Here is a 71,141-nt window from a genome sequence, read left to right as displayed (position 1 = left end):
GAAATTTTATTGTAATTAAATTTCCTAATTTGCCTAGGCCAAAGAATATAAAAGAAGGGGTGAGGGTGCCTTCACATGGGACAACCTCTATTATTTTCTCTTCCCCTTTTGGTTCCTTGGTGTGGCCGGCCATCCTTTCCCTCTCTTCTTCTTGTGGTGGCCGAACCCTTCTCTTTCCTTGGAGCTCTTGTGGTGGCCGGATACTACTTGGAGAAGAAGAAGGAGGAGGAGAGGAAGCGAGCATCTCTTGGAGCTTGGTTAGTGTTTTGATTTTCTTCCTTGGTGAAGCTTTTTCTTTTGTGGCCGAACCTAGCTAGGAGGAGAAGAAGGTGGTTGGTGGTTTCTCATCTCGGAAGATCGTTGCCCACACAACGTCCGAGGTTAGAAGAGGAATACGGTAGAAGATCAAGAGGTTTTTCTTAAAGGTATAACTAGTAATTTTTCTTTCCGCATCATACTAGTTATTTATGGAAATAATACCAAATACAAGAGGCTTACGTTCTAGAATTTCGAATATGCTTTTCGATGTTGTGTTCTTTTGATTTTTCTTTTCCTTGTGATTTGATTGTTCTTTTCGGTTAACCTAAAGTTATTTTAGGAAATTAAATATTATATTTCTATAAAAGGTTTTGTCTAGTCGGTGGTGGTTGCTCCCATATCCAAGAAGGCCGTGTGCCTCGCCACGTCAGTACTGGGAACCAATTATGGAAATTAATATTTAATGGAATTAATAACTTAAGGTGATTTGGGTCGAACGTGTTAAGTTTCGCAGGAGATCCAAGTCTAAACCTAAAAGAACAAATAGATTAAGTTTTGGATCAAACGTGTTAAGTTCCGCAGGTGATCCAAAATTTAATTTAAAAGAACACATGGTAGCTAGGAAAAGGTTCAGACCTTTGTACAAAATTTTTGTACAGTGGAACCTCTAGGTTTTCCGAGTAGCAACCTCTAGGTTTTCCGAGTACCAAATCAAGATAAATCCAAAGAGGGCAACTCATTGGAGCGAGACCAAGAGCAAGAGGACTCTGAAGTTGAGAGATGCTCAACTTCCAAAGAAGAAGTTCAAGAAGCCTCATCTTCAAAGGAATGCAATGAAAAAAGCAAAGAGGGAGCATACTCTTTGTTCTATGTACAAGATGAATATGATGAAGCCTCCACCTCTAGGATTGAGGGGGAGCGATTTTCGTTGACACCGGATCAAGAAGAAAAAGAAGTCTCCACATCCGGGTCAAGAGAAGAAGAGGATGAAGAAGCTTCCACCTCCACAAGTCAAGTCAAATATATTAGAGGAGCATCATTGTCAGATCAAGAGGAAGCATCTACCTCTGGATCAAATGGAGGATCAAGTGTCATCCCTACACATGAAGGTATAACTAGTTCAATTAAAAATAAAAATCACATTATATGCTTTGAGTGTAGGGAACATGGGTACTACAAGAGCAAATGCCCTAAATTGGCCAAGAAAAAGGGCCAAGTGGCACCAAAGGGCAAGAAGAAGCCCAAAGAGACCACTCCCGGAACAAAGAAGAGCAAGGAGCATATTGTGTGCTTCTCTTGCAATCAAAGGGGACACTACCGGAGTCAATGTCCCAAGGGGAAGAAAGCGATCAAGGCTCAAGGAGGAAGCATGAGCCAAGGAGGAGCCTCCAAGGTAAAACGCAAGGTATCATTTATTGAGCATACCCCTTTAAATAATGGTAAAAAACATGCTAATTCCAATTTTTATCATTTTAATGCTATTTACCATAAAAATAGGGAGCATGATAGCATTAAAGAAAAACATATGGCTCTCCAGGCTAAGACTACCACACCTAGGGTTAGGAAGGTAGGTACAAGTTTAGGCAATAACACTAAGGACCATAGTTATAAGCCTAAAAATAAAATTGCTCAAGGATTAAATGAAAAACCAAAAACTAAGGATTTAATGAGAGAAAATTAAGTCTTGAGGTCAAGACTTGATAAATTAGAAAAGACCCTAAGAAGGATGGAAAATATCCTAAAAGGGCAAAATGAGCAAAACCTAAGTTTAGCACAACAAGGGTCATCCAAGGGCCATAGGGGTTTGGGATACAAACCTAAAACTCAAAAGGATATGCCCTCTTACCATATGGTTCCATATAATTATGGAACCAACCCTAGGTCAAATAGTCAAGTCAAAAATACAAGGGAAGTTATCCCTAGAAGTATTTTTGCAACACCAAACGTGACTAAGACTTCTAAGAAGTCTAAGAAAGTCACTGAGAAGGTCACAAGGGAAGCAATCTCTAGAGTTGACCTAGAAAATATGACCAAGGCCCTTAAGAAGCCTAACAAGGTCACTAGAAAGGTATCTAGGGAGGCTATTCCTAGTGAATACCTAGAGCATCCAAGGAGCACCAATATGTTTTGGCTTCCTAGGAGCATTTTCTCTACCCCTTAGATGGGTTAGAGAGTGTCAACTCTAATTGAAAGGGTAGTTAACCTAATCATGATGAAGTCGGCACTCTAAGAGCATTTTCAAGGTTATTGTTAACCTTTGAAAATGATAAGGATTGAAAAATTACTCATGGAAAGAGTAAGATGTGCCATAATGTGAGAAATTTGATTTTAAAATTAGATTGGCACATTTAGGAAAATTATTAGAACTACCAAGTTGGGATTGTGGTATGTTCTTAGGAAAGTAAAAACAACTTAAGTCTTAACTTACTTTGTTACTCTTGGAAGAGTAAATTGTGCCAAGAATTTGAGGAATTTGCTTAATTTAAATTGGCACAAAATTAGAAAAATCAAAAGAAATGTCAAAATTGAATTTTGGCATTTTCTTGGAAAATATTGGGCAATCTAGGTTTAAGATTTTAAGATTAGCTAAGGTTTAAGGATACTTAGATAGATAATCTAGGTATTTCATTTATGCTAATTTGCATGTTTTGTTTGCTAATAATATGTCATGACATCATATTTATTCTTGCACTCATGCCTTATTATGGAAAATATAAAAATATCATGTCATGTCATACATACATCATGTAGTCATAGGAAATTTTCTCTTGAAAATTATCTATCTTTGATGTATGCCATAATACATCATGCATTGTTTTTAATTCCTTGCAAATTAATGACAAATGTCATTTATTAACAAATAACATCCTTGGTAGTTGTTCCTAACCTTAAAATGCCTAGATAGATATGCATGATCCCTAGATTAGGGCAAAACCAAACTTTACATCTCACAAAAGAACTATAAGGTGACTTGTATGTGTTTTAGTGCACATTAGATACAAGTGAGATGTTAGGATGATGAACAAAACTCAATATGTTGATTTAGTGCATTTTTTTAGTTTTAAATTTATCAAAACACATAGTTATGTGTTTTCCAATCATTGGGAAAGCTAATGTACAAGTCATGTGCATTGAGCCCAAAGAACATGGTTGGAAATTGATTTTGAAAATGATTTTAAAATGCTTTTGAAAAACCTTGGTGAAGACTATCTTTTGATAGTAATCATCATTGAAAAGTTAGACACAAACTAGAAGAAAACACTAAAGTTTTTACAAGTTTTCAAGTTTATATCAATCTTGGAAAATAGAAAGTATTTTTATAGAAAACTATTTTTTCTTGATAGTATATCCCCTAAGTAGTGTCTACATAAATTTTCATGATTTTAGAATTTTGTAGAATTTTTGGGGAGTTTCTGAAGTTGACTAAAATGGAATTTCAGCAATTTCAGAGCTTCAATTGATCACCCGATCGATTGGAGTGCCTCAATCGATCGGGCGATCGATTGAGAAGGCATTTCTCGCGAGTAGAAGCTCGCTGGATCGATCCACCGATCAATCCACACTAGCTGAATCGATCAGTGGATCGATTCAAGCAGGTTCAATCGATTGGGACCCAACTTCAATCGATTGGGGATGCTGATTTTGGCTGGAAAAGCTTGATTTCAGCATTGTGAACCACCTTTAGTCTAGGTAACCATTCCTTACCCCTCAAAACACATTTGTATACATTTAGGGGGAGTTTTCATGAAGAAAACAAGGATGGATTAGTTAAGGAAGACTAAGTAGAGGTTTAGGTTGAGGTTTGGTTTCATTATTGAATTTTTGAACCTCAAAAGTTCTAAATTTGGGCTTCTTAAAGATTTAGGGAATCCAAGTCATTGTTGGTGCAATGACAGAGGTTATGTGCATGTCTTTAGGGGGGGTTACTCTTTAAGGACATGAAAATCTATTTTTCATACACCTTGGAAGGTGGTTAACCTTCTTTAGTGAAAATGCTCAAGGTTGGACATTTGAATATAATGGAGAGTGGATATCTTCATTATTCAAGTGTTGTATGCTCACGGATGAGCATTTGATGAAAATGAAGGGTATGGAACCTTCATTTGAATCGTGTGTGAATATACCAAGTGGTATATGCTCAAGGATGAGCGTTAAGAATAATGAAGGGTATGGGACCTTCGTTATTAGGTTGTGACCAACGAGTGAAGTTGTAAACAACATTGGGTAACTCTTCAGGGGGAGAGTTTTTGATGTGTGCCAATAGGGGGAGAATGTAGGATTTAAGTTAGGCCTTCATTACCTAAGAGGGAGTTTGCCCTCTAGAAAAGGAGGAGAATGAAGGGAATCCTCATTCATATATTGACATGAAGGAGTTTGAGGCTATGGGATTAGCCTAACTTAAAGGAGGTATTGTCAAACATCAAAAAGGGGGAGATTGTTGATGCAATATTCCCTAGGTCAAGTTTGACTTGGTTGACTGAGCTTGAATTGGGTCAAGCTCGAGTCTTGATGTATGAGTTTCGATGTTTGACAATACGTGGAGACAAGACATGGAGATTGCAGGTGCAAATGTTCATGTGGTGAGATTGTGAAGGAGAGTCAAGTAGGTCAAGGTTGACAGGATATTTGACTGGAAAATCCTGGTGAGTGAAGCCAGGTGAAAGTCCTAGTGAGTGAAGCTAAGCAGATGAGAAGTCCTAGTGAGTAAAGATAGGCAGAAGGAAAGTCCTGGTGAGTGAAGCCAGGTAGACGTGAAGTCCTAGTGAGTGAAGCTAGGCAGAAGAGAAGTCCTAGTGAGTGAAGCTAGGCAGATAAGAAATCCTAGTGAGTGAAGCTAGGCAGATGAGAAGTCCTAGTGAGTGAAGCTAGGCAGAAGGAAAGTCCTGGTGAGTGAAACCAGGCAGACGTGAAGTCCAAGTGAGTGAAGCTAGGCAGAAGGGAAGTCCTGGTGAGTGAAGCCAGGCAAGGAAAATCCAGATGGATCAAGGTTGATCGGACATCTGGTGTTGGGAAGTCCAAGTAGGTCAAAGGGATTGACCGGATACTTGGCACGAGGAAATCCAGATGGGTCAAGGTTGACTAGACATCTGGTGGAAGTCCAAGTGGGTCAAAGGAATTGACCGGACACTTGGTAAGAGAGTCCTAGCATCTGGTCAAGCAGGTCAAGGGTGACCAGATGCTAGGCATGATATACCAACAGGTCATGGAGGACCGTATGTTGATTTGAGGGATGTCTGGACTTGATTTGGCAAGTCTCACATGGGCTGGATCAATCAACCGATCGATTGACTCATTCTCAATCGATCGGTTGATCGATTGGGTGAGTCCCACAGGAGGAGAACCTCCCAATCGATCGGTGGATCAATTGGGGAGAATTTCCAATCACACAGAAAGCCACCCAATCGATCGGTCGATCGATTGGGAGCCTCCAATCGATCGATTGATCGATTGGGAGCTGCGATTGTATGCGATAAGCCCTGGATCGATCAGCCGATCGATCCAGGCAATTCCCGAGAGCACAAAGGCGCTCTGGATCGATCGACCGATCAATCCAGAACCTCCCCAATCGATTGGGAGCAATCCAATCTATTAGGATTCGACCGTTGGCGTCGTATTTAGCTGTTGGCGAGTGTTTCTCTCGGAAGAACTTCCACGACTTCGATTCTCTTCGACACAGCGACTTCATAGCCACTTCTCCACAGCTTTCACCTCCAGTTCTTGAAAATTCTTGGAGGCTTGTGTTGGTGCACGCCCAAGTCAAGAGGCAAGGAAGAAGTTAGGGTTAGGGTTTCTTGTGCAAACTTGTAAGCTCTCATTGTATTTTATTTCCCTTTCCTTTCTTCTTGTACTGAGAGCTTGTAAGGCTTCTCCGCCTTCGGTAGTTACCGTAAAGGAGTATTTTCATAGTGGAGGGTGTGTGAGTGTGTGGATCCTTGGATTAGTTGTAGGTGCAGCGGAGGCCGGCAAGAAAGGGTGAATTGCTTCTGAACTCAAAAATAAACTATACCCTCCTCGGAATTTAACTCGAAATAAAATCAACAATAAAAATAACTAGCAACTATATAAAATTAAAAATAGAAATAAAACGGGAGACCGAGATTTAACCTGGTTACAACCAAGGAGGTTGTTAATCCAGGACAATAGAAAGTTGCACTAGCAGAGTCTCCTTCATTGTAGGCGGAGAAGCCTTTTTACACACTTAATGAACTCACAAGTTGCTAGGAATTGAAAGCTTGAATGAATGATGAATTCCTAGGTCCAGGGGTCCTTTTATAGCCCCTGGAAAGTCTATCTCGAAGCTCCAAGGCGCCTTCAACAATGGTCCAAGGCGCCTCCAAGCAAGTGATCGGATAGAACTCTATCCGAAGGCAAACGGTCGGATTGACTGGGTTGAAGGCGCCTTCAACCTGGCTAAAGGCGCCTTCAAGCTGGAGGCACCTTCAACCTGGCTGAAGGCGCCTTCAAGCTGGAGGCGCCTTCAACCTGGTTGAAGGCGCCTTCAACTTGGCAGCTTAGCTTTTCGGCTTCATTTCCAGCTTGCTTTGATTTCCAACACTCCTATCTTTTGGATGATTGTGGCCAACCGGAATAGGGCTCACCCGAACCCAATTCCCGGCCTTCTCCTCGAGCAGCCTTTCGTCCCGGCTTAACGTCCCTCGAACGCCGCACACGCTCTTCACACCCACCGGAGTACTCTTCCGCAGCTCTCTCATCCTTCGGGCGCACCGAGACCGTCGGCTCCCTTCCCGTGCCATCCTTCTCGCTAGCTGCGTCTTCCCCTCGACTTTCTGTGCTCCTAAGCTCCTGCACACTCAGACACAGGGATCAAACACAGCAGGACCTAACCAACTTGGTTGATCACATCAAAACTACCACGGGGTCCAACAATCTCCCCCTTTTTGATGTGCATCAACCCAAGTTCAAGTTAGGGTTTAAACAGACATAAATAGTAATTTTAAAGAAAATTACTAAACTAACATATTTAAGCATAAATTTGCAATAAATAAAATTACAACATTTGCAATAAATAAAATTGCAATATAGTTTAGAAAAAATATTAAAAAAGTTTTTAATTTTCTAATTTTCCTAACTCCCCCTAAACTTGTACCTTTCTCTCCCCATTTGATCATAGCAAAAATGGGGTACGAATAAGAAATCTTAAGCACATTAAAAAAAAAATTAAGAAAAAAAATGAATTTTTAGAAAAAAAATTTCTAAGTTTTCAGAAAAATTTTCTAAGCCAAAGTGATATTTTTAGAATTTTTTAAAAAAATTTCTAAGTTAAACTGAATTTTTTAAAAAAATTCTAAGTCAATAAAAAAAATTCTAAGTAAGAATTTTCAAAGAAATTCTAAGAAAAAAATGTTTGTTAAACTTTCGAAGCATTATTTAATTCTTGTTTTTAATGTTTTTTCATAAAGTTAATTAAACATTTTCTTTCAATATTTTAGCTTCCAGGTCGTGGTGAGGCACTAGGCCTTCTTGGTTATTGGAGCAACAACTACTTCCTTAGACAAAGCTTCCATAAAGAATTTCAATGTTTAATTTACTTACTTTAAAGTTTTTAACTTAAAAGAAATTAATTTAGCACAGATTTTGGAACCCAATAGAGGTTCCTTCCTACTGGATTAATCAGATATCTAGGGGGTACATAAATTTTGGGCACTTTTCTAAGTTGACCTTGATGGTTTCTAATGTACCAGTTTAATTTTCCATAATTTCTTAATTTTGATTTAGGAAATTTATTTAAGCATGCATCAGATTTCAATTTTTCAATTTATAATTTTAATCTATCATTTCTGATTTTATATTATCGTACATTTCAAGTGGACATGCTTTTGCTAATTTCATTTTTAATTCTTTATTCTCTTTTTCTAATTCGTATAAGTCTTTAGAAAGTGATTTAATAAATCGAAAAGACTGAGACGGGGTTAGATTGCGTACCTTACTTACCTGATCTGGTGACGCTCCCCCTTCACTGTTGCTTTCTTCTTCTGATGTTCCTCCCCCTTCATCGATGCTCATCTCTGAGCTTGAGTCTTCTTCCGGCTGATGGTTTGCCATTAGCGCTAACCCTGAGAATTCTTCGATGTCTGACTCAGAGGATGACGAATCTAACCAGGTAGCCTTCAAGTTCTTGTGCTTGGAGGGTTCTGGGTTCTTGTATTTTAACTTTTCCCTGTCTTTCTCCTTTCTCTTTAGCTTTGGGCAGTCATCCTTGATGTGCCCTTCTTCGTTGCAGTTGTAGCAACGAACCGTCCTCTTCTTTCGATTATGCCTCTGCGATTTAAATTTATTACTATTGAAAAACTTATTGAAGCGTCTTACCAGTAGTGCCACTTCGGATTCGTCGACTGAGGCTTCGGAGTCAGAACAGTTCATTTTTGCCTTTAAGGCAATGTTCTGACTGGTCTTCTCTATTCCATTGGGCTCTGAAACTCGAGATTCGTGAAGTTCAAAAGTGGAAAACAATTGTTCTAAAGTACTTACCTCGAGGTCCTTAGAGATGTAGTACGCATCTACTAAGGAGGCCCACTCTGGAGATCTCGGGAAGGCATTGAGCGCGTATCGGATAGAATCCCGGCTGGTTACCTCTTCTCCAAGGTTTGTTAGTTACGTTATCAGCTCCTTGATTCTCGCTTGGAGTTGCGCTACCTTCTCGCCTTGGTTCATTCGGAGGTTCGTCAGCTGGTTCCGGAGGATGTCACGCTTCGCTAGCTTCGCTTCGGGGGTACCTTCGTGAAGCTCCAGGAATTTTTCCCAAAGATCTTTCATGGAATCGTAGCTCCCAATCCGATTTACTTCTTGAGGCGGCAGAACGCTGAGTAGGTGGAACTCAGCCTTTCCGTTGGCGACAAAATCTGCTTGCTCCTTTTTCGTCCAAGTATTTTCCTCCTTATCTTTCGGAACTACATAGCCATATTTCATTATTAAAAGAATATCAAATTTGGTTTTAAAAAATACTTCTATTTTGCGCTTCCATGTGGCGAAGTCTCCGTCGAACTTTGGGGGATGGATGTTTGCTCCGACCATCGTCTTGATCGTAGTGGTTCAGTTGGCGGTTAGTCCTTCTGAGGCGATCAGGCTCTGATACCAATTGTAGGTGCAGCGGAGGCCGGCAAGAGGGGGTGAATTGCTTCTAAAATCAAAAATAAACTATACCCTCCTCGGAATTTAATTCGAAATAAAATTAGCAATAAAAATAACTAGCAACTATATAAAATTAAAAACAGAAATAAAATGGGAGACCGAGATTTAACCTGGTTACAACCAAGGAGGTTGTTAATCCAGGACAATAGAAAGTCGCACTAGCAGAGTCTCCTTCACTGTAGGCGGAGAAGCCTTTTTACACACTTAATGAACTCACAAGTTGCTAGGAATTGAAAGCTTGAATGAATGATGAATTCCTAGGTCCAAGGGTCTTTTTATAGCCCCTGGAAAGTCTATCTCGAAGCTCCAAGGCACCTTCAACAATGGTCTAAGGCGCCTCCAAGCAAGTGATCGGATAGAACTCTATCTGAAGGCAAACGGTCGGATTGACTGGGTTGAAGGCGCCTTCAACCTGGCTGAAGGTGCCTTCAAGCTGGAGGCGGCTTCAACCTGGCTGAAGGCGCCTTCAAGCTGGAGGTGCCTTCAACCAGGTTGAAGGCGCCTTCAACCTAGTAGCTCAGCTTTTCGGCTTCATTTCCAGCTTGCTTTGATTTCCAACGCTCCTATCTTTTGGGTGATTGTGGCCAACCGGAATAGGGCTCACCCGAACCCAATTCCCGGCCTTCTCATCGAGCAGCCTTCCGTCCCGGCTTAACATCCCTCGAACGCCGCGCACGCTCTTCACGCCCACCGGAGTACTCTTCCGTAGCTCTCTCGTCCTTCGGACGCACCGAGCCCGTCGACTCCCTTCCCGTGTCGTCCTTCTCGCTAGCTACGTCTTCCGCTCGACTTCCTGTGCTCCTAAGCTCCTACACACTCAGACACAGAGATCAAACATAGCAGGACCTAACCAACTTGGTTGATCACATCAAAACTACCACGGGGTCCAACATTAGTCACCTCTTCTTAAGGTGGATACAAAGTAAATCCCTAGTGTTAGCGTTGTGTATTTGTTTCTTTGTATTTTCCACTGCATTTCATCACAAGAAGAAAGCAACGACGAGCACGTAATCGCGCTGAGCTATTCACCCCCCCTTCTAGCTACATTTCGGTCCCAACACCGAACACCCAACTTAATTTCATCAATAATAATTTATACCACTAAAGAATTATTATTGAACTACCGCACCAATCCCAAATTATATTTTAGGCTCCTTCTTATCATGAGTGTGTTAATCTCCCTGTGTTTAAAATGTCGAATGCCCACTAATTAAATGAGTTACTGACAACTCACTTTAATTAATATCTTAGTCCAAGAGTAGTATCACTTAACCTTATCGTCATGTCGGACTAAGTCCACCTGCAGGGTGTACATGACAATCCTTATGAGCTCCTCTTGGGGGCATCATCAACCTAGATTACTAGGACACAATTTTCTTCTATAATCAACAATACACACTATAAATAATAGCATTTCCCAACTTATCGGGCCTATTGATTGATTACTATCACACCCTTTGATAAGTCAAAGAAATAAATATTAGATATATGTGCTTGTTATTATATCAGGATTAAGAGCACACACTTGAAAAACTAAGTGTTTATCAAAAGTATGCTTAACCCTCTTTTATTCTCTTTGAAAGATAAGATTATTATCTTTGAAAGTTAAGCTAAGGCCTAGATTTTCGTCACTCTCTTGGGTATTTTGATATATGGCAAAGAGGGAGAGTAGGAAGAAATTCAAAGAAAATTATAAATTAAAATTCAAAGAAAATTAAAACGAAAATTTTGTTGTGAATGTGCCTATGCTTTATTTATGCCTGTGCTTATTTATGCGTATCTTTATTACATTTTTACTTAACTTTGAATTTTGGTTGCCATAATCAAAAAGGGGGAGATTGTTGGTGCAGTAAACATCCGACGATCAAACCTCAGTTTTGATAATGGCAAAGGGATTCAAAGTTAAGATTCCTTGTTATCTAACGTGGTTAAATAAGGTTTCAGGAAAGTCCTAACTGCGGTTAGGCAGGGGAAAATTGTAACAACCCAATTTTCCCTATTTTGAGTTTTAAAAGTCCATAAAAATATTTGGAAATACTTTTAAAATATTCTAGAGATTTTTAGGAATTTTTAGAGTATTTTTTCGTAATTTTTGGAGGTCGTTTGATATTTTTACAAAATGAAAGAAAGTTGGCAAAAAATTTGTCAAAACCGAAGCTCGAACCCATGACCTCGTGTCGAACCTGACCTAACCGGATGCAGCCGAGCTACGCTCATTTTGTTAACCCAATATGGAGAGAATTAGATTTAAAGCATAGTTATAATTGTTACAGAAATACCTTAGTCTTAAAAAGGTTGCAAAGAAATTACCAAGCCGAAGCCCGACCCGGCGACCTGGGGTTTCGGCGGAAACGCAGATAACCAGCCGTGCCAGCGGGTTTTTGTTAATTAAGGAAAGAACGGGTTATATTTAAGGAGTAGTTAATAATAAAGCCGGGGTTTTAAAAGAAAACCTAAGTTTTTCTCCTCTGCGGCCGAAAACTTTCGAACCTTTCTTCCCCTCTCCTTCGCGTGCGGCAACTGTGCGGGCGGAAAATACACCAAGGCGACGGCGCTAGGCTTCACTCCGGCGGCCGGCGAAGCTCTCTCCTCCACGGATCCTTGCCGAACTTCTCTCGGCAAGGTCAGCGCGGGCACAAGAAGAAGCCGCAAATCTTCAAGCTTCACCCGAAACCCTAGAATTTGCTCCTTTTCGGTTGTAAGTCCAAGAACAGTAGGTAAGTACTACTCACCTGTAGTAGGAGTTGCTCCGAGCTTCGATTTTCTTCCTTGCTCTGAATTTAGGGTTTTCGTTTCCCTTTATTTCGGATTTTGCTGTGCCGAGTAGTATTGTATACTAGAGCTTTACCTTTCTTTGCTTTGTTTATCTGGCCGAATTTCTAAAGTTGAGTTGTTGTGCTGAATTGCCATGCTAGGGTTTTTCTTTACCTTCCACAGCATGCTAGAGAGGATAGGGTGTTATGAAACTCGGAAAAATCTGTATGAAGGGATAGGTTCGAATTTCAATTTTCCTTCTTTGCGTTCAGTACCTACTGTACAGAATTCAACATGCTAGGGATTGGTATCATTCTTTCCTTCAATTGCTGCTTAGTTATGTTGTCGTGTAGTGCTATGTAGTTTGGATTCTTCAATTCTTCCTTGCTGAACCGAATAAGAACGACCTTAAGGTTTGCTGTTTTGTGATAGTTTAGGTTCATTTGCAGAAATCCTTACAAGGTTTGAGATGGAAATTTCTTCTGTTATTTCCTGTTGTAACCGATCATGTGGTTAGGGAATTAGTTGCTCTTTCCTTGCTTTTAAACCTGCTGTACCAGATTTAACCTTATTGGTTGGTTCCCTTGTAGTTTAACAAGCCTGTACAATTGGTGATTTGGAAGTGCAGTTTCAGAATTCAGTTTGTTTTTTTTTTAGATAGCTGTGAGTTATGCCTCCTCCATTATTTAGCCTTGACCATTAGTGTTTAAAGCTTGAAACATTGATGTTTTGTGCTTCTGTGTTTGCTGCCATGGGCTTTGAAGGAAGGAGAAGAAGGGACAGGTTGTGGTCACTGGAATGGATAGTCATGGGTAGCATTTTTGGTCTCTTTTGTTTGTTACTAGGGTGCTGAATAGTGGCAGGAGTAGCCTATATAAGTAGAAGAGGTATTGCAGATTTGGTTTGGCTTATGTGGCTTGCATTATCTCAGATTAATGTGGCTGGTAGTTTGCATTCTTTTGCCCTATTTTATAGCATGTTTAGAAAGTCCAAGTTAGCTATCTTTTGCCCTATTTTACAGCATGTTTAGAAAGTCCAAGTTAGCTATCTTTTGCTCTATTTTACAGCATGTTTAGAAAGTCCAAGTTAGCTATCTTTTGCTCTATTTTACAGCATGTTTAGAAAGTCCAAGTTAGCTATCTTTTGCCCTATTTTACAGCATGTTTAGAAAGTCCAAGTTAGCTATCTTTTGCTCTATTTTACAGCATGTTTAGAAAGTCCAAATTAGCTCTCTTTTGCTCTATTTTATAGCATGATTAGCAAGTTTGAATTAGCTTTCTTTTGCTCTATTTTATAGCATGATTAGTAAGTTCAGATTTGCTTTCCTTTGCTTTATTTTATATCATGCTTAGAGAGTTCAGGTTTGCTTTCCTTTGTGTTATTTTTATATAGCATGCTTGGTTAGTTGTAATGCTATACTTGTTAGATACATCTATAGGATTCTAATAGGCTCCAATAAAGGATTATAAGAAGCATGAGTAAAGAAAAAGACTAAAGTCTAGTTAAAAAGAGATAACAAGTAAACTAAAGTAAGAGGCTAGTACCCGACTTCCAAGGTTGTCGTTAAACAAATCCAGGTGACCAATTCCAAGGTCTTGGCCCTGGTAAGACCAAGGTCTTTACCTCATAGGACTAGAGGCTCGCTACCTCAGTCACTATTAGAGAGCGCGCGAAACAAAGATGGTACTAAGTCTGGGCCCAAAGAAGAAAAGAAAAGAAAAGAAAAGAAAAGAAAAGAAGAACAAGAAGAAGAAAGTGGAAGAGAAATTAAAAGATTAATTTCTAGTATAAGAAAAGTAAGAAGAACAAGAAAAAGAAAGTAAAAGAGAAATTAAAAGATTAATTTCTAGTATAAGGATATAAGAAGATGAAACAAGTTTATGCTTAGAATCAATAAAAGTTTAGTTCTTTAATTCTAAGCCTACAGTAGTAGTTTCATTACTTTCCTATCAGTTAGTGAGCATGTTTAGTATTCAGTTTTATTTCTGTATACCATGAGTACATGCAGCTTTGCTTTAGCATTTCAGTTTCAGTATTATTGCATTACTTTTATGCACTTCGAGTTTTTGTGAGATAGATTAGTACTTACTAAGCGTTTTCGCTTATAGTTTTGTTTTCTTTCCTCCTACTACAGATAAAGGAAAAGCTAAGATATGAAAGGGAGGCGACAGGATGGTGGTGGTGATGAAGGTGTGTGATGGCTGTGTTAGGATCGATGATCGCGGCTAGAGAGGGGGGTGTGAATAGCCGCCCCAAATTCTTCGTTTCTTTCTACAAATCAAGTTAGCGCAGCGGAAATAAAATGAATAAAAACGAAAGCGGAGAATAGCAAACCTCAAACTCGGTCGATGTAACGAGGTTCGGAGATGAAACTCCTACTCCTCGGCGTGTCCGTAAGGTGGACGAATCCGATCAATCCGTCGGTGGATGAGACCCCGGAGAACCGGCTAATGTAACACTCCTTCTGGGTGGAGAAACCTCGCCACAATATTTTGTAAAAGCAATACAGGAGTAGAAAGCAGCAAGAAGCAAAATACAATACAAATGTATGAAACACCTTCGCTTACTTGCCTTCTCTTCGACTGGATGAAGCAGCAGCTTCTCGGATCCAACCACAACAGCAACAGCAACTGATCAGTTGGTCCCAGCCAAGTGGAAGCTCACAAAAAGCTTCAGGAATGAAGAGCTCAGCAAAGCTCGCAGAAGAACTTGCAGCAGCAAGAAGAAGAGGCAGGAACAAGAAGAATCAGAAGCTTCGGACAAGAAGCAGAGGCAACTCTGTAGCAGCCCTCGATCTCTTTTATATGGCCTGAACCTGCAAAGAAGACAGCGAAGAAGACGGAGATAGCCGTTGAATCTCAACGGATATACCTGGACCGATCAGGACATATCCTGATCGGTCCAGGAAGACCCTGATCGGTCCTGGGGACCGATCAGCATGTATGTCCCTTCCTTTATCTCCCGAACTTCTTGCCTTCTGATCGTTGTTTCCTGATCGGTCTGCAGACCGATCAGATAACACTCAGTAGGCTACTGTTTGGTTACTGATCGGTCACCAGACCGATCCAGATACCCAGTGTATCACTGGATCGATCCACTGATCGATCTAGAGCTTGGTTTTTGCCCAAACCAAGTCCCAAGTCTCCCACACCAACATCCGGTCAACCTTGACCTGTTGGTACATCATGCTTAGCATCCGGTCACTCCCTTGACCTGCTAAGACTCCCCACCAAGTGTCCGGTCAATCCCTTTGACCCACTTGGACTTTTCTCTTCGTGCCAAGTATCCAGTCACTCCCTTGACCTACTTGACCTTCTCAACACCAGATGTCCGATCATCCTTGATCAATCTGGATTTTTCCTTGCCCGGCTTCACTCACCAGGACTTTCACCTAGCTTCACTCACTAGGATTTTCACCTGGCTTCACTCACCAGGATTTCCAATCTGCCCGGCTTCACTCACCAGGACTTTCCAACTGCCTGGCTTCACTCACCAGGACTTTCACCTAGCTTCACTCACTAGGGTTTTCACAACTGCCTGGCTTCACTCACCAGGACTTTCCCACTGCCTGGCTTCACTCACCAGGACTTATCCGTCTGCCTGGCTTCACTCACCAGGACTTTCCGAACTGCCTGGCTTCACTCACCAGGACTTTCCGAACTGCCTAACATCCCAGTTAGGACTTCCCAGACAAGTATCCGGTCAACCTTGACCTACTTGATTCTTCTTCATCCAACCTGATCAGACCCTGATCAGTATCTCTCCGCATGGACAGCTGCACCTGCATTGTCCATGTCTACATGTCTTTCTGTATTGTCAAACATCGAAACCATGACCAAGGTTTACGCTTGGTCAACTAGGTCAACCTTGACCTACTGGAAATTGCACCAACAAGGACTATAGAGAGATCAAGAGTTTGCTAAGGAGTTGTTAGAACTTACCTGTTTAGAGTTTCCTTTTCTTTTCTCCTTAATGTTATGATGAAGTTGAGATTGTAATTGAGTCTATTCCGCACTTGTAGCTTGTTATGTTTTATTGTTGGAGTATTATCTGTTTACTATTGCTAGAGTAGTTTCCTTCTTCTTATTGTGTTATTATACTGCGTGGTTGTGTGATTATATGTTCCAGCCACCTGTGGCTGAGTATACACTGTTTGTATTGTTGATTTGGTCACCGGTACAGGGGAAATTCTATCGAAATTTTTCGGTAGGGTTTCCATGTGTTTTTAATTATACCGGTTAAGTAGAGTTTGTAGATAAGTAACGGTCATCCTTAGAGAGTAGTAGTAGTAAGAAGGGTGGTCGTTACAAAAATCCTAAGGGGGGGGTAACCTTAGGTCCTAGAGGGCGGTAACCCTAGGTGAAGGAAAACCCTAAGGGGGGGTAACCTTAGGTCCTAGGGAGCGGTAGCCCTAGGTGGAGGAAAACCCTAAGGGGCGGCAACCTTAGGTCTTAGGGGGCGGTAACCCTAGGTGGAGGAAAACTCTAAGGGGCGGCAACCTTAGGTCCTAGGGGGCGGTAACCCTAGGTGGAGAAAAACCCTAGGGGACGGTAACCCTAGGTCCTAGGGGGTGGTAACCCTAAGCGGAAAGTCTAGTCAGTCTGGAGGACTGGACTAGCATCAGGTAAATCTCCTGAGTGGAGTAGGTGAGGACGCGTTCCCCGCAGAGGGAACAGTAGGCGTCGGGTCGATCTAGGGTTTCCGGTTGGAAATCCGAAGTCAGACCCGGACAGTCCGGAAACTGTCATTACTTCATATTCATACTATTATTTTGTATTAACTTTGTGGTGCATGTATTTTTGGATTAACATACTTGCAGGTACCAAAAACACAAAGAAGAACTCGGATGAACAGTGTCCGAGGCGCCTCCATGGGGCTTGGAGGCGCCTCGGGTGGAGAAGTAGGCTTAAGGCGCCTTGGATGGATTGAAGGTGCCTTGGACAGCTTGGAGGCGCCTTAAAGGGTTTGAAAGCGCCTTCAGGTCGCGGCAGTCAAAGGGTTATCGCAGCGAGCAGATCGGGATAGAATTCAAGCTTCAAGGCGCCTTGGAGCTTGTTTAAGGTGCCTTGAACACTGTTTAAAAGCAGTGGTCGACTAGCAGCTCAAAATACACCTTCTCAAGCAATCTTCTGCAACGTGCTGCGAATTCGACCATCCCTAAGTGCTGCAAGAACACCCCGACGACCCGAAGCTTCAGATTTAGTCTTTTGTTGTCGGTATATTCTTATTACTGCTTTAAATTGTACTTAGTTTATAATAGTCTTTACGAATTATAGTTGTTGCCCACCGAAAGCGGTCAGCGACCGCGGGCCTTCGAGTAGGAGCCGAGATAGACTCCGAACGAAGTAAATAGCTTGTCTTTCTGTGTGTTTGTTTACTTTCCGCTGCGTTACTTCTCCGATAGTTTTTACGATTCCGATAATCGAACGAAATAGCCGCGAGCGCTATTCACCCCCCCTAGTGCATCTCGATCCAACAGTAACGAGCTTCTGCCGCTCAAACAGACAAAGTATGCACCGAGCGGCCAGCTCGCTCGGACTCACATCGGTAAAACAATGATGACCGAGCAGACTACATTCAGATACAGCTCCTCCGTTCTGCATAACAGCGGAGCCAGGATCGTGGGATGTTGGTTGAGTGGCCATTCCTCTCAGCCCGAGGACAAGATCGCTTGGACGGCCGATAGCTGGCCGAGCGACTCTTCCGCTCGGTCCGTAACAGACAAAAAGAGGATCAGAGGATATCCTTCTGGGAACCCGTGCCGCCGACAGATGGCATGCTTGGTGGCATGGTCAGGTAGAAGATCGTACGACGGAAGCTTCCGCTATCTTGTCAGAGATATGCTCAGGTCGTTAAGGTATGGTGTTTGGGATATTTTTCTGACACGTCTTTTTAGGATATGCTTTAAGGAGCGTGCACACCTTGGGAAGCGTGCATACGCTCCCCGGGAGCCCTATATAAAGACCCCCAAGCTTCGACGGAAGTATGCATAATCTCTACTGTAGCTACAGTTACCCTACCACTTTGCTTCCTTATTTTTGCTACATCGTCGATGATTGACTTGAGCGTCAGAGAGTCATCGCTAGGGAATCCCTCCCTGGCTCGACACTAACGTTGCTGTGGTTGCAGGTTTCACTAATGAGAAGTCCACCAACGGTCAACAGGAGCGGCACGTCCCCAGCATCCATCGACTCGACTCTCGGACAGGATCATATAGTATTATAAATTATATATTATTATATATCATAAATAAAATTTATATAAGTAAAATATATATGTAATTATATTATCATGGATAAATGTTTCTATTTAGATTTAGTATTAAGTTTTATAAAAATAATATAAACGACTTAGCATTTATAAATTTATAACTTATGAATTTTAGATATGTGGATATATATGGAATTATATAACATGGATATAGGTTTCTATTTAGACTTAGTATTAAGTTTTATAAAAATAATTTAAATGGCTTAGCATTTATAAATCTATAACTTATGATACCTTAAAGTGATAATGATAAAGATTTAATGAGGATACCGTGAGGGAAAAGACCACAAAGGGAGTTCATTTACGGGAAAAGGCCCTAGAAGGATCTTAATATCGGGTAAGTTGAATATAACAAAGTGATAATGATAATGATAATGATAATGATAAATATTTAATGAGGATACCATGAAGGAAAAGACCCTAGAGGGAGTCCATTTATAAGAGAATGCCCCAAAGGGAGTCCAATATAGGGTAAGTTGACTGTGACAAAATGATAATGATTAGATGAGAACATCGTAATGGAAAATACCCCAGAGGGATCCCGTTTACGGGACAAGGCTCCAAAGGGAACCCAATATCGATTTTCCATATTAGGCCACGACCTAGTGACGAGAATTGCTGACGCCCCGCAGCCAGGTACCATGATTTTACAACTGAGATTGATCAATCAATCATATGATGATAGTTAATCACTTTCAACAATCCTTACCTTAAAAAGATTTATAATATATTATGCTTATGTTATGCTTATATACATGCTCACGATTATGTATGTTCATATGCTTATGTTTATACTTATGTTATGCTTATGTACATGTTCATGATTATGTTTGTTCGTATGCTTATGTTATATTTATATACATGCTCATGATTATGTTTGTTTGTATGCTTATATTTATGCTTACGTTGTGCTGATGTATATGCTCATGATTATGTCTGTTTGTATACTTATATTTATTCCCTCATGCTTATATTGATGCCTATGCGTATGTTCGTGGTATGTTAGTATGAAGGCCCCTAGTTACCTAGAACGTGATTTCCCTTAGTACACTAGATTATAGGCGCTAATTATTGCATGGTATGGTTTTGAATATACTGAGTCTCTCGACTCATAGACTTTAACCTTTCTTTTTTAGACAATGGAACAAATGAGACAGAAGACATTGACCAATGCACCAGCTCGAAATAATGGCAATACAACCCGAAGACCTTCCAGTTTAATTTTCGCATTTAGTTATGTTATTTTTGAACCGTCTATGTAATTTTATTAGAACTAAGAAACCACTATGGAAGTATAAGCAAGTGATGTCCATAGTTACATTTATGAATTGTAAAAAAATATAAAGGAAAAAACTAGGGATGTTACAGTAACAAAAACATGCATTCCTAAAAAAATACTTGATCAATCCAGTTGGAATGAATTTATATTGGATTTCAAAATCATTCTTAGCTTAAATTGTGCAGATTTCTAATTTTAATATTTGCCTTTTAATTGCCTAATATGCTAAAATAAATTTATTCATACAATTTCTATTCAAAATTAATTAGGTATTAATTTTTTTAAAAAAAAGAGGATTTCATTTCCTATCTGTAGAAAAAATTTTAAAATTATTTAATAGATGTATTATTGTTTATGATTTGTTTTTCAAATATTATAATTTTCTATTTAAAAACTATTTTGTAGAGTTATTTTTATAAATTTTTTTGGTAAAAACTTATAATATTCTATGTCCAACAAAATATTTTCAAAATTTTTTTACCAATATTTAATTTTCTATAAATTATTTTTCTAAATGATAATTTTTAATATTAAATTTTTTTTAACACTTTATTTTTTTTGCAAAAATACTTACTCTATTACAGTTTCAGAAATTTCTCAAGATTTTTCGAACCTCAAAACTATTTTTAAGTATTTTTTAAGAAAAATTTATCTTTCAATAGTAAATAATTTATTACTGCTTAAATAGATTTTATTATTTCCATGAAAATTTTATTACTACTTTGGATATATCTGCTTAAACTCTATAAAAATTCTCAGAATTTTTCAACAAATAAAATAAATTTTTAAATTATTTTTGTTAAAAATTATTTTTTAATCATAAAAATCAGAATTTCGAGAATAAATTTCAAATATCTTTTAAAAAGTGTTAGTCACTATTCGAGTATTCCTTAGACTTTAATTTTAATTTAATTCAGCAAAATTCTTATTTTTAATATGATTAAAGAGGGAGAGTTAGAAGTTAAATTTAAGGAGGAGGTACATTTTTTCAAAATATTACATAACTAATGTTTTAAAACTTGCATATTTATTTTGTCTTGTTTTACCCTAATTTAACTTGGGTTGATTCACATTAAAAAGGAAGAGATTGTAAGTACCCCGTAGAGATTTTAATGTGATCAACCAAGTCAAGTTAGGTCCTGTTATGATTTGATCCTTGTGTTTAAGTGTGCAGGAACTAAGGAGCACAAGAAGTCGAGCGAAAGACGCAGCTAGTGAGAAGGATGACATGGAAGAGAGCCAACAGGTTCGGTGCGCCCGAGGGACGAGATGCTACGGAAGAGTACGTTAGCGGACGAGAAGGAGGCGCGCGGTATTTTCGAGGGATGAGAAGCCGCAGCGGAAGGTTGCTCGAGAACGGGGAAAATGGATTCGGGTGAGCTCTATTCCGGATGGTCGAAATCACCCAAACGAGCGGAGCCAGAGCGAGAGCCTGGATAAAAAAGTCAACAGAACTGTTGACTTTTGTCCAGCGCCGGCTAGCGCCCTGGTCGAGCTAGTTCAACCTGGTCTGGGCACCTAGCGCCCGAACCAGAAAACTTATCAAAATCCAAGCTGTCACGATCCGTTGCACTGTGGATAAAATTTTATCTACCCCCAGGCGCTCTAGACCCTTCCAGGCGCCCGGATCAGCGCTATAAATACAACCATAATTTCAGTATTTGAACAACAATACTTGTAAACAAATTCTCTTTCTGTTCTACTACTTTTGTGAGATGTCAGCGTTGTAAAGAGACTACTCCATCCAAAAGAGATTTTAGTGAACTTCATTTGTCTAAGATTATCAATCCTCTTATTACAAACCTAATAAACTCTCTTGCCTCTATTTTTAATTTGTGCATTTACTTTTTGTTATCATACAAATGTTTGTCTAACTTAGTCCGAAGATCAAGAAAGGGTATTCGTGCCTTTTTAGGGTTATTCACCCCCTCTAACCGACCGCCAGGGTACTAACAAATTTTTTTTTGTTCAAGCGCCTAGACTAGCTCAAAGCACCCGGACCACCTGGGTGCCCGGCAGTTGCTTGGGTGAAGCTGGTCCGGGCGCTCGAACTAGGTTCGGGTGCCCTGATCCCTTCCAGGTGCCCGGACACCCTTTTTCAACATTTTCTTCCCTGCAAAAAAGGGTTAATCTAGACAACAATAAATAAGTTTATCCTACAAAATTAAGTTAACACGATACATTAGGATAGTATTAGTAATTAGATCTTGTCTCCCCGAGACCAGGATCTAGTCAATGTCTTAGCTTAGGTTTCCCAAATGGACCTAAGCTGAACCGAAGCTTACAGTTCCCTCAACCGGTAATGCGCCTTCACTGGATCTCTCATTCAGTTGCTTACCTCCACTTACCAACTGCAAACCTCAGGTCCCTTGATCCACTAGGACTTCCTGCCAAATTTCAATCAATCTGGACTTCTTCCTACCAGATCTCAACTGATCTAGACTTCGTGTCAACTATCAACCTAGCTAGACTTCTTGCTAGATCTCAACTAATCTAAACTTTGTGTCAGCTATCAACTTAGCTGGACTTCCGCCTGGTGTTATGATCTTCTAGACCCATCATGTCCTGCACACTTGGTAAAGAGTTTAGACAAACAACACATCTAACTTTAACATATTTGTCATATATCAAAACTTAATTATCAGTATAACCTGCACCAACAGTATGTTCATTATCAACTCACAACCTAACGTTTGCGAGATTGCTCACCCAAATAATTTGATTGAGAGCTCAATTTCCAGAGTATTCTATCAAGAAAATAAGTCTTGATAATGCTGGCGAATTTACATCCAAAGTATTTAACGACTATTGTATGTCCATTGGAATAACTGTTGAACATCCTGTTGCTTATGTTCATACACAAAAATGGTTTAGCTGAGTCATCTATCAAACACCTCCAATTAATAGCTAGACCATTAGTTATGAGAACTAAGCTCCCTATATCCATTTGGGGGCATGCTATTTTGCATGCAGCAACACTTATACTTATTAGACCAACCAATTATCATATACTCTCCCCTTTACAATTGACTTTTGGTCATGAGCCTAATATATCACATTTGAGAATATTTGGGCATGCGTTATATATGCCAATTATGCCACTCCAACGCACTAAAATGGGACCCAAAGAAAATTGGGAATATATGTTGGATATGATTCTTCTTCAATTATAAGATATTTGGAACCAATAATGAGAGATGTTTTTACGATGTGATTTGCTGACTATAATTTTAATGAAACAATTTTTCTAAAGCTATGGGGAGAAAATAAAGAGTTTCCCAAAGAAGTCACATGACATGCATCATTATTGTAATTTGATCCTCATACAAATCAATGTGAATTTGAAGTTCAAAGAATAATACATTTGTAAAATATTGCAAATCAATTGTTTGATGCATTCACTGACTTGAAGAGAGTGATTAAGTCACATATACCGGTTATTAATGCTCCGTCTCATATTGATGTACCAATTGAACAACTAATTAATGAGACTACTACTCGCCTGAAACGTGATAGACCAATCAGTTCTAAAGATAAAAATCCTTGAAAAATAAAAGGAACAACTAATCAAGATGTTCATTTTGAAGCGCCTAGGTCTCCTGTAGAGACGATTGACATAACTATTGATAAAACTTCAGAAGAGGTCCAGATACTTGAAAATAATGAAGAGATCTCAATAAATTATGTCAAGACAGGGAAGAAATTGAATCGATCAACATTAGTTATCGACAATAAATTTGCATACAGTGTAGCGCTTGAAATTGTTTATAAAAATGATGATCAAGAACCTAAATATATTGAGCAACGTCGTAGTATGCATGATTTGCCAAAATGGAAAGATGCAATTCAAGAGGAATTAAATTTACTTGCAAAACATGAGGTTTTGGGACTTGTAGTCCAAACACCAAAAGGTGTAACCCCTGTAGGGTACAAATGGGTTTTTGTACGAAAGTGAAGTGAGAAAAATGAAATTATAAGATATAAAGCTCGTTTAGTGGCACAAGATTTTTCTCAAAAACCTGGCATTGATTATAAAGAAACAATTCCCCTGTAGTAGTTGCAATCACATTTTGATATCTCCTTTGTATGACAACACAATAAAAGTTTGAAATGCGTTTGATGGATGTATTAACAGCTTATTTGTATGGATAACTTGATAATGATATTTATATGAAAATCCCTGAAAGACTCACGATGTCAGAAGCATCAAGTTTAAATTTTAAAAATATTTATTCCATTAAATTACAAAGATCTTTATGTGGATTAAAATAATCTGAACATATGTGGTATAAACGTCTAAATGATTATTTGGTGCAACATAAATATCAAAATGATCCAATATATCTATGTGTTTTTATAAAAAGGATGAACTAAAATTTATCATTATTTCTGTATATGTTAATGATTTGATATCATTGGAAGTCCTGAAGAACTTATACATACAGTTGATATCTTGAAAAGAGAATTCGAGATGAAAGATTTAGGAAAAACGAAGTTTTGTATTCGATTACAAATCGAACATTTTACAGATAGAATTTTTATCCATCAATCAACTTATACACTAAAGGTTCTAAAACGATTTTATATGGATGAAGCTAATCCATTAAGTTCCCCGATAGTAGTTTTTCTCCAACATGTAGACATTGGAATGGAATTAAACATATATTTAGATATCTTCAAGGTACTATCGATTTGGGTTTATTTTATTCTAATATGTCTACTTCAAAGTTAATTGGTTATACAGATGTAGGATATTTATCTGATCCACATAAAGGTCGATCTCAGACTAATTATTTATTTACATATGGTGGAACAACCATATCTTGGAGATCGATCAAACAAACCATAGCCGCTACATCATTGAATCATTCAGAAATACTTGCAATACATGAAACAAGTCGTGAATGTGTTTGGTTGAGATTAATGATTCAACATATTAAGGAAAAAATATGGTTTAACTATTAACAAGAAAATTCCAACAATATTGTATGAAGACAATGCAACATGTATAGCTCAATTAAAGGAATGATACATCAAAGGGGTAGAATTAAACATACTTTACCAAAGTTCTTCTTCACTCAAAATCTACAAAAGAATGGTGATATTAAAATTTAACATATTCGCTCTAGCGATAATTTGGTAGATTTATTTACTAAAGTATTACCCATAACAACGTTTAAGAAATTAGTACATGGTTTTAAAATGTGGTCGTACAAAGATCTCAAATGATATTTCAAATAGAGGGAGTATATTTTTCACTATACCATATTATGTTGTCTGATAAATTTATAGTGACATAGTTACGAAATGACATTCTTTTTCTTCACTAGGTTTTTTTTCCCGTCAGATTTTTTCTAGTAAGATTTTAATGAGACAGATTCTTTAATTATGAAAATTCTTTAATTATGAACATTCAAGAAAGAGTATTGTAAAATAATATATGTGGATGTCCATGGCCTCAATACTTTATAAACTCTCTTATCTTCCTAATCCATCATCTCTAGATAACCTCCACAGTTATGTAAATTTATGAGGAATTTTAAGATAATTATATACCTGTAAATACATAATTGTATATTCATTTCATATGTTTATATAATTTCACAACAATTTTAAATTTATGTAAAATTAGAAAATGAAAAGAGAAAACAATCCAAAAGAGCATAAACCCTCAGTGTACCACGCGACGCGTGTGGGTCGCTTCATCGTTTTCCGTCGCAGCTACTTCGCTCTTCCGATTTCTAGGGTTTTTCCTCCATTGCCAAGTTACTGCTCCAACGCTTTTGATTCCTTATCTTCGTCTTTCGCGCTTTCACTGTCGTTGGAATCTGGTTCGTGATATGGAGCTTGAATAAACGATGCGGATTTCTTTTTGTATTTTGTTTAGTGGTTATAGGACCGTGCGGAAGGTTTGTGTTCGTGCAAGCCACAAATTAGACGAAATGGTTAATTTTATCGACTCCTCGTAATTGCGGTTCTCGTGGCACTGCTTGCATTTGAAGTTCATTTACTTTTGAAGCTCTTATATCATCTCTTGTTCTAATGTAAAATTACGGAGATATGGTTATGTGAAATAGAAGGACCACATCGAGTATTAGATCACTTTTTCCCAGCAATTTAGCTTTAAGAAATAAACAACTGGAGAGAGTAGAAACGTGAGAGTGATTAGTGGTTGTATGCGTAGTCAAGATTTTTACTTCATTGACGTATTTGTGGGGCGTAATAGTATAACTCAGATGAATAATGCATTTACTCGAGGAAGATAGCCTCAGGGTAGCAATTTAGTGGATGTTTTTCCTTGATTATTAACCTAATGTAAACCACACATGCTGTTGGCGAAGAATGTAACAAATATTTACAGAATTTCAGTGAGCAAAGAATTTCTTATTGAATAGTTTACTAGCCCGAGAACAGTGACTGAAGCATGGAATGGAAGAATATAGTAGGGACCTATGTCAATATGCATATTGATATACATTCCAAGTGAGCTTCAAAGCACAGAATAAGAGGGTGTTGTTCTAGTATGGGAGAAGGTGGTTTACCTCTTAATTATGCTTCTTATCTTTTCTGATATTATTCAATGCATGATTGTATATGATTATTTATCCATGTTTGTGCACATGAAAATACCACATTGTTTGTTAACTTTATTTTGGGCATCCTCAATCTGTACTTGAAGGCTTTAACACAACACCTTTTTTATCAATTTTTTCGTGTGAAATTCTGTTTGTCAATCTTCAAAAATTTAGCAAAGTATTCTAAACAACTCCTTGAATCATATTTAATGAGGGTAGAATACTTGAATCTAATGAACTCGCTGCTGTACATCGAAATAAATGCACCTGTTTGTTACCATTTCATTTGAAACATTAATGATTCATGTTAGCTTGCACCATAGAAAAAACTCTTTTATAGTACAATAGACAGATATCAGTAGATTTGAACTGTGAAATTCAATTGCACTTCATCATACGTTCTTGTCCTGTAGCTGAAGGGTGTTAAACAGTAGGTTTATGTTTTCTTTAGCATCAGGTTCCTTGCGAGCCACATTCATTCATCCTTTTGTTTTCTGGAGCAGCAGATTCCCTGTGAACCACATTCTTGTGAACTGAATGATATTTATCATTCTTTACTAGGGTATTTTAGCAATGTCTTTACCTATGATTTGTCTGTAGATGCTGCTTAGTTCTAAATTTGACATTGAGGACATTTTATAAAAGTGCAGGATTATGTGATAATTCCAGGCCTCACATCCATTTGGTTTGTTAGATTTGTTTAATAAATGCAGTGCAGTTCTGATAGTGAGATGGATAGACTGCCAGATTCATATACAACTGTACCCATTTCTTCTACTCTTGATGACCTTGATGTAGTACCGCATCCTCATCGCCTTGAAAGAGAATTTGCAAAAGAAAATATACGAAGAGAACCAGGTGCAAATGAGCATGAAACTCATGGGCTATGTGAAGGAAAAATAACCTACGAATTAGCGCTGGAGAGAGAGTTAGAATATCGGAAAAGACTGAAAGATGCTGGCTTGCAAACTTTTGCTACTAATAGAGTACCCCCTACACCTCCTCAAGTAAGAGCTGTTACCAATTTTACAAGCATGAAGGTTCATTACTTATGTCTATTTCTCTTTTCTTGGTTGATTTTTTTTTTCTAATTTAAATTCCTTCATCGAATGGAAGTATGTTACTATAAAGCATAGATGCACTACTTATCTACTGATTCTCTAAAATTCATTTATATGCGGACCTGTAATAGATTTGCCTTATTTTATTGGTCAGTTGCACTATATTTGTAAACGTATCAACAATATGGCATGCTTCTGCCTCAAAGTCAAAGTCGTAGGGAGTCAATACTATGTCATAACTAAAGTACAATGGCTTATCCCACTGAGTTTTGTGGGTCAAAAGCTTATATCCTGATTTTCCTTTTACTTATTTATTTATTTTCATTTTAAGTACTAATTAATTTGAATATCATGAGGTGTATGATTCACTTCTTCATGCTCTTGCTATTAAGATACTAAGAAGTAATGTCTTGATGTTATTAGAAGGGACATGCTGCTCTCAAAATAAAACAAGGCCAAAAAGGACTGCTAAGTTCAGTTACTCCGACATGAAAATTATCAGCAACATCTAGTTGGAAATAAAATATGCAACACTTTTCTTACCTATATCATGTCTTATGAGCTCCTTGGAACCAAATGCCATCTTGAGCTAAGTGCCATCTTCTACATCTCAGATTCCGTGTACAACTTTCAAATAGAAGAATCAACACTAGTTAACTTATCATAATTTATACCTACATATTTTATCAATGTCATGTAAGAAACCTCTAACTTAGAATTACACATTTTGAAATCTTTTATTCGTGATCTGCTAAATCATCCGAAGCATCTGGAGATTAGAAATATGAAAGAAGATCGGATACTCTCATTTCTGTCTCTTGAATTATTTGCAGTGGAAAAAATGTGAAATGTCTTATATATTATGTTTCCTTTTGGAGTTATTAGATTAATCTCAAAACAAGTCAGCTAGAGAAAGCTTGGTCAATGAATATCTGAATTTGTATATACACAAATCTGAATGCATATGTTAGTTGGCAAACATTATCTGAAATTTTCAAAAATTCAATTGTATCTTGGAATTTTAATTTTATTTCGTGTATCTCATCTTTCAGATTCACCTTATAATTTGCCATCTGCCCAAAATGAGTGATTGATTCGTTCCTCTTTCTAATCCTCTCTCTTTTTCCTCATTATAGAAGTTGCCTCTGGAGCATAATCTTAAGCGGAAAGTAATGTCTGGAGTCCACACAGAATCAGTGCCAACTGGTAGTCATTCTCCCCGACTACCACTCCAAGATTGGCAAGTTGAATCGCGGAAATTGCATTCACAACAACCTCTTACCAAGCGACTAAATTGTTATAGAACCTTAACACAACATTCTCCTCAGCGGTTGAATTGCAGCCAACATCCAGACCAGATGTTCAAGCATAGGCCACATCTCCAACATCAGCATGGGTGTCAACCACCTCTACACAGAAATCTGGCTCGACAGATCAATTGGCCTCGACAAAGCAATCAACCAGCTGTAAACAACCAGGGGAAGTTCTATAGGTGCAATCTTTGCCAGATGAATTTTGATACTTCTTCCAAACTTCACCTGCACTATCAGACTAAAGAGCACAATGCGAGGCACAAGTTTACAAATATCAATGTTCCAAATGGAAGCACGGTGGTGTGGTGTGAAGAGTGCCGCGTACCATGTATGAATGAAACATTATTAGCTCAGCATCGTGCTGGAAAGAAGCATGCTGCTTGTCTTCGTTTGCTAGCACAAAGTGCTACTTCCACAGCTGCCGGCGCTGGTCAACCTCCCAGAATTTGAAGATATGGAACCAAAATGCAAGTATGGTGGCATAAAAAAACTTTTTGGTTCTTCAGCTTGATATCCTTTTCCCTTCTTATCTAGCAATATGCATAGCTATTTGGTTTTCATAATGAAGATTTAATGCTATTAGCTTTTGGTTTAACCACTAACTTGGTCCCTAAGTTCATGTCCTATTAAAGAGTCAGTCGATGCTTGAGTACTTGAGTTCATTCTGTTCATGTTTTAGAGACCTGAGACATGTCAAACATGATACACTTACATTGCATCCCATATATAGCTGCTCCTTATATTATTGTCAATAATTTCAGCTTCATTTAAAATAATTATAATTTTTTATATTTTTTTATTATGTTTTATTTGCACGTAAGTTGCATTGTTTAGTTAATTTTTTATATTAAAAAATACATTATGTCTAGAATTTTAATGCAATTAAAATACTCTTACTCTTGCAAATTTAAATGTAAAGTATTTTTAAAAATAGAAACTCCTATTAATTTTCTGTGTCCAAACGATTTTAGGATTGCGGGAAAAAAAACACTTTATAGTCGTTTATTTGACTTTAGAATATGACCCGCTGTGACACGTGAATTTACACCCTCGATCAAATCCTGACGTCTTTTTGGGGCCCTTCAGTTTCGTCCAATATCATTGGTGGGTCTTCGTTCGGTGTAACTGAAGACCCTCGTTCTGTTTTCCAGTCCCCTCCCTCGATTCAATACCCCAAATCAATAGAGTTCGAGCAAATCCGATACCTTAAATTTCTCGCAACCAAATGGGCTCGCTCGTTCATGGCGCAAACCTCCTCTCCTCCCTCTCTCCACTCCCGATCTCCTCCGTTATCTCTGCAATGCGCTTTGTTCTCGGGTCCTCCCGAGAAACACGAACCATCTTTGCAAGGATCCCTGCCCTAACTTGCTTGCAAGGGCCTTCCGACGGTCGCAACCCCCTTCGTCTTCTGATGTTCAGATTCGCTTAAAGGTGCCTTTTTTTTAGCATTCAATTTCGTCGTTAGTTGATTTTCTTGTCTTCATTTCTGGATCAAAGACCAGTCCTTTCTTGATTTCAAGGTGGAGATCTTTTAAAATGTGATGTTGTCAAGGAAATTTAGGCAAAATTTCTTCATTGGAACATGGAACACTCTATTTTCTTCTTCTAAGGTGTGGTCTTGTTGAACTTGTATGTCTTCGCACTGTTAATGATGTGATGATGTTTTGACGTGATTTGAGATTTCTTCAATTTCCATTGACAAGTACATTGGAAAGCAATATTTTCTTCTTTTTTTTTCATTTGATCTTCTAGGTATTTTGTTTTTTTCCCCCCATTTGTAACATTTCATATGTTCTGTTTCTGATCAGTATCAGCTATCAATATAATTGAAGGAACAATCCTCATTGCTTCCAAGTCTTATACAGAAAACCTTGGTTCAATCATTAGCTTAAAAAGAACCCTGTTTCATCTATTAGGTCAATCAACAAAGGTAAATGCACACTCGCTAGTCTACAATCATTCACAATCAACTCTTTGGAATCCCTCGTGTCATAGTATTTGAAGAATGTTCATTAGAAAACCAAGGGCACATGTTATTACTCATCTTGATCAGGACTCCTTGATTCTCCTTCCAAGTTAGGTGTTTGACTTGCTTTTCTTCCTGATACATTTTCCTTTCTGATGCAATATTCATTTCTAACTATCTGCTAAAGGCTCCATACACTGGTTCTGCAACTACAGGGATGAACACTCAAAATATGTCAGCTAATAGAATGGCTGTGAAATGCAAGGAAGGAACACGAAGGGAATCAACTAGCACAACAAAAGCTGGAGCTTCACTATTTTCTTCTGACAGTCATAAAAAGTATCTTCCTAATTATTTAAGAGCGCATAAAAGCTCTTGTCATGATCATTGCAAGTACGGAATCAAATACCTTCCCGAACTTGGTTGTAAAGGTTCCTCTCTCAACAGTTTTGGTAAAGAAGTGAAGCATAAAGATACACTTGGAGCCAATAATTTGGATTTACATGAGGCAAGAAAGAGAGTTGGTATTAAGAAGACTGCGATAACTGTGGATAAGCCAAATGTTGTTAAGCAAAAAGCTTTGCCACAAATCAAGGAGACTAGATTGGTGAGAGAACCTATTATTTCAAAAAAGATAAATGCAACTGGGAGGCAGGCAATTGCTTGTATGGCTTCCAAAACTGAAGGCAATCGTGATAGAGAAATGACTAAAGATGTTGGAAATATGATGCATGAGAGTAAAATTAAGGGTGGATCTCATGCAAAAGAGCCTGCTTCCGCTTTGAAGAAAGCCCCAACAGAAGGACTCAACGTACTTAAGAACACACCTACAAAGAACAGCGTTATACCTTATGAAAGCCACAGATTTAAGCAAAGCTCTTTGGTATCATCCAAGATTGATTCTGTTGCTGAGCCTGTGAAGCCTGCAAAAGGTCGAACAATTATGAAAACCAAGGGAAGATCATTATTACCTATGGAGAGTTCAAATAGATTAAAAAATGAAGGATACAACACAATAACTACTAGAGGCATAACAAGAAAGGTAGAAGAAAGAACTGGAAAGCCACAAGTGCCTTCTCATTCTTCCAAACACCATGGCATTAATGGATCAACTTCTAAGCCAATAGTAATGGTGAATCCTGATGTCGAAGATGTTGAGGGAAAAATAGCTTGTGCTATTGAGCTACAAGCCAATAGTAACTCAGATGGCCTTCAACAGAGATTGCTGTCTTCTATGAATCATGAATTAGTTTCTGTAACACAGACATCATTGAACTTAGAGAATGACATTCTAGATTCTCCACAAGATGATTCTCCAAAATCAGAATGTATTGATTTGCCTTTCCTTGAGCCAAGTTTTCCAGATGCAGAGTACTTTTATTTGAATCGCATCCAACAAGAATCTAACAATGTCACATCATCAGAGTATTCTGCGGTATATGACGAAGAAAATGAGGAAGAAAATTCTGCAATTACTGAATTAAGCGAGTCGGAGATTGAAACTGAGAAAACAAAAACTGTCAGTGTTACAACTAAGGAATCAGATTTTAGAATTAGTGAATTAAGTGAAGAGGAGTATGAAACTGAGACCATAAGCAGCAGTGGTACCAAAACATCAATGTCCAAAGGGAGGATAGAAGGAGCTATTGTTCATCCTGAAGAGAACCTTTCTGCACCTTACATGTTGAGGTTCAGGAGAAGTATTACACACAACTCTGAGATTGGTGATTGTGATCAAGTTGGAAGGGAAGGCCTTCTGGAACTGCCAAATCTTGAAGCAGTTCCGACCGATCTTGATCCTGACATGTCACAAGTTGCATTGAGGCATCAAGTTGTCCATGAGAGGAAAGGCATACAAGGTCTTGTCAATATTGTGCTTGAGGAAACTGCAATTAAACTTGCTGAAAACAGAAAGAATAAGGTACAAGCATTAGTGGAGGCATTTGAAACAGCAATCTCCCTCCAAGGTAAAAAACTAGCATCTACGACTTAAACCACTAGATTGTTTGCTTTATCATTAATTCCATATGGTAGCTCCCACACTACCAAACATATAGCGTAAAATTGAGTAAGTTTAGTGACTTACTTTAGCCAGAGGTAATTTTAGGTTGGAAAAGGGGATGGTGAGTTGCTAGAGGCCATTGCTGGTTTTTACTAATATATGCCACAGAATGTAAATTTGCTTGATTAATCAATAATATTTCTTCTACATTGCTTTTCCTGGTCTATGTTTTAATAAAGCATTGCATCAATTTTACAGTTGATGATGTTTATAATATGTGTATTAATCCACCTGTTAGGCAATAATTAGAAAGTAAATTTTGTATTACTTGGTGAAACTATTGTAAAAGTTTATTGGATCATACAGACACGGAAGAATTCTTATATGTGCAAGTGAGTCAAATTAGATTTTCAGATTATATAAAAAAACATAAAATAATTATCACTTCAAATAAAATACAGAAAAAATCAATTTAGATCATTATTCAAAATATTGGAGATCCATTAAACCCGCTTAATTTATTTCCTTTTTAAAAATATCATTAATATAATTATTTCACTTAAACAAAAATAGTGGCATGTTAAATGCGTAACATTCCCAAAAAATAAAATGGTAAGTGTTTAAAATTTGTTGTAGTTATTTTGACAATTTAAAATTTCTGGAGACCATTTGTAAAAAAAAGCTGAATGATAATATCCTTCATTCAAAATTCTACTCCAGTCTGGGCCCACCGAAAACTAGCCGTTACTAATCCGCCTCCCGCAACCCCACTCGGCTGTAAAAGTAGTCGCCCTATCAAGTCACGACCGCATCCCCTTCTTCTCATCTTCCTCCTCTCGCTCCCGAACTGCCTCACATGGCGACTCCTTCAAAGAAGCTGCAGCGCTCTCGATCTCACGCCTCGGAGATCCCGATGGCTTCTGAGAATTTTGATCCCAATATCCCCTCGTCATCTCCTCTTTCGTCTCAGAAATTGGCGAGATCTCCGGCGATTGGATCGGTCAAGTCGAAGAGTCCAGCGCCTAAGGCGCCTTGTCGGATCCTCGCTCCGCCGCCACCGAAGGAGCGAGCAAGGAAGTTTATCGTCGCCAAGAAGAGCTCCAGGAGGGCGGGGAATGGGATTGACTTCGAGAAGTGCCGAAAAGAGGCTTATGAGACCCTTCGAGCGTCGCAAGAGGAGTTTTTCAGGAGAAATCGTCCTTCTGGAGTGGCAGGTGTCTCGAATCTTGGAGTAGGTGAAGCTGGGGTGTCCATTGATAGAACTGAGCAGGAAGGAGTGGATGGGACGGGTGAGAACTTGGATTTGGGGACTGAAGATCTTAACTGTAGTTCAGAGGTGAGGAAGACGAAAATTTTGGTCAAGGAGGATGCACCTGAGCCAGAGTCTGGTCGCGTTAAGCATCTGGTAAAGGCATTTGAAAACCTTCTTTCCGTTTCAAAGGATGAGGATGCTGGAAAGTCAGAGGATGGAGATCTGAATGTGATGAATTGGACATTGCCAGGCTTAGAGCAATTATCCAAGACTGATACAGTAGAATCTTCCTCGGGATATGTTTTCTCTTCATCAGAGTTTGCTTCTTCTAGAAAACTTGCGGGAGAATCACAGTTGAATTCTTCATTAGACGGTAACGGTGAAAGGTTAGAAATTTCACATTGCAGAAACTTGGTGTATTTTCTATACATATTACTTCTATTTTTTGTTAGATAGCATTGGTGACAGGTTAGAACTTAAACTGCAGAAACTTTATGTTTTTAATATATTCAGCTTTTACATGATTTCCGTCAATACTAAACGAATTCAACATTATTGACCCAATTGATTGCAGGCTGAGTTTGGGGAGAAGGGCATCCGGTGAAGGAAGAAACAAACGTAGTGTAAGAAAATCTTTGATTCTACACCTAACAATTTCAAAATGACTTCTTTGGGTCTTGCTTTAGAGTCTCATATCTACATCTTGAGGCATACTGGTTATGATACGAAACTGATATACGCTTGTCAGAGCTCTGATTGTCTTAGGAGGAGCTGGGATAAGATGCTTAGAGTGACAAGCCAACACCCATTCAAACTCAGGACGGAGGTATGTTGCTAGATCAAAATTTTCTTTGTGCAGAATAAAAATCTCTCTGCTTGAAGTAAAGAATATTGATTTTTTATATGATACAATAACTAAAGGTGAAGGGGAGCCTTGGCGCAACGGTAAAGTTGTTGCCATGTGACCAAAAGGTCACGGGTTCGAATCCTGGAAACAACCTCTTGCAAAAAGCAGGGTAAGGCTGCGTACAATGGATCCTTCCCCGGGACCCCGCATGGCGAGAGCTTCGTGCACCAGGCTGCTTATAGACAATATAACTAAAGGTAGTATGGAAATGCACAAGAAGTATGAATAAATTCTATATTTAAACAAATTGAGTAAATTAAAGTTGGAAATATGTGGGATAGAGAAATATCAAAGAAAATTCTAGATAATTTTTCAAGTGATATAATGAATTCCATGCAGTTGCGGCTAACAGGTTTTGTTTGTTTCCTACTTGTTTACTAAATGGAGCACCATTCAGTTAAATCTTGCAAGAAGTGCTTGCTAGTCAGTATCTGAAATGTGTTTTTGAGTTGATTTATGTGCTGCTTTCTTTCATGATTCTTTAATACTTTGGAATGTCAGATAAACTTAGATTTTTGTTTCTTCAATTGATTGTTTATCTCATTTTGATTAAGCTTAATAACAAAATTATATGTCCTGTTTTTAGCAAAGAGGAAGGATTAAACAAGAACAATTTATCAAGAAAGTGAAAGAAATATTGGTTGAGGAGGAGAAGCAACGCATACCTATTGCCCAAGGACTTCCATGGACCACAGATGAACCAGAGGTGACAATCTTCAAACTTAATGTTGACCTTCATGTCAAGATTGAATATGCCTTTCTCTTGTGAGTTTTTTTACCAAAAACTTATTTTCTTGCTCTGGAAGATTCTGGTTATAGTCGATCAGGTTAACTTTTCAGGAATTCATGAGAATATTTGATATGACATTTCATCTGATAAATCTTCTAGAGAGTTAGTTTATGATATGTAGTTGGAATTTGATCCAGATTATCATACTACTAATTGTAATTTGCTTAATCTGATCTGAGATAAGCAGAATGTAATGTGTATGAAACAAATATATTCGTTAGATGAGCTCAACCTTAAACTAATTCCCTTATTTTGTGCTCTAATCGTGATTGCCAAGTATGAAAATGTTTGTGAAAACAATGATCGGCAGGTGTATTGGGAGGGTGATGTCCTGCACAAAATGTTAAATATTACTTTCGAAATAGGAGACTGTGTGAGAAAATTTCACATGTATAAACACCGTAAAGTTCATACTAGACCCAAGCCTTGCTTTGCCTATAGATTGAAGAATTTCTTTTTCTGACATACCATACTAATTATGAGAAAGGGGAAAACAAAGCTAGATTGCATTAATTATAGAAGATTATGCACATGAAACTTCACCTCAACTTGTTATTGCTATATTAGCCATCAAGTTCTTCCTTTTTCTGACCTGCAATATTTCTGATATGTTATTTAGATCTTGTTGAAGCCTCCTGTCAAAGAAAGCACTGAGCCACTAGACATTGTTTTGCACAGTGATGTGCGTGCAGTTGAAAGGACTGGGTTTGATCAATTTGTAAGCTTTCTAGATTTGCTCTCATCAGCAAAAACTAACTAGAGAATCTTTTTAGCTTGCTTCTTGTAATATCATGTAGTGCTGAAGCCAATATACATTACAAAGCTTTTGGTTATTCTATTATTTGTTAGGTAGCTGAGCGGATGAGCTTCGCTGAGCAACTAAGAACAGAAAGGGAGTTGCAGCAGAAGGTATTCCTTTTTCTATATTTTTCAACATAACAATTCATGGTTTCTCAAGTTCGATGAAGCCAAAATAATTGTATGCTTGAAGACTTTCAATTATTTGTTATAGTTTGAGGAGGAAGAAGAAATACAGAGGCTTAGAAGAGAACTTGTGCCTAAAGCTCAGCCAATGCCATACTTCGATCGACCCTTTGTTCCTAAAAGGTAAGTTTGCCGCTGAACCTATGTATTCCTTTTGCTAATAATGTTTGCTGTATGTTAGCCAAATTTCCCAAATATCAATCCAACTTGCCTGTAATTCTTTGGTCAGATCTAATGGCCTGTTCTTTGGTCAGATCCAATGGCCTGTTAATTGCCACCATCATAAGACAAATTTCCCAAGTAGAAAGTGTAGAAAATATATTCTAAATGCATGATAGACGAATTAATTAAATGCGGTAAAAACTTACAGCGATCTCCCGCAGATCTGCAATCGGCAATGACGAAACTTGCTATCGGAAGAGCGATCACAGGATCGGAAAGCCCTCCGCAATTCCACAAACCAAATCCCACCGCCTTGGATGTTCTCCTCTTACTCTCGTTGCACACTCGCAATTTCACACCCCCTGAGCCTTGGACGGACCCCCTTTATATAGGGAAATACACTAGGGGCATAATGGACTTTTCCATTATGTGTAGTGGGGAACATGGGCCACGTTCCCCACTATCCCCATTTCCAACATCTCCCACTCGTCCAAGGTAAGTCACTAAGACTAGTTCATTCAGGTAAGTCACAAAGACTTAATAAGTCACATAGACTATTAGAGAGTTTGGTCATATAGACCATATGAGAACATCCAATCCATACTTAGAGAAAATGGTTCGTGCGACAGCAAGCACACTGAGCGATAGTTGCTAAGAAGATTGTTACACCTTGACTTAGCCGCTCTTTGAGTAATCAATGCTAATAAAGTTGTTACACTTTACTTAGCTACTCAAATAAATTAGAGACACACTCTTTATGGCACTTAGCCACTTTCCTGGTGGCACATAGCCTTTATCCGTAATCCATCCAATCTTCAAGTGACACACAACCATTATCTTGAAGATATCCATGTCTTGCTATTTACCCAGATTAAATAATTTTCGTTTACATCGATATGAACATCTCTAATCCCTTATAATGACCATTATGTCACGAGCATGTTCCATATCCAATATTCACATTCATTTCCGTACATAACAGAAATGGGTCGACCAGTGAATAACAACAAAAGATGTAAATATATTTAATCTTCCTTTTTAGCTAGAATCAATTCATTTTAATCAGTCGCTTTCCTAGTTATGCTCCATAGACCGAATGATCCAGATCCATAGGATACAGTCACTGATTAAAACTTCAAGTAGACAACTAAATAGTCAAAAAATTGAGATTAACATATAATCTCAAAGGTCTCACATAGTAGAGAAACAGGGATTCATTCTCCTACTACCTTTATTGTCGCAATAGCACATGTGGTATGAATCACATGCTACGATGTTATTCTCTTTGCTAAGAAGAGTGCATGTTGTCTTCAAATTTAACATCGTACAGATTTCGATCTAGACATACCTAACGTCTAATCCTGAATTCAACATATGAATTCTAATCTGGCTTTCAACAGGTTTAGTAAATGGTGGGTTCATTTACTTCGATCATTATTTACACATAAATGATCTCATCTTGACACAATTATCAAGGCGACCTCAACTTATGAATCTGTCTCTAATTTCATAATTTAAGCTACGTAAGCTGTTTCATAAGTAACGGTCTTACCCCTATTTGTACTTAACAAACAGAGATGATTGTCCATGTGAGTGGACCAATCTCCACCTGCCAACATGCTCACCGAGATCTTACATGAATGTAACAAATACAATATATACACTGAATAAATTATGGCAAATGACACAATCATAACACAAAGTCTGATTGTTATTTCAATATTGTTACATTCTACGAAGTCCCAAAGACTTTACATGTTCTTTAAATGACTCTTTAGTCATTGGCTTAGTAAAAGGATCTGCTAGGGATGGCAATGGGGCGGGGCGGGGCCGGGTTTGCCATTCTCATCCCCGCCCCGTTCTTATTTTTTCGGGTTCGGGGATTCCCCATCCCCGCCCCATGTCATTAGTCGAAACTTGTGTGTTAGAGGTCCAAAGTAATTTTGTCCTAGTTAACAATATATACTCCATCTGACCTTCACTGTGGCCTCCTTCAAGAGGGATATTGTATAACTATAGTTCTTTTTCATGAACACACAAGTTTGAAGAAAGTATGTTGACAAGAATTGACAAAATTACATCATTGAATCTCCCATCATCACAAGTATTCGGGACGGGTTCGGGGATGGGGATAGTATTCCCATACCCACCCCAAACCCGCCCCATCCCCGAAAAATCGGGGATCCCCATCCCCATTTCGGGTTTTCCCCGCGGGGCCCCAAACCCGTGGGGAAAATTGCCATCCCTATATGCTTGCCTTTGCTATGATATTTGGGATCCTTGGAAAAAGCTATTGCACCTTGACTGTCACAGTAGACAGTTACTGGACTCCCACTATCCTCAGCAATTTTCAGATGCTTCAGAAACCTTCTCAACCAGACTGCTTCTTGCACAGCTGCTGAACATGCCACATATTCAGCTTCCATAGTTGACAAAGCTACACAAGCTTGTTTCTTGCTGTTCCAGGAGATGGCGCCACCATTCAGCAAGAATGCATAACCTGATGTGAATTTTCTATCATCCAGGTCTCCAGCCCAATCTGCATCTGAATAACCTTTCAGACTCATATCTGATCCTTGAAAACAGAGACAATAATCTGTTGTCACCTTCAGATATCTGAATATCCTTTTTACTGCCTTCCAGTGTCTCGGTCCTGGGTTTGACTGGAAGCGACTGACCAAGCCCACAACATAGCTGATATCGGGACGTGTACACAACATAGTGTACATCAAACTACCAATAGCACTGGCATATGGTTTTTTATTCATCTCATCTATTTCCTCTGGAGTTTTAGGACACATACTCTTGCTCAACACAGTACCTTTCACAATAGGTGTATGTTCTATGTTGCAATTAGACATGCTGAAATGATGTAACATCTTATTTATATAAGACTCTTGTGACAGACCCAAAAGTCTTTTAGGACGATCTCTTATGATCTTCACCCCTAAGATGTATTCAGCTTCTCCCATATCTGTTGTATCAAATTGTGATGATAGCCACTTCTTGACTTCATTCACATATCCTATGTCATTTCCAGCTATCAGCATATCATCAACATATAATGATAAAATGACATAATTTCCTTTTTCCTGTTTCAGGAAAACACAATGATCCTCATTGATCATCTCGAAACCATAAGATAAAACAACTTCGTTAAATCTTATGTTCCATTGTCTTGACGCTTGTTTTAGCCTATATATAGACTTTCTAAGTCTACATACTTTTTGCTCAAAGCCTTCAGCAATGAAACCTTCTGGTTGAACCATATAGATTTCTTCGTCAAGATCACCGTTAAGGAAAGCGGTTTTTACATCCATTTGATGTAATTCTAAGTCATAATGTGCCACAAAGACCAAAATAACTCTTATTGATACAAATTTCACTACGGGAGAAAATGTCTCTTCAAAGTCAATACCCTCCATTTGAGTATATCCTTTTGCAACTAAACGAGCTTTGTATCTGTTAATCGATCCATCTGCTTTCCTCTTTATTTTGAGAATCCATTTATTCCCAATAGCCCTTCGGCCCGGAGGAAGATCGACTAAGTCCCAAACATGATTTTGAATCATGGACTCCATCTCTTCAACCATTGCAGCTTTCCATTTTTCTCTAACTCTACATCCCAATGCTTCCTCAATGGATTGAGGCTCGTCGTCGTCAATTGGAAGTGTAACCAATGCCTCATTCTCAATATCAAACCTCTTCTTAGGTTTGATCTTACGAACACTTCTCCGTAAGTTGGGTTGTTGAGAAGTCAACTCGTATATCACTCCCACTCGGTTGACTAGACTCGGTATCCCTTTCGACACCTCTCTTGTTGATAATATCTCATCCTCCTCCAAATAGAGGAACATTTTATCAACATCACCTCGATTGGGAACTCTTTTCGAAAGTCGCATCTCTCGAGTCTATTTCGAGATGGTTCCATCTAGTTGCTCACTTATGAAAACATAACCTTTGAGGTCTCATGATATCTTATAAAGATACATTTCTACCTCTAGCCCTAGTTTTCCATACTTGTGAGAACTATCATAAACATAAGCAATGACCCCTGTGGTCTCAGTTACTCAAATATGGTTTTCATCCAACGTTCATACGGGTAGATGGAACCGACTTCAAGGCACTTTGTTAAGTATATAGTGCAGTTAATAGTCGCATCTCCCAATAGAGATCGGCAAATTAGCTAGCCATCATGACTCCAACCATTTCAAGAAGAGTCCTATTTCTTCTTTCAGCTACCCCATTTTGCTGTGGAGTTCCAGGGATTGTCAACTGTCTAATAATCCCATTGTCTTGAACATATCAGACAAATACTCCCCACCACGGTCAGTGCGTAAAGCTTTAACTTTACGTTCCGTTTGATTTTCAACTTCGTTCATATAACGAATGAAGCAATCTAATGCTTCGGATTTGTGAGAAATCAAATACACATGACCGAACCTAGAGAAATCATCAATAAATGTAATGAAATAGGAAGCTCCATGTCTAGCCTTCACATTCATTGGACCACAAATGTCCGAATGAATTAACTGCAATGTTGATTCAGATCTAATAGCCTTACCAAATGGTTTCCTAGTTGCTTTTCCAGCAAGACAATGCTCACATATAGACAATTGAATCTTAGCTCGAGTGCCCAATAAACCCTCTCTAGCTAAATTCATTCGCTCTTTGTGGTCCTAATCTAGCATGTCAAACCTCATCGCTTATATCCGCATCACTAGTTAAAGCAATGTTTGAAAACAACCATCAATAGCATAATTGACATACGGTTCTACATCAAGAACCATAAAACTATTTGTTAAAAAACCATATCCGATCGACACCGAGTCAATCTTAAGTTCAACACATTGATGTGAAAATTAATACAATACCCTAAATCAAGAAGACACGTAATGTAAACAAGATTCCGTCGAATTTCGGGAGCATACAGGACATCATGTAGAAATAAAACTCTACCACCACGTAGGTTGAGTTTGCAAGTGCCGACTCCTTTGACTTCAACTCTTGCATTATTTCCTACATAGATCCACTTGTTGCCAGCTAGCACCCGATGGTACTCTCCAAATGTAACTCGTTCCCGAGCTACATGGTTGGTTGTTCCAGAATCTATAATCCACAAAGGAAAAGAATAAGCTAACAACATTGAGTTAGCAACAAAATACTCATGAAAAGAAGACACATTTGAATTTGTCTTTTTCGACTCAGTGCACTCCCGAGCGAAATGACCCTTTTTGTTGCAGTTAAAGTAAGTCAACTTATTTTTAGGTTTCTTTCCAGTTTTTTTTCTTATCTTCTTAATTGGACTCTGTCCCTCAGTAGTAGCTTATTTCTTCTTTCACTTTCCTTTCTTGAATATCATTTCTTTTTCATGGATATAGATAATCCAACAGAACTGACAACCACATAGGCTAGTCCAGAAATCCTTACGATGCACCGAACCGATCAGATCTCTTTTCGTGTCATCCTTTTCACTAGCTACGACTTCCGCTCTATTTCTTGTATTCTTAAGTGATGATACTAGGTGGCCGGTAAGAGAGGAGCGGGTGGATTGCCCTGTTAGAGAATTTAAGTCTTTCTTTTGCTTTCATATTTTAGCAAAGACATCACACGTTTGTAGCTGTCAAATTTAATTGTCAGCTGTCGAAGCTTGCTCAGACTTACTCCACTATATTTTTCTTTAAGGGCTACCCAGACTTCATGAGCCGTAAGATATGACTCATACTCAAAAGCTAGGTCGTCTACCATTGAACTAATCAATATACCCTTTGCAGTGGAGTCCTTTTTCTTCCATGCCTTATAGGCATCAAGATCTCGTCTGTGTTGTGCAGTGGGACCATCTACAGGTACTTCCATAACCTGATTTACAGCCTCTAGAACTTCTTGTTCCTCAAGTACATATTGTATCTTGAGGTGCCAGATCTTATAGTTATCCCCATTAAGTTTTTTACCTTTGTTGAGTTCAGCTATTATGTTTTTGGTTGCCATAATCTATCATAAATAAACAAATTATTTAATATTCAGTGTATATCATATGTATGCAATTTATGATTGACTTAATATTACTTTGAGTTGATTTACAAAATCAAGTGACAACTATGTTTTCACTCATCATCCGTATGACCAATCAAATTAATATTAATCAATTCTATTACATACATCCCAACAAATGAACTAATCATTTATAATATCATGAATTCATTAATTAAATGAACTAATCATTTAATATATCATGTTTTTTTTAATTAAATGAACTAATCATTTAATACATCATGAACTAATCATGCATCATGTCAAGCAAACAGCATAAATAAATGAACATATCATTAATATAAAATTATGCTGCAAATTGTTAACATATAACCAACTGACATGAATGAAATGGACTAACTATTGTTCATACAAAACGACAATAAAAATAACAGAACTCTAATAAACTAGATAGGCAACTACCACTCCCACTAGGACAGACACTAGTGCAGTGGCTAAAATAATCCCTCTCAGCCTGGACTCATTTGGGGTAATCCCAGGCAGGACAGCTTCAAGGTTCTCTTTTGGATCCTCTTCTGGTTCCTCCTCGATCATTTCCGGGTCCTCTTCGAACTCTTCCGGATCCTCTTCAGTCATATGATGAAGCAGCTCCTCACATAATACAGAATATGTGACGCGTCCTTGATGACGCCCCTAAATATAATCTGCTATCATCCTAGGATTTTCTGGCAATGATTGCATCAAAGCCCAAATCCTATAACTGTCCAGGACTGGAAACTCTTCTCGCTCAAGTTTCCAAAACAGATCATCAAGCCGTCCAATGTGTCCGTTGACTCCATAAGCAGAGTTATACTCTATCTCCTGAATCTCCTCCCTGAGCTGATTTCGTCGCACTTCGCGACGAGTCAATGTGGTAATCGTCCGTGCCATCTGAAAAATTGAAAATAAATAAGTCAGTACAAAACCGACTAACCAGTACAAAATCGGCTTATTTCAATTTATACAGGCATAATACCAACATAAATAATCAAGAAAAACAAATCTTCTCAATTTTCAGGAGTTCAAGTTGACAATTAGAACTAATCTAATTGGTCAAATTCATTGGATCGGTTGATTAGGGATCCAGATCCTAAGCTCAGTCTATTGTCCTTAATTAGAACTAATCTAATTGGACATGGATTTTTGTACCTATGTTCTGTTACTTTTTCTCTAAGTCCATTTCTATCGATTTCAGACTTATTGATCAAACTCAGGTCCGTTTGATCAAACCAATGTCCATTGGTTTAAGTCCGACCAATTAGAACAAATCTAATTATTTTGATCAAATCTGACCTATTAGAACAAATCTGGTCATTTGATCATATTTGGTCCAAGCTCTAATTAATCAACCCAAATTGATTTCGGGTTTGGATCAAATTGGTTCGGTTAAACCAACTAATGATTTAAACTTGAACCAGATCTAAATGGACCAAAATTACTCTAGACCATTTATCATAAATAGTAAATTAATTGAACTCAATTTCAATTAATTAACTCATGCAAACAAATTTAATTGCACGTTTTTTTTTAACATTCTGTTTAAAAAAAAATGCATGAGAAAAAAAACAAAAAAAAGAGAATCAATTGCACGCGTTAATTAATTCTGTGAACATATCACAGTACTGTCTTGTTTTTTTTCTTCGCTTTTGTTTTGAGAAAAATTCAAAACAGAAACACTTCATGTTTATCTTTGTCCGTTTTCATCGCCACCACGACATGCATGCACGCCACGCACACTGTGCACGTCGTGTATGCTGTGCACGCCACTTTTCCCGCTACGAACACGGTTGCAACAATAGGTGGCCATGGCGATCACTTCGCCGGCCAACTGGAAGTTATCACCAGCCTCTGCCGGTGGTAGCTGGTTCTTTCCCGCATCAAAAACCAGTCAATTTTAGGCTCGATGAGATTGCCGACAGTGGTTCTGCCTATCCTAGCCACCAACACATAGCCGGCCAGCCAGGACGCCAACAACGGCCACGGACTGCCACCGCCGGTAAATCCAGCGGTAGCGATTTTACAAATTGGACACAACGTGTATGCTACGACACATTAGTCGTGCAAAACGGCGACGGGATTTGGCAAAACAAGGAAACATTCGTACGGCAATTTCATAATTCGTCTATAAACATTTAGAAATAACTACGTGCTCTGATACCAATGTAGAAAATATATTCTAAATGCATGATAGACGAATTAATTAAATGTGGTAAAAACTTACAGCGATCTCCCGCAGATCTGCAATCGGCAATGACGAAACTTGCTATCGGAAGAGCGATCACAGGATCGGAAAGCCCTCCGCAATTCCACAAACCAAATCCCACCGCCTTGGATGTTCTCCTCTTACTCTCGTTGCACACTCGCAATTTCACACCCCCTGAGCCTTGGACGGACCCCCTTTATATAGGGAAATACACTAGGAGCATAATGGACTTTTCCATTATGTGTAGTGGGGAACATGGGCCACGTTCCTCACTATCCCCATTTCCAACAGAAAGTATTTCCTAATTTTGCTGTTTGGCAGCCAAGCATCATAAGACAAGTGTCTTCTTAAATTCATGATCATACCATTTTACTGAATGCAGTAGTATGTATTCTCCAGTCCGGTTATGTGACTAAATTTGTTTAATCCAGTAGAAGGTATTTCATCTTAAGTCTTTCACTTCACCGAATTAGTAATTAATCTGGTAGTAGCATGAATCTAGCAGTATTGGTTACGTGACAAGTTTGTCGAATCCAGTAGTAGTAGGTATTTCATACATTTTTGCTGTCTGTTGGCCAAGCTTTATGAAGGCAAATATATAAGTCCTTCAACTTTACGGAATTAGTAGCACTTGATCATTTCCTTCAGAAACAGCGATGGAAGTGATGAATATGACCAAGAGATGCATTATTTGGTGTCTGAAATCTGTTGGTATCATAGACCACACTTGTGAGGCTGATGAGTGTACGTACAGAGCAGTCCAACGAATTATAGGATTCAACGTGAACTGTGTTTTCCTTGAGTTTTTAATTTTACTTTTTCATTTTTTAGCCTCATAGATGCTTGTAACAGTTAAGATAGTATAGACAGATCCCAAGGCGACTGTGAATTCTACAACTAGAAGTTAAATCAAGTAGCATTAAAGGATTGATGAGTAGAGGATGCAAAAAATAACTCTACTTAAAAAAAGATCTCGATATTACTAGAAATTTTTGCAGCTAACCTCAAATAATTTGGACTTATGATTCGCTGTAATGGAAATTCGTTGATTCAGTTTGGTTTACTTGCAAATAGTTTGGTTGTGTTTCAATTTGAGAATATATATCAAACTTTTTTAGGTTGGGTTTCCAAGATTTCAAAGCTAATCCAACCAAAAATTGTAGGTTTAATTTTCTTATTTAATCTTGTGGTTAAAATATTACTAGAGTTAAATTTTACTCAAATTTAGTAACAGTTAATCATTGTAGTTAAATCTAGAGATTCAATCCGTTCATTTCTAACTGAACATAAGATTTTTCATTTTTGTTTGTTTTATCTCTCAATAAACATCACTCGGTTCCTTTATTTTTAAAGAATTAGTTAAAAATTATAATTTCATTTGAATAAAAAAGACAGACACCCTAACTGTTGTTTGTTGATGTTTCATTATATTTTGCTATTGTCATGATCTTTCACTCTTTTTTTCACATCATAAAAGGTCGGAAAAGCCTCGTACAATCCCAAAGGAACCAAGATTTCACATGCGCCCAAGAAAACCTGCATGGTAATTATTTTTTGCTTTCTCGCCAACATCATTTCATTTATGTTGTACGACTTTGACTCGATGCATGAAAAAATGAACTAGATTGCAGAATTATTTACACTCGTATACTATCCAACTCGATGATTTTTTCCCTTGTTTCTCAGCTCCAGAGTTCCATGCTCGATCGACTCAGTCGAGGCAGTTTAAGAAGTTTATCCTGTTTCATCGACTCGTTCTTCTCTAGCATATTGAGGCTGCAAGACACTGTATATTACAGGAAGCCCGGATACTTTTTTTCCTTTCTCTTCTCACCCAAAAAAATCTTCTAGTTGAAGGATCTGATGCCTTAGCGTTGAATGTAAACGTATATCTGGAGAAGGAAACTTAGTAGTTGAGTTTTGTGGAGTACCAAAGGAAATTACTATCTACTATTTGTGGAGAAAACGTAATGTTTACTTGTACCGCATATTAAACGTTGATTTTTTTAGGTGGAAATGCTAAACCTTTTTGTTGGAGCAATATCATTATCAATTTATCAAAGAAGTGTCCAATTCAACTTGTATTGTGCATCTTTCAGTCACCTTTACGCTCTATTTATCTACCACGGCAAAAACTCCCCATCTCTACAGTTGGCAACTCAAATTTGTCTTTCCTTTTCGCCTGCGCAAACAAGGAAATCTTTCGAATCGCCCAACACTAATTTAATCGAAAGAAAAGGCGGAATAAACGAGGTGAGTGGAATCCAATTATCACAGAAGGAGATAAGGCATGCAACGCTGCTTTCCTTGTTATGATAACGATTCCCAGTCACTGACGGAAGACGCAGCAGGAGAAGCAGATGGTAGAAACTGGCGGTGATGTGACGCCACTTCAGCTTCTGCATGCTTGCTGTCAACGAACCCACTGAACCAGTAATCTCACAACACGAAAACAGAGAAAGCAATTGCCACACAAACGAGTTAATTATTACTCCACGATCTCATTTAATGCATGTCTTGTTAAAATCCTGTTACTCTATTTAAAATACATACGAAAAATACGTGTAAGTTGTGCTGAAGAGCACCAATTAACATTCGCAGAGGTAGGCTCGAGGGAGAGATGTCTAGATAGTAATTGGGCACCAACTGCATGCATGAATAGATTTAGGACCACTATTAATTTCTCAACGCCCTACTTCTGTGCTACTTAACGCAGCTTTTATGTCTGCCACAAGGCCATTGGTTCCCCAAAAGGTTTGCCTCTTTTAAGGTCTGTAACTGTGTCAGCAAAAAAGATGAACTGTGAGCATGTCAAAAGAGACCAGTTAAGTGCTGTGTATTTTTAAATTTTTTTTTTTTAAGAACCGCATGAGTAAATTTTTATAATATTCTCATATTTCCAAAATAGATCTAAAATTGATAAATGTAAAAAATTTCAAATTACTTAATCAAAATCAATATAATTTTAAAAATGTTAAAAATATATTTATACCGACTCCCAATAGCAAATTTTCATATCAAAAGGTCTGAAACTGTGTCCTCAAGAAAGATTCAAGGATAATTTTACATGTAATCTCTACTGATAAATAAATCTTTGCATGCAGTCTCCATCTATGAAAATTTTTGTTTTCACACCCCAGTCAAACATCTTTATCTAATTGCCCATGATATTTTTAGGTACAAAAAGTCTAAAAATCAGTATAAATCCTCTTAAATTGAGTATATTAACTTAGAATCTAGTATATTTTTTATCAAATTGAGTACGATTCTTTTTTCACCTCAAAATATACTCGATTTTAGTTTAATATGCTGAATTTAATAAAAATTATACTCATTTTTAGACTATTTGTACCGAAAAACATGAGGGTTAATTTCGATAGAAAATATACTCAATTATAGAGTACTAGATTATAATGTAAAGTGCTGAATTTAACATAAATTATACTTATTTTTAGACTTTTTATATCTAAAAAATAAGAGGGACAATTTTGATAGAAAATATACTCGATTTTTAATATAAAGTAGTATTGACTTTAAGAAGAATTATACTCATTTTTGAATTTTTTTGTACTCAATTTTAAAATTTTTGTACATACAAAATCTGAAGGACAATTTAGGTATCAATATTTACATAAGGGAGTTGAAACAAGTAATACTTTGCATGCAGGGAATGGAAACAAAAATTTTTGGATATGGAGATTATATGTAAAGTTAATATTGTGATTGGAGATTTCTCTCTAATTTACCGAAGATTTTCAAAACCGTGAACATGTCAAAAGAGTCCAGTTATTACTGTATTTTTTTTTTTAATTCTTCTCTAACAACTTAAGTAAATTTAGATATTAATCCATAATATACACATATTTTCAAAACAACCCTCTTTCTCTTTAGATCTGTTAACTAGACCTAAAAAATTTAAAATTATTTCGGATCAATACCAATGTATTAATAAAAATCTCCTCAATGTATTTATATTTTCGAACCTGAATTTGATGCTATAAAACATTAAATATTTTAATTTATAAAAATTTGATAAAATTTGATGCTATAATTTATATTATACGTGATTTAAGTAACAGCAAAATGTGTTCACACCGTTCAGTAAAATTCCGATTTTTTTTTTTCTTCATGCGTTTGAATATCAAGCCTGTTCATTTAACAGATGTTTGAGCAAATTGATGCAGTGATATAGACTGCAAAGGGGAATTCTAGAGCAGGTTTAAGTGCCTCCTCTGTTGGCTCTGTTCCCTGCATTCATTTGTCTGCAGTGAAGAGACAAAGCGTTGGAGGTGCTTCTATTTTAATTCCTGTATAGTTTATTTGTTTTATTTGTTTATTTATTGATTTTATTTAATCAAAAAAAGTACAAGCTTTACAGCCCATCATCCCCTGTTCCTCATCAACTCATCCTTATCCAATCAGATGAAGTGACGACAATCTTCTCCTTTAATTTGGCTAGATCTTCTTTATTTATTTTTATCTGTAATAACCCTTTTAATTAAATTCCAATTACACTTATAAGAAAAACAAAATTGATAAATCTAATTAATCATATTGACCAATCTTAATTGGTCAATCCATCCTGATAAATATTATTATTAAATATTATTCATGAATATTAACGGATTGAATATATATATATATATTTTAAATTATTAATTTAATTTAATGAATTATTTAAATTTATTTATTTAATTGATAATATATATATTGAATAAATATAAATAAATTTTTATCAAATTGAATATTAAATTAGTGAATCAACATTCAATTCATTTAGGTCCTATTTATATTTGTCAAATTTTGAACAAACGAACTCTTCGTGTGCAACCATTATTCTTTATTAGGTATGGTGATAAAAAGGTGAAGTCTTAATAACCCTTTAAAATTGCTCTATATATTTTGAAAAAAAAAATAAATGAGAATTTATTCCATCTTAATCGAATCATTTTTGATAAGATAATTCAAAATAATATTTATATCAGTCGAAAATCAAACTATATCTCCTTGATAACGAGCCGTACTTGAATACCACCTCGACTACACCGGAGTGACAATCATAAGAATGCAAGAACGTGTGCTCCTTAACTTCTTAGACAATATATTAATTAAAATAGTTCATCTTCATGGAAGAATGAACTAGTTGCTTTATTATCGACGACTTTATCTTTTACACCGTCTTACCTAACTCATAGTACTTGATTTATTGGATCACCTTCACATATGTATATCTTATCTTATGCATTCTTAAATTATTTATATAATTTTTAATTTTTATATTAAATCACATCTTATCCAATTCTAAATCAAATATTCACTAAAAAAAATTATAAGCAATTATAGAATTCGATCCTTGGAATTTTATATTGATGAATATATATAATTTTTATAAATTTTCTATTTTAACTTCTTTTGGTTTTTTGCCCTTTCCCTGAAAAGGCCAAAAGTTAATAATTTCCCCTTGAATCCGACCGTTTCCACACCTTCCCGTAGCTCCCGTGACCGGCTCCTCCTCCTCTCCCACCTGCTCGTCGCCGGATCTCCTTCGCCGTTCTTCCCCCTCTCCGGTCATCATCCTTTTTACTCTCCTTACTTCGTGCTCTGCCCCGCCGATCGTGTGCTCTCCGATCGCGTCGCGCCTTAACTTATCTGAAAAAAAAAGAGAGCAAGTTTTGGTCCTCGCTGATGCTCTAAAATCCCTATGCTCTGAGTCCGAAGATTTCAACTGAAGGGGATTCTTTTTCTTCTGTTTCAAACAGGGAAATTTGCTACGCCGAGGCGAGACCGATTCCGGGAATGGCTGATCTTGGCGAATCAAGAGAGGTGAGAGTGTTTGAGAGTACGGATGAGCTCGCCATCGACTTGGCCGAGTATATCTCGCTGCTATCGGAGGATTCCGTGAAGGAGAGGGGATGCTTCACTGTCGCGTTATCTGGAGGATCGCTGATAAGTATGATGGGGTAATTGCTTCCTAGATTTTTCGTAAAAGAAAATGTTTTTTTTTCCTATAGACGTTGCGGTATCACGGAGGGAGACGAGGCCATATTTTGTTTCATGCAGGAAACTTTGTGAAGCTCCTTATAACAAGACTGTTGATTGGACGAAGTGGTATGTGTTTTGGGCTGATGAACGTGCTGTAGCAAAGAACCATGTCGATAGCAACTTTAAGCTCACAAGAGATGCCTTTCTTTCTAGGGTATGTGTGGTCAGTAGACTCTTGTTTGCTGGATGAACATTTATCAAACCCATGTCCATCTTCACCTGTTATTGTTTCTATTCATAGTTACCTTTCACTCTTCATTGAGTAGTAGAATCTTGAGAAATTCTCTCAAGCTTCTTCAAAATATTTGCTTAAGCACATTATTAATGTTTATAACACCTATTTTTGACCTCCGCCATATGTTTATCTATAGCTCACCTTGCCTTTGCAATTTACTGAGATTGTTTGGCGTTAGAAGTGAGACAAAATTTATCTCAAATTCTCAAACTTTAATCTAAATGTGACAATAATGCATTAACCGTCCATGAAATCAAGAAGTACGTTTTTTTCTCAGTTTCATTGTGTGTGTGCCTGAAGTTTGTTAAGGTTACCAATATCCATAATTTCAGGGGCAAACCATCTAAAGTTGTGGTGGGCATGATGTGTAGCATATTGAATACGATGTTTTGTAGATAGTCAAAACTTTTGGATTCAAAATGTGGCAAACTCAGTTTAGTTATTGCCTAATTCAACTATGGTAGTTGAATCCAAATTGCTGAGATGACTATTGCTCGATGATGAGAATGACACAATTGAGTTAAGTATTTGAACTATGAATTTGAGTATCTATCGACTCAACCTTCTTCCACTGTCTCTTTTATAGAGAGGTATATAAAAGGGAAAAGGCTGAATATGAGTGGAAAGAGAAGAGAGAGAAGAGGATGCTAAAAGAGGGACATGACTATCTCAGGTAGTCAGGTAGAGGAAATTTGAAGAGTAAACTAATATTAAGTAATTTATAATAGTGTGACAGGACTCATACTAAAACTGTAAGATTAGTTGATGATGTTTTTCAACTTAGGATTTTAGTTGAAGTTTGAGTTTTTGCTTTCTAATACCATGAAGAGTTCTACTTATGTAGTAGGGAGATAGTTAGCACAGCAAATTATGGGCACTTTCTTAAATCTTCAATGTTATGAGAATGGTATATTGCAGATTTAGGTCTTTGGCAGTGAGAATTAAAGTTATGTGAGAACTATCTTGATGTGCTTTACTATTGCGATTCATTCTGCATCCTTGTTTGTAATTTTTTATGGCGTGATGAGTCTTTTCAGTATCTATATTTAGTTTTTAGTCTATTAGAGTAACATTATGAGTATGATTAAGTGATAGCTATATTTTAAGGGTCTTTTTTTCTATTCACTTGAATTGGTGATTCACTTTGGGAACATCAATGGTGAACCTAGGACAGGAGGCTTTTATTCCTTTATATTATAAATGTAGCCAAGGTGGTCCCCTAAGACGATGTTTCTTGAAAGCTTCGATTTAGTTCATATAATGAATAATTACAATTTAAGAATTTTTTAAGTCAGAATGAAGCTGGAATAACCGGACATTTATTCATCTACCATCAACTTGTAGGTACATTTAATACTTAATATGCTGGAAATATTGCATATGATTCACAAGAAGTCACAAATCTTCTACATGTTGCTGACTAGCTTCATCCTTCATAGACTCTTTGTTTTCTTTACATAAATATCAGAAAAAAAACATATTGCAAAATGCTCTGGCCCCTTTTTTGTGTTGCTATGCAACTGAATTATGGACAATTTATGGATATTATTATTCCTATATAGCATTTCTCAGTGCATTACCCCACATAATGTACAAAATTATCATACTATGATTATTCATCAGGTTTGAGTAGTAATTCAATTCTGGACTTGCTTTCTGTTGAGATCATTCTAATGCTAATGCTTCAGTTTGAAACTGAAGGCTGTGAAATACGTGTTACCTGGCCTCGCTTGTGAATGCAAGTTCCAGCATGCAATGTGATCGATCCTGCATACATGCTATGATTCTGATGATTCTGATTCTGATTTAAGAGGTTTTGTTTAATGCAACCTTTTTTTGCAACTGTTCCTGATCTATCATAATTGTATTATCAGGTGTCTATACTCAGCAGCCATGTGTTCTCCATTAATCACAATGCAACAGTGGAGGATGCAGCTGGAGAGTATGAATTTGCGATTCGCCAGCTCGTCAAGGTCCGAACTGTAGGCGTTTCTGAAAGAAATGACTGCCCCAAGTTTGATCTTATTCTTCTCGACATGGGACAGGATGGGCATGTCGCTTCACTGTTCCCTAATCACCCAGCTCTTAAACTGAAAGAGGAGTGGGTTACCTATATCGCTGATTCACCTATACCTCCACCCGAAAGGATTACTTTCACACTCCCTGTGATCAACTCAGCTTCTAATATTGTTATCGTGGCTACAGGTGAGGAGAAGGCCACGGCTGTGGGTCTTTCCATTTCCCATGAAAACGAGAACTCCAATGCATTCTCGTTGCCCGCTAGGATGGTTCGACCAACTGATGGTAAATTGGTGTGGTTTTTGGATTCCTCAGCTGCTTCGCTTGGCGATGTCAGCAACGGTGGTTCTGGAGAAGCCATGTGATAGGTGTAAAAGGTCCAGTAAATGTGTCTGTAGATCGATTTCCGAAAAAATTGTTTCTCTCGAGAGTAGCTGCTGTGAAGAGGGAGTTCCATTGCCGCTCGGTTTAGTAAACATTGTAGTTCCTCAATCCCTGTTAAGCATGTATACAGCTTTTGTTCTTCTTTCTCAAATATCAAAAACTATGTTTGCTTCAACAGTTAGTTTTTATTCATTTTGTATTTTGTTCCCTTACAGTAGTAAAATCCATAGTTTGAGCTTATAACAACACACAAAACCCTCCTTAATTTATGCACGTAAAATTAAACTACAGATGCATTTTGGATTATCATCAGAGCTTGAATAATTTCTTTGAATATATTCTTATGCCTACTACACTAGTGTTTATCATCTTCTTGTGCTGAACAGATTGTTCTAATTCACCATATTTTCTAACACTAAAATTGAAGGTTGATATGATTTGGTAAAGGGAGAGATTCAGTGTGTAGGTGATGCACATGCCAAACTAGAGAGGTAGGTTGATTCGACTCAACGTTAAAAGTGCAAAAATAAAATTTCATTCTCAATAAAAAAAAATTTCACGTGATTTTTTTTCACCTTGCATTGGATTCCTCTTGTCCATCCGGTCCGGTTCAAGGAGCACCATCTACATGCTAAAAATCGCTCGACTATTGCACCACATGAGCCATAACGTACCCACAACAACATGAACCCTCGTCGCCTCCAGCTGGCGTAGAGGTATCATGAGGGCCCCACCTGTTATGTCCTATCAAATCTCGACCGGTTGGTCCGATCTAACTCAAACCGGAACGAACCAGCATTCCCAGCCACAATTTGCCTCTGGAAGACTCAACCGTCCGGGTCGAACCGATCGCGACTCGATCAGGCCGGGCCGAGCATGTGATCAGGCACGATCATCGGGGTACGCTGCAGCAGCGGAGCACCAAAAGCCCGCGCCGGCCTCCAGAATCCGTACGATTCTCCACGCGTCACCGCGCGACTCGTCTCTGGCCACGCAACAGTGGCTCCTGCCAATGGGAGGCCATGAAAAGCTGGGCCCCATCCGCCTTCCGCCTCTGGCAATTAGACAGCGAATTCCCGAAAAACTAAAAAAGGGAAATTCCAACTCCGGTTCGCGTTCAAAACCTAGAGCTCTCTGCTATATATTAAACCCCGGAGCGGAGGGATGCGTCGAAGAGGACGAGGGAGATGGGGAGAGGGAGGGTGGAGTTGAAGCGGATCGAGAACAAGGTAAACCGGCAGGTGACGTTCTCGAAGCGGCGATCCGGACTGCTGAAGAAGGCTCACGAGATCTCCGTCCTCTGCGACGCCCAGGTAGGCCTCCTCATCTTCTCTCCCAAAGGCAAGCTCTACGAGTACTCCACCAACGCCAGGTGAGTTTAAATTAATTCGGTTGCGAATCGTCACGGAAGTATTCGATCTGGATGGAACGAGTCAATAGTTTTTGATTCCTTGTAGCATGGAAAGCATTGTCGAACGTTATCGTCTCCATTCGTTTGTGGAAACTGGCATACCAGTAGCAGCAGATTCTGTGTCTCAGGTGATTTACTGGTTGGTGTAGAAATACGAATTTGCGTTTAAAAGAAGACGAAAAATGATGAACCATATTTGATTGCGCTTGATGTTGTGTACAGATGAATTGGAGGCATGAGTGCGGAAAGTTGAAGGACAATATGGAGGCTCTGCAACGAAGACAGATGTATGGAGATGTTAAGGGTTTTGCTTGTTGGTTTCTCGTTTGTTTCAGTAGTTTTTGTTGGTGGTATGCTCATTTAGGAACTTGGCGGGGGAAGAACTCGAATCGTTTGGACACAAAGAACTGCAGCAACTGGAGCAACAACTTGATTCTTCTTTGAAACTTACAAGATCAAGAAAGGTGAGGTTCTCCTGGATCCATAGTTTGCAGAGGCATTTTAAATACGTGATTTGTTGGCAAATAAATAGAGAAATTGGTGCCGATTATTTTCCCTTTTGTTCATTGGTTACAGAACCAACTGATGGTGGATGGGATCGAGGAGCTTGTCGAAAGGGTAAGCCTCTTTCCGTGTTCAAATTGTTTTTTCCACTTGTTGAAATAAGTTAGATTAGAAGATGGATTGGTTATGTTTAATTGGAGAGAAGAAACGTTAACTGAAACAAAGTTCTTAAAAATATTAATCTGTCTTTATTTTTATCTCTGTGAACTAGAAATGGCAATAACCTGAGCCTAGGCATAGTACATTAAAGTGCCATTTCATTTCAATCTGCCTGAGGCTGTCCTTCCCTCGTACCAGTCGTACCTGGAAAATATTTTAAAAATTAAATTGGAGATCAAGATATATATAAACTACAGCAATATAGATGTAGTTTCAAATATAAAATTCAAATTATATTGTATAAAATAAAAACATATATATAGCAAAGTATATTACAATAAAATATATATATATGGATTAACACTTAATTAGAAGAAACAAAACACAAATATACAGCACTATATCTATTAATTCTATATAAATTATGAATGACAGTTAATCAGAGAAACCACGCACAAACAGAAAATAAACTATATAATTATTGAGATTTGAAGCAGTGACCCATGTCAATGAGTGGTCAAAACTAAGTTCACGGATTTCTTGTTTTATTACTGATTAATTTGATGTTTGTGGATTCTAATAAAAATTGAGTTTTAATTAAACCTAATGACTAGTTAGTCTAGTTCTATTTAAAAACATTAAACCTTTGGCAGAACTTTGAACCAAGTGGGGCATACTATAGACCATCCAAACCTCAAGCCCAATGTGAGCCCACAATGAGTACGTGCTTCGACTCACTCTATTTAGCTAGGCAATATTAGTAAAAAAAAATTAATAGAAAAGAAAATAATTAAAATAAACTAAACAATATGAAAAAATTTCTAACGTTTGAATTAAAATTTGCAGATGAACATATGTAAGGATGTTTTAAAATTCTTTTAAAACTGAAGGCATTTCATAAGTTTTAAACCTTTTAAACAAAATTTAGAATAATAATCTTTTTTTTTTCAATATTTTCATTCGATCCTTTTATATCAAATATTGCGAATCATATGGCTCGACATCTAGATCATGTTTGGTAAAAGTATTTGTAATTGTTCTCTGCCCAAAATGGTTATCCACTTTGTTTGCTTCACCTATTTAAAAATATATGCTTTGTTTACCTTGAAAAACAGAGAAAGGATAGTTTGTATGAGACTCAAATATTTTCCTCCATTTATTTGATATATAATTAAGGAACAGATGTATTTAAAATTAGTTCATTGATCAACTTTGGATTAATTTTTTGTTCATTTAAAATTGTACGAGGCTAATTTCCCTTCTTCCTTCTGAGTAAAGGTTTTTGGTGAACTAGAAGGAGTTAGTGAGAGCTATCGAGCTCACTGTGAGCTCATGGCGTGGTCTATCCTTGAGCTCGCGATTGTTGAATTCCCTCTTTTCCTTTCTTCCCTTTTCTTTTTTTTTTCTCTTTCACTCTTTTTACCTTTTTCTTTTTAATGGTGGATCTTTTCCACTAATAATTATTTTCCCTGTTCAATTTACCCTTCAGGTTAAACAGTACTTGTGAAATATCTCAAGGATTAGAACAATTTTTGACGATCCGAAATCAAAGACTCGACGACTCACCTTTTAAACGTTGTCTGAATTAGGACATCATGAAACAGGCTTCTGTTCTTTCAACATCATTCTTTATTGTCTCTTTGTGACCACTACTTTGATATTTTGAGCAACACACTTTTTTCAATTTGAGTGCTTATGCTTTGTATACAAATCAGACTTGTATATACCTTGAAACCTGCCGACACACTCAAATCCAATATTATATATACATCTTTTCTTACCAAAACACTTATGTAGCACCCCAGATAAATCATGGTACAATCCAACTTAGTCCATAGGCAAACTTCACAATATATCTCACCATTATATTTTGACTTCTGACATTTCTAGAGGGTAAATCTTGGATAAAATTTTTGTGAAGATCCTTCCATATACAATTTGATGAAGGTTGCGTTAAATATTTAGGAATCTAAATGCACATTATCATATTTTTACAGTTTATGAAAAATTGATGCTCTCTCGGTAGCCATTGAAATACAAAACAGGTGAACTTACATTATTAAGCTGCGCACCTTTGTCAACTAAATTAGTCGACGTTGGAATAAAACTAATGCCCTTGTAATATTGTGAAATACTCATATTTTTTTACTATACTTTAAGATTCCTAGAATTTTATAGCAGGGATATAGTTTGACATAATATCATCATAATCTTTCAATTAACTCACATTGCCCTGTCCTTTAGCTTAACGTACCTAAAGTTATCTTTCTATCGAATAAGCTTCTGGTAAGTGAGCGACAAAGACAAATTTTGATTAATTTTGAGAAAAGAAATGAAGTTTACTATTTGTACATTTAGCTTTTCATGTGACATGATTTCAGTTTGCTCCAACTTGACAGGGAAGGTCATTGGAAGAGCAAAATAGCATTCTGAGGGACAAGGTACATAATACACCTGAACCTTTTCTTATTTGAACTCAACTATCCTATTCACTTCTACTAACTTCATTATATTATGTGGAATCACATATACAAATTAAATTACAAAAGCTCACAGAGAATCATAAGCACAGGGCTTTAGCCACAATGATCTCCCCTTTGCCTTCACCTTCATCACAAATGGACGTTCTCCCAGACTCCAATATCAGGTACGGTGAATATCTTTGCCCCCAATGAGAGAAGGCACATTATTACATTATTATGAGCAATCTTTGTTACATTTTTTAGTATTTTTTTCAGCAAGTACTGTCTTATACATGATGCAGAACTTACCAAGCCGTAGTCACTCCTCCAGAGGATGAACCACCTTCGAATTCCCTTGCCTGGAAGATGTTGCCTCAATGGATGCTTAACCAAGGAAAATCCTAAATTAGAGTACTTTTTTATGCGTAAACTTGAGGAAAACAACGCACTGATCAGTAGCACTATATATTTGGTATCTCGAGGACCATGCCAACGACTACTCTACCGGCAGATTAGAAGACATTATGCTATGGCAGCTTGAGCAGCACAAGTTTCTGAAACATGGTTGATAGAAAGAGTTTTTATGGCATGAAACGATTCTCCCCTGATGTAGGTGCCACAAGAACTGTCAATGTATTATTGTAAAAAAGTATTTTAGGCTGCAACTAGTTTGGTTTAAATTATGCGAAGTACCTGTTTGTATGCTTAATGGGTTACTACTTTCGTGGATGTAGTTCTTTGTGGTGCTGTAGCAATTTCTGTAATGGAAAGAAGTTTGTCGTATCCGCATGTACAAAATTTTTGTTGAATCTTTTTCGAAACTAAACTATATTTTCCTCCCTAGATAATATTAGCTATTAATTGAAAAAAACAATGATATGCCTTTTGTCTGTTGGAAGTTAATCTATTAGTGGAGGCAGAATGCTTAGAGAAAAGAAGCTCCGTAGTGCCCACCCAGTAGAATTCTTAGAGGTATTATATATTGTTGTGCAATGAGTTTGTAGTTAATTGATATGTGAGTGTGTATTTAGAAATATATAAAATTGATAAAAAGAAATAAAATAATGAGATATTTTTTAATATAATAAGGAAATATTTAATAATAATGAAGAATGTCCTAATTCTAGGGGTGTAAATGAGTCAAGTCGTTCGTGAGCTATTCGAAGCTCGATTCGATAAAAGTTCGTTTGAGCTCGTTTAATGAGGTTCGTTAAGATAAACAAACCAAACTCAAGCTTCACAATATTTGGCTCGTTAGCTCGTGAACATGTTCGTTAAGCTCATAAACCAACTTTTAAATAAAAAATAATAATTTTGATATTAAATTTATAGATTTTACACTCTACTTATGAAAAACATAAACAAATATATTAAATTTATTTATTAGAATAAAATTATAAATTTTAACAAGAATATTATAATTTTTTTAAAATATATAATTTAGTTTGTAATGAATATTTAAATTTATAATTTATATTTATTAAACTCGTTTAGGCTCGATAAAAGCTCGAATAAGCTCGTGAGCCATAAATATATTCGTTAAATAAAGCTCGAGCTCGGCTCGATTATAAACGAGTCAAACTCAAACATCCAAGAGTTTGGCTCGACTCGGCTCGGCTCAATTATACCCCTACCTAAGTCCTACCGTTCGTAACAGTATCAACAGATAGTTTTGTAAACCTGAATTATTGCGTGGTCATCATCACCATCTATTTCATAATATCAAAAAAAACGACAAACTTAAAATAAAAAGGAAATTATAGACGATAATCTTGAATTAAATTTGGTTATGATTTCAAGTCAAAGTGGCAGGTGACTGAGAGGGATAGAACAATGGATATGATGGTAAACAAATAAAGACTTCGTGGGGTACATGATTTTAGTATAATAATAATAATAATAATAATAATAAATCTGATTAATTTTATTGACTAGGTTTGAGATGATTAGCTTAGTTCCACGGAATTTTTTATCAGTCATAAAAATAAATCAAGAAGTACTCACAACGGATAGATCCTATCTAGAGAAAATATTCTTATAAATTCGTTATAACTGGAATAATCCTACTGAGACAGTAATAATAATAATAAAATAAAAAGAGTTTTTCTAATAATTATTATTATTAGTAGTAGTAGAAAGCATGAGCCTGATTTTGATTTTTATTAAAAGGTTTCACTGCTGGTATAATTACTTAATTATCTTTCAATATAATTCAATATTATTTCTGTACTATCTCTCACTTAAAATTTTCATTTAAATTCATAATCATAGTCGATCCTATTCGAAAATCATGGAAATGACAAGTTAAGATATGACTACCACGTTGACTGAATATAGACTCCGCTCCACTCTGCAATATAAAAAAAATGTCAGTGCCGAAGCAGGGAAAGAGTTCCCGGTGTTGGCCCTCCGATGGATCGACGCTTAAGTCAGTCATCGGAAAGAGGAAAAAGGTGGAGCAACAGTAGACATAGGCGTGAATAATAAATAATGCGTACCTCTGCCGATGTATGTACCCCTTTATATGATGTGTGCACATTCTCCAATTGATCATGAGCACGTTCTCCAATTTATCCTATGAAAGGATATGTCATGAAAGTGTCTCTGATACCATACCTTAACGTACTATTTGGGAGGAGGTGAGGGAAGGGGAAGGAAGGGTAAAGAAAGGGAAGGAAAACTTGAAACCATGTTTGGGAGGAAGTGAGCTACACAAAGGAAAGGTAAGGAAGAGTAAGCTTTGTCCTTAGGGCGTAGCACAGACGGTGGGCGCATGACATGTCTGACATAATGGCCAAGGGTAGATTCTCAGGAACTGACGACCTGGATTTACTCCACCATGCGTCTGACACTTGTGTACCTGCATGTACATCCCTCCATGTCCGTGGGGCCAACAATAGGGGGTCGTTAATGTAGCGGATCAAAAGGAAGAGTAAGCTTTAACCTTCCTTACTAATGAAATGAAAGAATTTCTTACACCCCGATTTGTGGCGTAAGGAAGGGTAAGGGGAATTAAAAAAATTTATATTTCAATGTTATCCCTGTTTTATTATATTAATTCTAAAAATTATTGTTTTAGATATTCTTTGTGTCTTGATGAAAAACACTCGCATCACTCGACTCGCACCTCCTGACGCTCGCACTCTATCGACGCCGACTTCGATGCTGACACTAACTTTGATGCCGACGTTGACTTTAACAAATGAGCTACAAATGTTTGAATTCGTAATTCTTAACCAATAAATGTATCCAAGATATATTAGGTTCTTGAACGCATAAGTTTTTAACAAAAGTGAAGATAATTTTGTAACTTTATATATTTAACCTTCATTACCCTCACTTTCCTTCAAACACGGTAACACATGTTACATTAATAACCCTTGCCTCCCTCCCAAAGAAGGAGAATATAAATATTTTACTTCTTCTCCCTCCCCTCCCTTCACCTTCTGTTAATGAACCTTCGCTCACCCTATCCAAACAGAGGATAACATGCATGACATGCATATTTTTTACAAGACAGTAGAAGCTTCCATCGTACGATCCTCCTGTTGATCATATCTTGTGTCAGTGGCATTATTCCCCCGAAGGATACGTCAGTAATCCATCTGCTCGATCGAGTGGGATAACCGCTCGGTTGAGTACTCCTTAACTCAGCTGGACTTGGTTGCTCTTCTGCGTGGCGATAGTGTTGGTGCAACCTTAGGTCAAGGTTGATCTGGTTGACCTGACTCGAGTTGACCTGACTCGAGTTGTATTTTGATGTTTGACTTAGGAAGATTGTTGGTGCAACCTTAGGTCAAGGTTGACCTAGTTGAGTTGTATTTTGATGTTTGACACTCGTGGAAGAGTTGTATTCTTGATATGGGACAAATGTTTGGGAGATTATTGGTGCAACGTAGGTCAAGGTTGACCTGGTTGACCTGATTCGAGAAAGAGTCCAAGTATGGAGACTTGGCACGGGGAAAGTCCTAACTGGGATGTTAGGCAGTGTGGAAAGTCCTGGTGAGTGAAGCCAGGCAGTGGGAAAGTCCTAACTGGGATGTTAGGCAGTTGGAAAGTCCTGGTGAGTGAAGCCAGGCAGTGAGAAAGTCCTAACTGGGATGTTAGGCAGTGTGGAAATCCTGGTGAGTGAAGCCAGGTGGAAAGTCCTAGTTGGAAAGTCCTGGTGAGTGAAGCCAGGCAGTGAGAAAGTCCTAACTGGGATGTTAGGCAGTGTGGAAATCCTGGTGAGTGAAGCCAGGTGGAAGTCCTGGTGAGTGAAGCCAGGCAAGGGAAATCCAGATGGGTCAAGGTTGACCAGACATCTGGTGAAAAGTCCAAGCAGGGAGCTTGGCATGGGAAAAGTCCAAGTATGGAGACTTGGCACGGAGAAGACCAAGTTGGAGACTTGGCACGGGAAGTCAGAGAGAGCTCGGTAGCTCGGTAGCTCGGTAGCTTGGGAGCTCGGTAGCTCAGTAGCTCGGGAGCTCGGTAGCTCGGTAGCTCGGTCTCCGGACGAAGTCGGAGAGAGCTCGGTAGCTCGGGAGCTCGGTAGCTCGGTAGCTTGGGAGCTCGTAGCTCGGTAGCTCGGTCTCCGGACGAAGTCGGAGAGAGCTCGGTAGCTCGGTAGCTCGGGAGCTCGGTAGCTCGGTAGCTCGGGAGCTCGGTAGCTCGGTAGCTCAGTAGCTCGGTCTCAGGACCAGGTAGGATTTAGGGCTGGGAGCTCTAAACCTGGATCAGTCTGGTGACCGATCAGGAGTCGATCAGAAGCCGAACAGGAGCGAGGCGCAAGAGGGGCTGATCGGTCTGGGGACAGCCTGATCGGTCCCCCCGGACCGATCAGGAAGTTCCCTGATCGGTCTGTGGACCGATCAGTAGGTTCCCTGATCGGTCGACAGACCGATCAGGGCACTAGCCGTTGCGACGCAACGGCTAGATTTCTTCTGTGCTTCTTTCTCCGCAGGTATAAAAGGAGGCTGAGAGCTTCTACATTGATGACTACTTCTTCTTCCTTGGATTGAAGCTTCTACTTCTGTGCTCTAAGGTTCTGAGCTTTGTTGAGCTCGCTTCCGAAGCTTCGCGTGAGCTTCCAGTCGACGGTCAGCTGCTGCTGTTGTCCGAGAAGTTGTTGTTTCACAGGCAGTCGACGAGAAGGCGAGTTAGTGTTTGTACATTGTTCTTGTCTTTCTACTTGTATTTCTTGTACTTCTTCTTGTTGTTACAAGTTTTGTGGCGAGGTTTCTCCACCCAGAAGGAGTTCATATTAGCCGGTTTTCCGGGGACTCATCCACCGACGGATTGACTGGACTCGTCCACCTTACGGACACGTCGAGGAGTAGGAGCCCTAATCTCCGAACCTCGTTACATCGGTTTGTTTTTCTTTTCCTCAGTTTCTTCCTTGTATTTCCGCTGCGACTAACCCTAACAGTAGGAAGAACGCAAGAATTTGGGGCGGCTATTCACACCCCCCCTCTCTAGCCGAGTACGAACGATCCTAACAAGTGGTATCAGAGCGAGGCCGCTCTTCGACGGATCAACACCCGGGGGAGCACGGGCTAGAGGTGAATCTCTATGGAGAAGATGTCACGATTCAACCCTTCTACGAGTCTCACGACAACTTCACATATTGGAAGGTAAGGATGATGTATTTTCTTAGGACTAATATGTTAAATTGGTTTTGTGTACAAGAAGGGTTTTCCCCTCCGATGGATGAGGAAGGAAAACCTATCAAGAAGAAGGAGTGGACGAAAGAGCAAATCCGACAATCCGAAATCAATGACGAGGTAACAAAAATTATTGAATTTGCTTTACCTAATAATGTTTTGTGCAAGATAGATAGGTACAACAACGCCAAGGAATTGTGGAACAATTTGGCAAAATTCCATGAAGAGGAGCCTAGTGAGCCAAGTAGCTCACATCATGGAGGAAGCGAATTGGGAGTTGAGGGCTACTCAACATCCAAGGAAGAAGAGGAGGAGAGCTCTTGTTCAAGATCGGAGCAAGAAGAGGCATCTACCTCCGGAAGGGATGAAGAAGAAAGCTCATCTACATCCACAACCCTAAGTAACTCAAACACTATGATTTCAAGCAAATTACACATAATGTATTTTGAGTGTAGGAAGTTTGGGCACTACAAGAGTAAGTGTCCAAAGAGGGTTAGAAAGACTCCACCGGCACCAAAGGTCAAGGAAGTCGGAGTCCCGACATGCAAGAGCAAGAAGCACGTGGTGTGCTTCCAATGCAAGCAACGGGGACACTATAGGAGTCAATGTCCAAGGGGGAGGCAACCTCACAAGGACAAGAGGCCAAACACGTGTAAAGGGGGAGCTAAGGCAAACCCTAAGGTAACATTTAAAGCTCATTCTTGCAATTCTAGTAGGATGCATGCTAGTAGTCTTATTGTCATTGTCAATAATGATAAGCATGTTAACACTAGAAATCGATACATGTGCTTAGGAGCTAAGCATGTTGGCCTAGATAAGAACAATTCTAGAAATGCTAACCCTAGAATTAACTCATCTAAGGCTAAGGAAAATCTAGGTAGAAACCCCAAGACAACTAGACATATGCCTAGGAACACCTCAAGAAAGAATGATAAATTAAAACTTGAGGTTTTAGAGAAAGAAAATCAAGTCTTGAGGTCAAGACTTAACACTCTAGAAAAGGCCCTAAAGAATTTAGAGAAGTCAACTCTAGGGTCTAAGGGTCAAATTTCAAAGCCCAAGGACAAGAAAGGTTTGGGTCACAAACCTAAGTCCCAAATGGTCAAGCCCACCTATCATAATGTTCCATTCGATTATGGAACAAAAACTAGGGCTAGGGAGACCACCACCAAGGTCACAAGGGGAGTCACCCCTAGAGTTGATCTTGATGAGTCCCAAATGACCAAGGCTTTAAAGCCTAAGAGGGTCATTAGGAGGGTTGCTAGGGAAGTTATCCCTAGTGAATATTTAGTGAACCCAATGAGCTCAAATAGGTATTGGGTTCCTAGGAGCATCTTCTCTACCCCATAGATGGGTTAGAGAGTGTCAACTCTGATTAGAAGGGTAGTTAACCCAACTTTGAGGAAATTGACACTCAAGGAGCATTTTCAAGGTTTTGAGAACTTTTGAAAATGAAATGGAATTATCATTTACTCCTTTGAAGAGTTAAATGTGCCTAAAGATTGGAAATTTCATTTTTAATCTCAATTGGCACAATTTGGGAAAATCTAGAGAACTCTCGAAAAAAAATGAAACATGCCAAGTTTTGAGGATAAATTTGATCTTTAAGTGGCATGAATTAATCTAGAGTTCAAGAAGTGTCAAGATTAGGTTTTTGGCATTTTGGGGCAATCTAGGATTAAATTTGAAGTTAGCCAAGTGGTTAAGGATACTTAGATAGGTAATCTAGGTATATTTATTTATGCTAAATCTTGCCATGATTGTTTGCCCTCACATGTCATGACATCATGTTTAGTTTTATTATCATTTGAAATGTCATGATAATGCTTAGGCTAGTTTTTATGTCATGTTTATTTAAGTTTCAAACTTTATGTCATGACATCATGACATTGGCACATGTTTTCATTTATGATACCATTTTATGCCATGTCATCATCTCTTGCATTAATAATCAATTGAATTGATTTAAGGATGAAAAATACATTTTGATATTGAGATCAAATTTGTATTTAGAAAATGCATGAGACCTTAGTCTAAGATACCTAAACCCATATCTCACATTAAAATTGCCATGGATGTGTTTGATACACTTTAGATGTGTGTGAGATATTAGGATCATGAATTAGGATCAAGGTGCATAGTTCTTGTACCTAGATGAGCCTAATTCAAGAAATGGAGGATCATAGGGAAAGCTTGTGTACAAGTCATGTACATTTAGCCCTAAGATTATGGTCCTAAATTAAAAGGTTTAAAATCATTTTGAAATTGATTTGGAAAACCTTGATGAAGCCATCTCTAGTGATTGCATTCATCATTGAACATGTTGATACAAAGTTGAGTTAAACTTGAACTATTTCAAAGTTTTTGAACTTTGTATCAAGATTTGAAAATGGAAGTTATTTTCATAGAAAACTATTTTTCCATGATAGTATATGTTATGAGGAATGTATCCTCAAAATTTCACAATTTTCAAATTTTCTGAATTTTCTAGGAGTTTCTGAATTTCGGGAGAAGAAAAATTTAGAAATCAGAATCAAGGTTGGGGACCGATCCGGAAGTTCCCTGATCGGTCCAGGTCTGTGTGGATCGGTCACGGTGACCGATCCAGGGAAGGTCTGATCGGTCAGGTGACCGATCAGCGCGTGCCAACCTGCTGAATTTCGACTGTTTGCCTGAAATTGCAGCTCGGGAGGTGGGGTTTTCGAGCTCTAAAGGTTTGAAACTCTCCAGGACATTGTTTTCAGCAGGTGTCTGAAATTTCAGCTTTTGGGAGTTGAGTTTCGAGTTTCTAAAGGTTTGAAACTCTCCAAGACATTGTTGGTGCAATGGTCAAGGGGGAGTTGACCTTTAGGGGGAGTTTTTACCTAATTATCAAGGGGAGTTGACTCTTAGGGGGAGTTTTTACTCCTTAAGACTTTTGAGGATTAGTGACATAGGATTGTCACTAAGTTGATTGTTGAGTTTAGTATCAAAGGGGGAAATTAAGAGTTTCAATGAAAGGTATGGGACTTTCATTAGGAGGAAACTCTTGACCTTGATTCTCTCTTTTTGATGTGTGTCAGAAAGGGGGAGAGTGTTGGAGAATGGGAGAATGTTCTAGATAATGTTCAAGGAAGAACATTGAAGAACATTGGGAAACCTAAGTTAGGTTATCGGATTAACCTAACTTGATTATGGTTTTGTCAAACATCAAAAAGGGGGAGATTGTTGGTGCAACCTTAGGTCAAGGTTGATCTGGTTGACCTGACTCGAGTTGACCTGACTCGAGTTGTATTTTGATGTTTGACTTAGGAAGATTGTTGGTGCAACCTTAGGTCAAGGTTGACCTAGTTGAGTTGTATTTTGATGTTTGACACTCGTGGAAGAGTTGTATTCTTGATATGGGACAAATGTTTGGGAGATTATTGGTGCAACGTAGGTCAAGGTTGACCTGGTTGACCTGATTCGGGAAAGAGTCCAAGTATGGAGACTTGGCACGGGGAAAGTCCTAACTGGGATGTTAGGCAGTGTGGAAAGTCCTGATGAGTGAAGCCAGGCAGTGGGAAAGTCCTAACTGGGATGTTAGGCAGTTGGAAAGTCCTGGTGAGTGAAGCCAGGCAGTGAGAAAGTCCTAACTGGGATGTTAGGCAGTGTGAAATCCCTGGTTGGCTGGGAAAGTCCTAACTGGATGTTAGGCATTGGAAAGTCAGGCAGTGAGAAAGTCCTAACTGGGATGTTAGGCAGTATGGAAATCCTGGTGAGTGAAGCCAGGTGGAAGTCCTGGTGAGTGAAGGCAGGCAAGGGAAATCCAGATGGGTCAAAGTTGACCAGACATCTGGTGAAAAGTCCAAGCAGGGAGCTTGGCACGGGAAAAGTCCAAGTATGGAGACTTGGCACGGAGAAGACCAAGTTGGAGACTTGGCACGGGAAGTCGGAGAGAGCTCGGTAGCTCGGTAGCTCGGGAGCTCGGTAGCTCGGTAGCTCGGGAGCTCGGTAGCTCGGTAGCTCGTCCTCCGGACGAAGTCGGAGAGAGCTCGGTAGCTCGGGAGCTCGTAGCTCGGTAGCTCGGTAGCTCGGTCTCCGGACGAAGTCGGAGAGAGCTCGGTAGCTCGGTAGCTCGGGAGCTCGGTAGCTCGGTAGCTCGGTCTCAGGACCAGGTAGGATTTAGGGCTGGGAGCTCTAAACCTGGATCAGTCTGGTGACCGATCAGGAGTCGATCAGAAGCCGAACAGGAGCGAGGCGCTGATCGGTCCGGGACCGATCAGGATAACTGATCGGTTCCCGGACCGATCGAGTTCCTGATCGATCGTGGACCGATCGAAGGGTACTAGCCGTTGCGACGCAACGGCTAGATTTCTTCTGTGCTTCTTTCTCCGCAGGTATAAAAGGAGGCTGAGAGCTTCTACATTGATGACTACTTCTTCTTCCTTGGATTGAAGCTTCGCTTCTGTGCTCTAAGGTTTTGAGCTTTGTTCCAGTCGTCGATCAGCTGCCGCTGTTGTCCGAGAAGTTGTTGCTTCACAGGCAGTCGACGAGAAGGCGAGTTAGTGTTTGTACATTGTTCTTGTCTTTCTACTTGTATTTCTTGTACTCCTTCTTGTTGTTGCAAGTTTTGTGGCGAGGTTTCTCCACCCAGAAGGAGTTCATATTAGCCGGTTTTCCGGGGACTCATCCACCGACGGATTGACTGGACTCGTCCACCTTACGGACACGTCGAGGAGTAGGAGCCCTAATCTCCGAACCTCGTTACATCGGTTTGTTTTTCTTCTCCTCAGTTTCTTCCTTGTATTTCCGCTGCGACTAACCCTAACTGTAGGAAGAACGCGAGAATTTGGGGCGGCTATTCACACCCCCCTCTCTAGCCGAGTACGAACGATCCTAACAGATAGGTCTCGATAGTTTGTTTCCGTCTGGCTGGACTAACACTCCGGTCATACGCACACTTCTCTGCTTAGTGACAACCTTCTGATGATCCTGGCTGAATGAGCGCTTCGCTTGGATTGACCCTTTGTCAATCAGGCAATACATGACCGATGGGCCACTACTGGAGAGATCTGCTTGGTCCCTCAGCGTCCGACCCTTTGTCGTTGACCTCCTTGACTTTGACCTTCACATCGACTACTATCTTGGTCCTTTGACCTGCATCACAAGCCTTCTCCTCAAGTCTAGTTGAAAGAGAATGCAAGCCCGACTGACTGGACGAGTAGTGCCTCGGGTGACCTCTGCTGATCGGGCACTCTCTATGCTTGAATACTGGTCGACTCATATCTCCTAACCGTTGTTCGGGCGTAATGAACGTCGAAGTTTATCGTTGACTCAGAGGTCTAATTCGTCGATCGACCATTACTTCTTTGAACTCGAACTCTTGATCGGATGACATAATCTTCAAAGCCTGTAGTGGATTTGCAGCTTGGCTACATCATAGATTGATATCTGTGGTGATCGGGATATGATTGACGATGGCACTTGGCGAAATTTTCCCTTTCTCTACACTTTCTCGGATGAGCATCCTTTCATAGTGGCTTTCTGGAAAACTGTGCAAATCCTCGATCATTATGGATAAACATGCGACCATACCTTTTAATTAAATCTCATTAATACTCTCTCATAGCTGACTGCTACATGTGCTATCTTCTGTCGCCGCATGTTTGATGTGACATGCGAATATCCGCTGCTGATGTGATAGACATCTTTTCAAATTTCATAGTCATATTTTGTCCTTATTTTTCGCAACCCTCGATTGGACGGCTCTAAGCGATTGGCCATGAGGTTTATAAACCTTCATCTGCTCGCCGTCATCTTCACTTTGCCTGGCGTTTTCATCTTCGAGCAGTCTCTGCAACGTTTCTTCTCCTCTTCGTCTCCATCGACCTTTATCAGTAAGGTTCTTCTCTTTCCTTCGTCGAATCTATGGGTTGCGTCTTCTCGATTTCTTTGTTTTCGATGGCCAATTTTCCGCAACCGCCTGTGTTCATCCCTAGGCTCTAGTACACTTCAACCGAGTCTAGGTTTAATGGGGAGGAGATAGACCAGCCTAAATTCACCTATCATTTTCCATCTAATTATCAAATTGTCATTCCCTCTACTTACGACCGGCCACACGAACTTCCTGTCGGCTTCTTGACCTTCTTTAAGGACCAGTTTTATGTCGGTCTTCGATTTCCCATTCATTCGTTCTTTTCTGCCGTATATAAATATTTTTATATATCCCTGCACCAACTGGTTCCGAACTCCTTTAGGTTGCTGTGTGGGGTTGTAGTATTATTCTGCCTGCACGACATTCCCTTGACACCTCGGATCTTTCATTACTTCTATTACCCTAAACTATCCGAGTTGGGGACCTTCTTGTTTCAAGCCCGAGTGGGCTCAGTCTTTTTTGACAAAATGTCCTTCAATAAGCATTGGAGGGAATATTATTTCTTTGTTCATTTTCCCAAGCGACCCGACTTCCCGACCGGCTGGTAGATGGAAGTGATGATGCCTCCATCGCTCAGGAGATATTGAAGTCGATTACTGCCAAGTAGCGTCTAGTTTGGCCGATCAGAAGTATCACATCCATCGGCTACTGTTGGAGGGCGTCCTGTATGTATTCGGCTTGAACCCCATTTGAACACGGCTGTCATCCAGCCTAGGTATGCTCTTTCTTCTCCTCATCTTTGAATTTAATTGATTTCTCTTCCTTTTTTGCAGACCGAATCATGCTGAGGGAGCATCTGACTGGCAAGAGCAGGCTCACGGACGCAGAGATCAATGCATCAGTCGTGACCGAGTTGGAAAGTCGCGGCCTAGTGCCGGTCACCCACTATGACAATCCACTCGGCGAGGCGGGTGAGATACATGCGTCGACCAGCGAGGATAGAGTGAGTCAGACATTGGCTAGTGGAGCCACGATTGCTACAACTGAACTTCCTCCCGAACGGCCTTCCATGCAGCCGATCGGGGTGCCTCAGAGTCTGCTACCTCCGGGGTGTTGGAGTGTATACTAAAAGCCTAGCTTTTGTAAACATTTATTTTTGAAATAAAAGAATCACATTGGTCAATATCTACATTTATTTGTTAAATGTAATTGTTCAATTAATTTATATAGTAGACAACATGGTGTGTGGTGTCACACACAGAAGTGTTAGGATCGACGGTCGCGGCTAGAGAGGGGGAGTGTGAATAGCCGCCCCAAATTCTTCGCGTTTCTTCTACAATTAGGGTTAGCGCAGCGGAAATGAAACCGTAGAAACGAAAATGAAGAAGACAAACCTCAAACTCGATGGATGTAACGAGGTTCGGAGGTGATACTCCTACTCCTCGGCGTGTCCGTAAGGTGGACGAGCCCTATCAATCCGTCGGTGGATGA

The 71,141-nt window shown here is 38.6% G+C and overlaps 5 protein-coding genes across 14 annotated transcripts; all 5 read left to right on the top strand.

The window, feature by feature from the left end:
- Positions 1-25,312: 25,312 nt before the first annotated feature.
- On the top strand, positions 25,313-29,389 carry LOC122002152. Of its 6 annotated transcripts, none has more exons than XM_042557239.1 (3): positions 25,313-25,476; positions 27,085-27,293; positions 28,484-29,389. In XM_042557239.1, exons 1-3 carry the CDS (start codon positions 25,347-25,349, stop codon positions 29,108-29,110), a joined length of 966 nt encoding a protein of 321 aa, XP_042413173.1. In that variant the 5' UTR covers positions 25,313-25,346; the 3' UTR covers positions 29,111-29,389. The 6 variants fall into 6 exon arrangements, with proteins under 6 accessions (XP_042413173.1, XP_042413172.1, XP_042413174.1 ...); XM_042557238.1 differs by having other exon boundaries at positions 25,313-25,542; XM_042557240.1 differs by having other exon boundaries at positions 25,349-25,476; positions 26,981-27,293.
- On the top strand, positions 29,003-32,826 carry LOC122002151. Its single transcript, XM_042557237.1, has 2 exons — positions 29,003-29,131; positions 30,842-32,826. The coding sequence occupies exon 2, from the start codon at positions 30,844-30,846 to the stop codon at positions 32,617-32,619; it is 1,776 nt and encodes a 591-aa protein (XP_042413171.1). The 5' UTR covers positions 29,003-29,131; positions 30,842-30,843; the 3' UTR covers positions 32,620-32,826.
- Positions 32,827-33,423: 597 nt separating this feature from the next.
- LOC122002150 lies at positions 33,424-47,009 on the top strand. Its single transcript, XM_042557236.1, has 9 exons — positions 33,424-34,266; positions 34,455-34,503; positions 34,629-34,706; positions 35,374-35,493; positions 36,197-36,295; positions 36,427-36,486; positions 36,590-36,684; positions 46,434-46,499; positions 46,643-47,009. The coding sequence occupies exons 1-9, from the start codon at positions 33,485-33,487 to the stop codon at positions 46,683-46,685; spliced, it is 1,392 nt and encodes a 463-aa protein (XP_042413170.1). The 5' UTR covers positions 33,424-33,484; the 3' UTR covers positions 46,686-47,009.
- A 3,375-nt stretch (positions 47,010-50,384) lies between these two features.
- LOC122002149 (probable 6-phosphogluconolactonase 1) lies at positions 50,385-53,811 on the top strand. 5 transcript variants are annotated; one of them, XM_042557232.1, is made up of 4 exons: positions 50,385-50,523; positions 50,716-50,916; positions 51,017-51,152; positions 53,108-53,811. In XM_042557232.1, the coding sequence occupies exons 2-4, from the start codon at positions 50,753-50,755 to the stop codon at positions 53,615-53,617; spliced, it is 810 nt and encodes a 269-aa protein (XP_042413166.1). In that variant the 5' UTR covers positions 50,385-50,523; positions 50,716-50,752; the 3' UTR covers positions 53,618-53,811. The 5 variants fall into 5 exon arrangements, with proteins under 5 accessions (XP_042413166.1, XP_042413167.1, XP_042413168.1 ...); XM_042557233.1 differs by having other exon boundaries at positions 50,395-50,621; XM_042557234.1 differs by having other exon boundaries at positions 50,395-50,625.
- A 969-nt stretch (positions 53,812-54,780) lies between these two features.
- LOC122002148 (truncated transcription factor CAULIFLOWER A-like) lies at positions 54,781-58,955 on the top strand. The gene is made up of 8 exons (XM_042557230.1): positions 54,781-55,008; positions 55,094-55,175; positions 55,270-55,334; positions 55,412-55,511; positions 55,624-55,665; positions 58,110-58,151; positions 58,260-58,357; positions 58,475-58,955. Exons 1-8 carry the CDS (start codon positions 54,824-54,826, stop codon positions 58,575-58,577), a joined length of 717 nt encoding a protein of 238 aa, XP_042413164.1. The 5' UTR covers positions 54,781-54,823; the 3' UTR covers positions 58,578-58,955.
- Positions 58,956-71,141: the final 12,186 nt, after the last annotated feature.

This window comes from Zingiber officinale, chromosome 7A, assembly GCF_018446385.1.
Source record: "Zingiber officinale cultivar Zhangliang chromosome 7A, Zo_v1.1, whole genome shotgun sequence".
Taxonomy (NCBI): Eukaryota; Viridiplantae; Streptophyta; class Magnoliopsida; order Zingiberales; family Zingiberaceae; genus Zingiber; species Zingiber officinale.
Note: the sequence above shows the minus strand (reverse complement) of the source record. Positions and strands in the feature narration are given on the sequence as shown.

Excerpts from the sequence above, each read along its gene's own strand:
- LOC122002152 (XM_042557238.1), top strand. The coding sequence starts at position 25,347 with ATGAAAAGAGAAAACAATCCAAAAGAGCATAAACCCTCAGTGTACCAC. Across the intron at positions 25,543-27,084 it reads TTCACTGTCGTTGGAATCTG|TACCGCATCCTCATCGCCTT; the intron begins GTTCGTGATATG and ends ACCTTGATGTAG. Across the intron at positions 27,294-28,483 it reads TACCCCCTACACCTCCTCAA|AAGTTGCCTCTGGAGCATAA; the intron begins GTAAGAGCTGTT and ends TCCTCATTATAG.
- LOC122002151 (XM_042557237.1), top strand. The coding sequence starts at position 30,844 with ATGAACACTCAAAATATGTCAGCTAATAGAATGGCTGTGAAATGCAAG.
- LOC122002150 (XM_042557236.1), top strand. The coding sequence starts at position 33,485 with ATGGCGACTCCTTCAAAGAAGCTGCAGCGCTCTCGATCTCACGCCTCG. Across the intron at positions 34,267-34,454 it reads TTAGACGGTAACGGTGAAAG|GCTGAGTTTGGGGAGAAGGG; the intron begins GTTAGAAATTTC and ends AATTGATTGCAG. Across the intron at positions 46,500-46,642 it reads CGCCCAAGAAAACCTGCATG|CTCCAGAGTTCCATGCTCGA; the intron begins GTAATTATTTTT and ends CTTGTTTCTCAG.
- LOC122002149 (XM_042557232.1), top strand. The coding sequence starts at position 50,753 with ATGGCTGATCTTGGCGAATCAAGAGAGGTGAGAGTGTTTGAGAGTACG. Across the intron at positions 50,917-51,016 it reads TCGCTGATAAGTATGATGGG|GAAACTTTGTGAAGCTCCTT; the intron begins GTAATTGCTTCC and ends TGTTTCATGCAG. Across the intron at positions 51,153-53,107 it reads GAGATGCCTTTCTTTCTAGG|GTGTCTATACTCAGCAGCCA; the intron begins GTATGTGTGGTC and ends TTGTATTATCAG.
- LOC122002148 (XM_042557230.1), top strand. The coding sequence starts at position 54,824 with ATGGGGAGAGGGAGGGTGGAGTTGAAGCGGATCGAGAACAAGGTAAAC. Across the intron at positions 55,176-55,269 it reads CAGCAGATTCTGTGTCTCAG|ATGAATTGGAGGCATGAGTG; the intron begins GTGATTTACTGG and ends TGTTGTGTACAG. Across the intron at positions 55,666-58,109 it reads TCGAGGAGCTTGTCGAAAGG|GGAAGGTCATTGGAAGAGCA; the intron begins GTAAGCCTCTTT and ends CCAACTTGACAG.